The 52,577-nt window shown below is 38.1% G+C and overlaps 5 protein-coding genes and 2 pseudogenes across 5 annotated transcripts; 1 reads left to right on the plus strand and 6 right to left on the minus strand.

The window, feature by feature from the left end:
* Positions 1-1,762: 1,762 nt before the first annotated feature.
* On the minus strand, positions 1,763-3,451 carry LOC112170275 (3-ketoacyl-CoA synthase 19). The gene has a single exon (XM_024307505.2). The coding sequence runs from the start codon at positions 3,283-3,285 to the stop codon at positions 1,879-1,881; it is 1,407 nt and encodes a 468-aa protein (XP_024163273.1). The 5' UTR covers positions 3,286-3,451; the 3' UTR covers positions 1,763-1,878.
* A 7,040-nt stretch (positions 3,452-10,491) lies between these two features.
* On the minus strand, positions 10,492-12,340 carry LOC112170284 (annotated as a pseudogene).
* Positions 12,341-17,439: 5,099 nt separating this feature from the next.
* LOC112182562 (probable pectate lyase 4) lies at positions 17,440-23,920 on the plus strand. Its single transcript, XM_024321071.2, has 6 exons — positions 17,440-17,576; positions 19,801-20,152; positions 20,230-20,440; positions 20,528-20,596; positions 20,724-20,951; positions 21,749-23,920. Exons 1-6 carry the CDS (start codon positions 17,450-17,452, stop codon positions 21,833-21,835), a joined length of 1,074 nt encoding a protein of 357 aa, XP_024176839.2. The 5' UTR covers positions 17,440-17,449; the 3' UTR covers positions 21,836-23,920.
* LOC112182561 lies at positions 18,265-19,787 on the minus strand (annotated as a pseudogene).
* On the minus strand, positions 21,848-23,682 carry LOC112182559 (exocyst complex component EXO70H1). Its single transcript, XM_040507658.1, has 2 exons — positions 21,901-23,682; positions 21,848-21,859 (listed from the first exon to the last, which is right to left on the minus strand). Exons 1-2 carry the CDS (start codon positions 23,680-23,682, stop codon positions 21,848-21,850), a joined length of 1,794 nt encoding a protein of 597 aa, XP_040363592.1.
* Positions 23,921-33,723: 9,803 nt separating the features above from the next.
* LOC112197535 (60S ribosomal protein L35) lies at positions 33,724-35,027 on the minus strand. The gene is made up of 4 exons (XM_024338265.2): positions 34,869-35,027; positions 34,635-34,770; positions 34,379-34,535; positions 33,724-33,991 (listed from the first exon to the last, which is right to left on the minus strand). The coding sequence occupies exons 1-4, from the start codon at positions 34,870-34,872 to the stop codon at positions 33,917-33,919; spliced, it is 372 nt and encodes a 123-aa protein (XP_024194033.1). The 5' UTR covers positions 34,873-35,027; the 3' UTR covers positions 33,724-33,916.
* Positions 35,028-35,897: 870 nt separating this feature from the next.
* On the minus strand, positions 35,898-37,669 carry LOC112170290. The gene is made up of 2 exons (XM_024307530.1): positions 36,227-37,669; positions 35,898-36,122 (listed from the first exon to the last, which is right to left on the minus strand). The coding sequence occupies exons 1-2, from the start codon at positions 37,667-37,669 to the stop codon at positions 35,898-35,900; spliced, it is 1,668 nt and encodes a 555-aa protein (XP_024163298.1).
* Positions 37,670-52,577: the final 14,908 nt, after the last annotated feature.

Here is a 52,577-nt window from a genome sequence, read left to right on the forward strand (position 1 = left end):
ATGGGCATCCCCAATCCCCGCTATCTAAGATTGGGGATGGGACGGGGATGGTATTGTGATCCCCATCCCCAAACCCGCCCCAATAATATATACATATATTTAACTTATATATATATATATATTTATATTTATAATATAAATCACAAATATATACATTTACTACTTTACTTTAATGGCTACACAATTACTTTAATAGTTTTTTGACTTTTGCACTCACTGAATTATGATTTATGAATTTAATCATATTTTAAATTTATTTGTTGTAGATTTTGATTTTAAAAAAGACAATATGAGAAAAAATTATTTTATTTATTAAATTCTTATTAGGGATTTGGGGCGGTTTTGGAGGCTTAGTCCCCGATGGGGATGGGGACGGGGAATCCCCAATATATTTTTATTGGGGATTGGGGCGGGGATGGGGGTAGAAAATGACCCCGGGGATGGGGATGATATTGTGATCCCCATCCCCAACCCGCCCAATTGCCATCCCTAGTCTCGTCAATCAATTATATAGGTCAGCTTAACGATGAAAGTTCGATCCCCCACTCTCTATGAATTAATAAGTTTCGATCATCTACTAAAATTGATAGGTCCAACTATATTTTATCACATTAATTGAAAGAAACTAGTGATTAAAGTGTGACTAAGATATCTAACATCTAACTTCTAACATCTAACTAATATCAGCATATGATGAAATTAAAATCTCACTGTAGGAATTGATAAGTTTTGATCATCTACTAAAATAGACCATTCCAGCTATGTTTATCACACGCATATAGTCACAATAAAGCCACATTAATTGAAAGAACCTAATGATTAAAGTGTGATTAAGATAGTCTAATATCTAACTGATCAGTGGTGTTCACCTGGTCAGTTGTTGACCAAATAATTTATGCTCAACAACCCTTAGATTTACATCCAAGGGTGGAAAACAAAACACCTCAACTTAATAATAATTCTCTCTGCCCTTGGATGTAAATCCAAGGGTGGTTGAGCATTATTTTCGTGGTCAATAAGTGACCAGGTGAACATTTTCGTCTAACTGATATATTTCAAGCACAAATCAGCAAAAAAATTTAGGATGCAATGGTTGTTGAGAATGTGAAAAATATAACTCCTGTATTGGAAAAATATAACCTTCCTTATGAGCTTATAAGGGTTTGGATCACTCCATTTATTGCCAATTGGTTTTGGATGCAAAACCCAGATTACTTTATCATGGTATCAGAGCTGGTTACCCACGTGTTTGGTTTCAGCAATGGTCACACGTGCTCATCGTCACCCAATATAACTTGTCCACGTATATGGCTTGAGAAATCGCCACACGTGCGAGAGTGTGTTGAGAATGTGAAAAATATAATTCCCACATTGGAAAAACATAACCTTCCTTATGAGTTTATAAGGGTATGATGGCACTTCATTCATTGCCAATTAGTTTTGGATGCGAACCCCAGATTACTTTATCACAAACAGATTTCAAGTCTGTCTCCTTAACCACTCGGACAGATTACTTTATCACCAACAAATTTCATTTCATGGCTTAGGTTGTTATGAAGTGAGCCAAATGTATATCTGTGTTGTGTGTGTAAAAGCTTAGACCATCACCCACATGCAAGTCCAACGGGCCTAACCATGGAGAGGCAGATAGTTACAGACCTAGAACTAGGGAAGAACATTTTGAACTAGAATCTCTTGCAAACAACATTATGCATATTTCACTAAAAGATTATGCATACTAAAACAACATTGGAAGCGAATAATGATGCATATATTTCAATAATTGTGTGTAACAAATATATAGAAATCACAACAACCTTTAAATAGTATTATAAGCCCACAATTGAAATACATCAATTCAATCTTAATCATCATCGATCACCGACACTGATCTATTGCATTCCTAATTTGATCAAATCTAATAAAGCTCAGAAATTCATAGTTAAGCCAACTATACCTTTGCATGAAAGGGTTGATCAAGCTTGGTGGAGGGTATCTGTCTACGCAGTCTTTCCACACATTGGCATCATCCAAATCCCTCAACACCTTCCATACACAGTTATTGCATTCATAACCGGCCCCAAAGCCCACCATCAGAATCTTGTTACCTTTCTTAAGCCTCTTCTTAGCCTCCATGTAACCCAAAACGTACCAAAGCCCACCAGAGGATGTGTTGCCGAACCGATGAAGCGCCATTCTCGAAGGTTCTAAATCATAGTCATTGAGTGCCAATCTCTTCCCAATCCCATTAACAACTGCAGCTTCAGTTGGGGGTATACAGAAATGGTCAAGTCCAGCCTTGAGATTCAAACCCATACTTACCACTTCTTTAGCAGCAGCTTTGTTTCGACAGCGAGAATTGAGCGCATAGCGGAATAATTCTGTAATCGGTAACGCTTTAAGTGCCAGCACTCTCAGGTTCATAGTAAGAGCTTTAGCAGCAACTTTTGCTATGCTTTTGCTGAGGTTAAATCCTCTGTAGCCATGCTTATCTTCCACTTGAATTGAGCAGCCATAACCTTCGTCACTAGAACCAAGATGGGTTCGGACTATGTATTTCAATTTCAAGAGGGCTAAATGCCTAAGACCTCTCCTGTTTGTGAAAAGCATAGAACACCCTCCTGACCGGTATAGACAATTAGCAAGCATCATCGGCTTGACTTGGCCACTGTACCAATTCGGACCCACAGATTCGGTGCTCACGACAACGGCAAACATCTTCGTGTATGTCTTGAACATGTTTTGTACAAGATCAATAGCAACAAGGCTTCCACTGCATCCCATTCCCGAGAGGTTAAAGGCCTTGATGCTACTCTTCATCTTGTACCGGTTTATGATCCTAGCCGTTAGAGACGGTGATGGAGAGAACAATGACACATTGACAACAAGTATGTCAATCTCCGAGGGTGAAACTCCACTTCTATTAAAAAGATTGTCGAGCGTGGTGAAGAAAATGTCATCCATTTCCAATAGTGCATCTCCCAAACTAGGGCAATCTTCACGGCCGGCCATGACATTCCTTGGACTGTATGTTTCCTCTCCGAGACCCGAATTGACAATGGTCTTTAAGAGAAAACGGTACTCTTCTAGACCAAGATTTTTGTTGCGCAGAACGATTTTGAGGCAGGAATCGGTGTCGAGCTTCCTATCATCTGCGGCCTTGTAGCAGTCATAGGCCAACAAGTAGCAGCATTGGTCTCTCCATTGAAGAACCAGCTTAGAAAGGTAGATAAAAGCATAAAATATAGGAAGTAAACACAAAGCCATGAAAATCACCTGCTCCATGGAGACTGAGGGCGCTCGAGAGAGGGAATAATGGGAGTGTTATGTTTGGTTCTGCTTCTATATATGCTTTTAATTATGTGCAAATATTTCTCACTACTTTATAGAGATTTTTACCTAGGAGAATTCTGGAAACAAAAGTTTTGCTTACGATCTAACTCATCTTAGCCACATTACCAATGTACGTACTTATTAACTCTGTTTGATTTATCTTTTTGATGAAAAGAATAAGACACCATGCATCTCTTTGGCTTTTAGGGTATGACGTGGTTTTTCAATATTTTTTTTATACGAGTTATTTAAGTGTAACAAGAAATCATTAGGTTTAGTATACGTAATAAGCTCCTTCTTTAGGCCAACCCTAAACAAGTTTTGAGTCTTGAGCAAAGTAGTTTTTTTTTTTTTCACGAAGATCGGAAAGATTATATCCGGCCAGCCTGTGTGAGAGAAGTTGATCGAGTTTGGTGTTTGATCGATGTGGTTGAGCTTGATTCTTGTACGTAGTAGGGGACCCAAGATTATTAATGAATAGGAGTAAAAGCCTGAAGAACAAGCAGGAGACATACTGGGGAAACAATGGCAGTCACTTAAATTTCCCGCCAAACTACGGATAGCATTAAAACTCACGGGTACCACTTAAATTATCCTGCCGAGTCCCATTAAAACTCACGGGTACGGGTACCCGCGGGTAATTTTTTCTTTTGGGTATCTGTTAACGGGTATGGGTATGAGAATTACAAAATTCCTGTATAAAAATGGGTTGGATATGGGTATATCCGTGGGTACCCAAATACTCATATAAACCTCACACCCAAATATCCAAATCCAGATCACATCGGAGAAGATCACCCAAGGCTCATGGCGTCACACCGGTGGCCACGGATTCCTCTCGACCTCGCCGACATCTCTGAGTCTTTGTTTCTCAAAATGAGCTGAGGTGAGAGAGAACTGAGGATTCAAAGCTTTTGAGTTTTCAGGCCATTTTCTGGGTATTTTCCGGTGACGTTTGGTTGCAACTGAGGTAGAAAATTAATCTTCTTATCGAGCTCTACATGATTGTGTAATTGATTTTCAGAATTAGTTGGGTTTGCAAGAATTGGAATTTTTGGGTGATGAGGCTACTGCGGGTTAACAGTTGCAATGGTGATTTCAATATTGTTTGGTCAATTTCTTACCTGAATTGGTTATTTGATTATACTTGAATTGAAGAAACATAGAGAATCGAAGATAATGTGAAATTGGATGGCCCTGGGTGTTATTTGATTTCCTACCTCACTGTACTTGATTGTTCTGGGTGGGATTGTGTATTGACCATTAAAATCGGTGGTTTGATTTAATGGTTGGGGGAAGAGACGGGCATCCATTTTCACTTTCATGGGTTGGCTGCTGAGAAAATGGTGGAGAAGTTTTTTTTTTTTTAGGGGAACATAATCAAGTATCATTAAATAACGACGTCACTGCATTAAGCTTGAGAGTTTCAAGAAACCACTTAAAATACAAGTTCAAGCACAACACAGACTGTCAGAGCAGCCAAAGAACTCATAACCAAAAAATTAAAAAACCTAAAGGAACGGCAGGGAAAAAAGGTGAGCAAAGCTCACTTATTCGAAAAAGAGAACAACAAAATAACCTACGCCTACACAACCTTAGATCAAAGCTCTGTCTTGAAAACTTTTGACACCTAAGACCTCCATGGTGTGCATCGCAGCAACCAACACATAACCCGCTTCAAGCTAAGATAGTATAGGACAAAGCCACTCCTCAACAACCCATCCCAAGCCCAAGCCAAAAGGAGAAGGAAAAGCAGGTGGGCTAGCCCAGCTAGGTTGCACTGCTGCAACCCAGGCAGGCTGAGGCCTAAGGTCCAACACCCAGAGCCCAAACCCACCCACTCCATTCCACCCCGCATATCGGCCTAGCACCGGCCATCGAGAAATAGCCGTCCACCCATCACTCCAGGGGCCTGCCTCGCTCCTCCGCCATCGCCGTTCAAAAGAGAAACCTGACCCCGACCTGCCTTAGCAAGCAGATGCCGCCTCCCTTTTCCGACGCAACCTAATCCCCTCAACTACAAGCTCACCGCCGCAGAGAACCCGGAAGCCCTCCACAGACAGACGTCGCCTCGCTCAGATCCTAATCCTCAACACCTGGACGTCGCCTAGGTCGAAGCAACAATCCTTCGTCTCCGAATTGTGGATCAATTCCAGAAAACGATCAGAGAAGCCTCCGACCAGAAAAGCCTTCGATCGAAAAAACTCTCGCCGCACCCCACGATCGTCGCCGAGAACCAGCCCAGCGCTGCCGCCGTACCTCGTCACTCCCACGGTTGTCGCCTTGCCTGAGGGAAGAGCGCCGCCGCCACTCCATGAAACATAGGTTTCGCCAGTCGAGGTCGCTCCGCAAAACTCGGAGGCCTCCCCTCGTTACCTTTTATGGTGGAGAAGTTAGAAACTGCTTTGTTTGTTTTATGATGGGCAAAGTTTCATAATTCAAAACTAGTGATTGGTTTTCTCTAGTTTTAGGATATAACTCTATAGTTGCTGTTTTTAACTCCCTAAGTATTTGTAAAAAAAATCACAGCCTTTAATAGGCTAAAGGCCTTAAATTATAAAAAAATAATTATAATAAATAAATATAAAAATCTGCCCATATTAAAAACGGGTAAATGAGTGGGTATGAGTTTACCCGTTTAAAAATAAATTGGGTAAATATTCATACCTGTAAATTATTTGATAGTTATTATTCGAGAACCATTATTTTATGGATATTACCCGACAGGTATTACAGGTAATATCCATTGGATATAAATACCAACTCTACCGCCGAGCCATACGTTTGAATTCGTACGTTTCCTTCATAATGATATAAAGATGTGTGGGTCTCTTAGATCATGATGAAGTTGAATAGACTTGTCATCACCATTTCGGGTTCCGAAGGTTTTTGTTTTTGCTTCTAGTAAAGTACGTTCCTCTTTCATATGTATGCTTCAGGGTCGGTGAAAATTACAGCTAGCGGCTCTTTGGGATCTTCCTCAGCCAGCTAATATATTTTTACTAGGCCTTCCGGCATAAACCTTACAATGCATTTGATGAAGTCTGATTCAACATTTCGAAGAGAGGTTTACTACGAGAGTATAGTAGTTAGTCTATTGTCTGCATATAGTGTTTGAATGTTAGAACTAGGATTAGGATTAATTAATCATACGGGAAGCATGACCTTGGTTTTTTTGAGGTCATCTATCTATCATTTGCATTTTATCCATATATAGTTTTTTCCGATTTCAACAATTTTGATTTTATTATTTTGTAATAATTTCATACATAAGTCCGGTTATTTTAATCGTTAATTTAACTAATAAAATAATATACGAGAATACTCGAGCGTCTTCTACAACTTGATTTCATAATCTAGTCTAATATCTTTTATCAATTGATTAGGGATTAAACTAGTAGAGATAGTACACATTTTTTTTTTGGAAAAATGCACCAACAATGTCTGGAGACTTTGAGGACTGTCAAAATGATACATGTACTTTCAAACATAGCAATGTGATACCTGGACTTCTATTTTGTTGTCAATGTTGTACCCACGTAAAGTTTCCGTCACAGCTCCGTTAAATTTACCACATGTGAGGCACGTGAGGTACAAAATAAAGGTAAAAATACTGATTTGCCCATATAACTAACATTTTAAATATTTTTTTTTGGTAAAAATATTTTAAATAAAAAGGATCTATTTACCTTTAATTCTTTTAATTAATTTTTTTTACCCCTCCACCTCTCGTCTTCTTCCTCTCCCCTCGATCAACAACCCTCTAAAAAGAGTGACTTCTCTCGCCAATTCCTCCCCTAACAACACCTCAGTACTCCTCGATTTCAGGCACAAGGCCCCGACGCAGTTGACCTCGACGAAAGGATCGGCGTGCACTCCATTGACCTCCATCATCTGTCCTTCATTTTGGAGGACGAAATTGAAATTGGGATTGAGATTGGGATTTGGATTTGGATATGGATTGGGATTTGGATTTGGATTTGGATATGGATTGGGTTCTCTGTAAACTTTGTTGGTACTCAAAGCGGGATTGCGGCTCCGACTACAGCCTGGGGTTCTGATCATAGTCACTGGCTTGGCTTTAGATTGGTCTAAAGTGGCGTGTTGGGCAACGGCGGGATTAAAGTAGGATTCCGAATAGAGTTCGAATTTGGGACCGAGTGATAGTTCTTGTTCATTGACCTTGGTTTGGATTGGATTGTCCGGATCTGAATTTAGGTAGGTGGGTGAGAGTGATTCAAGAGTCCTCCTGCTGGTCTCTCTCCCCTCTATTCTCCCTCAGCCACGTTCTGCACACAGAGAAGGGCACCAAAATCACCCTCTTGATTGTTGGTTCAATTTGAGATCAATGGCTGGAATGGATTTCTTCCAAATTGAAGCTCAATCCCATCGTCAGTCTTTCTTATTTCGAAAGCTCAAATGGGTTTGCTGGGTTTAAGAAGATGAACATAAATGGGTTGAAGAACATGAACAATTGCTGGGATTTTTTTTTTGGGCATTTTTGTTGGGTTTAAGAGGATGAACATGAAGAATTGCGAGGTTCAAATACTTCATCTTGATTGTTGTCACTAAGGTAGGAGTGGTCGTGGAGGAGGAAATGTGGCTAAGCTAGATTTGGAGATGGAGTTTCGGGAGGAGACTCAGTGTCTCTTTTCAACTGGTTTTTCTGGTTGATCTGTTGGCAGAAGATGTTCTCCGTTTCGGAGATGGTTTGAGATTTGGGTTTCTTCTCTTTGAATCTGGTTTGCTGTTGGTTGGGTGTTCGATCGGAACTATGATGGGTCTGCCTGGTTTAGGCCCTGTTGTCTTTCTTTGTTGGTGCGTTCTGAGATATCTCGATCTTCTTGGTCGTGTAGCTTGGTGTTCTCTCCATGGCCGCGATGCAGTCGATGTCACGGTGCTGTCCTCCTTGCTGAGATACTCCTTGGGCGGCTCTTGTGTTGTAGTTTGGGTTTGCTTTATGGTGCTTTGTTCTTTCTTGTTCCTGTTTGTTTGTTGTTCCAACCCAGTTTATGGGTTTTGTAACCTTTCTTCATTTTAATGTTAGTTGTTAGCTCTAATATATTCCTAAAGAATCCAAATCCAAATTGAAGAAGATCATAATGAATAGGTTTCTTTGAATTTCATGGTCAGAGAAGTTTTGATTTATGGTCAGAGTGTATTGGATTGGGTAATAGAACAAAGAAAAAATTTATTCAACTTTTATTTTTAATGTAATAATTATTCAGTTTTTATTTTTAATTTTGAATTAATTCAAAAAAGAAGAAGAATTAATTCATTCAGAATTTAATGGAGAGAAAAAGTCGTTTTTGTCCTCACACCGTGACGGAAAGTTTGCACAGGTACAACATTGACAACAAAATAGAAGTCCAGGTATCACATTGATACTTTTGAAAGTCCAGGTATCATTATGACAGTTCTCAGAGTCTCCAGACACTGTTGATGTATTTTTCCTTTTTTTTTTTTTTTTTTTTTTTTGAGAAAAAGAGAGAGATATTACACAGGGTGACTTGGGAATGAAACCAACTTCCAAACTCAAAAATAAAAAATTTGGCTTTTTAACTAAAGTAAGGATTGAAAAAGAAAGGACATGTTGAACCAAAAAAGAAAGGACACATGTCACAATCGTGGTCGGCCACATCATTTCTAAGGAAGAGGTTTCAAGGGTAAAACAGATATTTTGAAGTTACACTACTGAATCCTACATTCTGGGAAGGCTACTGCCGGTCAGCCGAGGAGTTCTTCACTTCTTCTGGTTCGCTCCTCAGGCGGGTCTATCTCGTCACTATATTGGCAGGTTCTCCGTTTCGATTCTCTTTAATTTGCTGAAGTTTTCTACAGGATTGGTTTAAATTATTTTCCATTTTTATCCGGGTCATTTAGGCTCAGTGATTCTGGAGTGTTTATAATGATCGGTTCCTTTTAGCGCTTGGTCATTCATTATGTGGGGTTTTCTTTCTGAGAAAAAAATTTAATGTGGAGTGAGAGTTTGAGAGCTACGTTGGTCCTTTAGTTATAACTTTCTTAAGAAGGTACAGATAAATGAAACAGCTTTGGCTAGACTTTTTCCTGGAAAGCACATGCTGCAACTAGGCTCTGTGATTATGGAGTGTTTATAATTTCATGTTCCTTTTCACGCTTGGTCATTCATTATGTGGGGTTTTTTTCGCAGAAAGAAAAATTTAATGTGGACGGAGAGTTGAGTTATGTTGGTTCTTTTAATTATAACTTAGTTAAGAATGTACGGCAAAATGAAACAGCTCTAGCTAGACTTGTCCTGGAGAGCACATGCTGCAAATAAGTTTGGATTGTCCCACATCGCTTGAGGAGGGACCGGATTGGCTGGATTACATACTCCTGAAATTAAGTTTCAATCTTTGTTTCTGTTTCTTAATATTAAATTTTCAATGTACCTATAAAACAAGAGAAGAAGCAATATACTCGTAAAGAAAATAGTGAAAATGAATATCGAAACTTGAAAGTGATTAAGATAACACAGACGAGAAATTAGGTTGTCTTGAAGCTTTGTTTTGTTGTCTGTGTGTGTTAGGTATTGATTGGAAGGGAGTGTTTTCCATAGAGCATGGACCTAAATGAAATTTTAATGTCTGGTATTTAATTGATGGTCCAGGAGCATTTTGTGAAACATAGATATCGATTGGCAGCTAATTATAAGCAGCTTGGTTGTTTCAAATTCAGCTTAATTTTTTTTTTTTAATTTGTGGATATTAGCTCTAATACTGTTTCCATTAGAAGTATGCAGAAGAATTGAGTGGAAGAGAACTTTAATTAACAGATTTATTCTCGAGTTTACTTCCACATGCCAAATGATTATTACAAGGTTTTAAATAGGCTCTCATATGCCCTCAACATATTAATTCATATAACACTCTAGGCTAGGATTCCTAACTCACATGACACTTAGTTTTCTTATTCTCACCACTCCTTACAATATTAAGTCGTAGCACAATATAATCTGTTACAAATTAAAAGCATTAACATTAATGCAACATGCAATTTAGGAAAATATTAAAATTTAAGCAAATAACTTGGAATGAAGCCTAACAAAGCTTAGATAATCATCGTCGATTTAACTATACTTCTCCATGATAGGATTAGCTATGTCCTCAGGAGGGTAATTGTTTATGGAGCTCTCTCTCAGACATTGACATCATCAAGGGGCCTTAGTACTTCCCAAACATTATTATTACATTTAAAACTGCTCCAAAGCCACACTCATTAGAATCCTATCACCCTCTTAAGCCTTTGTTTGGCTTCCATGTATCCCAAAGCATACCAAAAGCCAGCAGCTGATGTGTTACCAAATCTGTAAAGCGCCATTCTAGATGGCTCAAGATCATAGTCGCTTAATGATAAGCTCTTACCTATCCCATTTATCCACCAGGGTGGAGACAGAAGTGTTGAATTCCAGCCTTTATATTCAAACCGACTCCAACTGCTTCTAGATTTTGGCATTTGGTACTGCTGTTTTTTTTTTCTGAAGCCTAGAAGCCACCAGGTATCGGATTATTTCTGTTAGTGGAAGCACTTTTGGCACTAAAACTTGGAGGTTCACTGTGAAAGCAAGAGCTGCTGCTTCTGTGACGTGTTTGGTAAGTCGAAAGCCTAGATGTCCACTTTCATCTTCAAGTTGTATGCAACATTCATAAGCCTTGTCACTTGGGCCAATATGGGTTCTGACCAACCACTTCAATTTCAACATTGCTAGGTGCTGAAGGGATCTTCTATTTGTGAACAGCATCGAACACCCTCCTGCCCGAAACAAACAGTTCGTGAGCATCATGGATTTTTCTTTCCCACAATACCTATTAGGAGCCATGGATTCAGTGCTGACAACAACAGCATATGAATTCTTGTATGACTTGAACAAATTCTGCACAACATCAATGGCAACTAGACTTGCACTGCAGCCCATTCCAGAGAGCTAGGTTGAAGGTCTTGATGTCCTCCCTCATCTTGTAACGATTTAGTATTCTGGATGTAGAGAAGGTGCAGGGGAGAACATGCATGAAGACATTGACGACGAGAATGTCAATTTGTGATGGAGGGATCGAACTGTTCCTGGCAAAAAGCTTGTCAACTGTGGCAAAGATGATTTCATCCATTTCTGCGAGCGAGTCTTCTCGAGTTGGACATTCTTCTCGGCCTTGGACGATGTTTCTTGGGCAAGAAGTTTCTTCACCTAAGCCTGAATTGACAATAGTTTTCCAGAGAAACCTAGCCTGAACTCTTCCAATCCCAGATTCTTGTTCCGCAAGACGAGTTTGGCACAAGAATCACTGTTGAGCATCATGTCCTCTGTGGCCTTGTAGCACTCATAGGCCAGCAGATAACAGCACTGGTCTCTCCTTTGGAGAACTAAGTTACAGAGGCAGGACAGGAGAAAGCAAACGAAAGCAGGAGTAGACACATTTCCATGAAGAGTTCCACGGCCCTAGCTAGCTCTGTGGGTGTGTACTTGTGTATATGAGAGCAATAGAGAGTGGATGAGTTCTCCGGCTTTCTCTTAGAAATAGTAATGAACTATCATGCTTCAGTCATACTTGATCATAACAACTTGTTGATGTAATAATTTGGTTCGACAAATACTTTTGACTTTTCAACCCATTCCACGTGGTACGCGTTGAAATGTCAAAGAGTCCACGTAGGACTCTGACCTTTCAACGCACTTAAACCTTTCATCAAGAAAGAAAAGATAACTCTAAGATGGAAATAATCATGACTAGCTAGTGAAATGCCTCACTTTGATACTCCAAGTCTTCAACCTTGGATCTCCACCTCTTAAGTACGGTCACCATGTAATTGACTCACCATCTTGGATGGCAAGGCAAAAACATATCATGACCTCACTACTAGAGAGGCATAATCCCAAGCCTCAAACCTCAAGACCAAGAGTTCGGCCCCCAAGCTTAGAAGCCACAACCTTCAAGGCTAAGGCCTCGACTACCAGGATCACTCTTAGACAAAGTGATTGCAAAGGAGACATAGTTAGCGGAAATCAAGGGCCAACTCTTACCTATTAGGCCAGGTGTCACGCTCTGATGATAGGTATGGTCGGAGGGCATGGTCCAAAAGTGACGTGAGAGGAAGAGACCACATAGTTGTGACATCTGTCTCCAACTCTGTCAGATGGAGTGTCAGGAAGCAGAAATCATGGGGCTGACACCCTGATTTTCAGGAAGAACCCATGCCTTCCCTCAACATCTCAACTACTCCTTCTCCTATAAATATCAATCCTTCACAAGCAGAAAGGGGGACTTCAACTTTCTCATCTCTCCGAAAGCTATGCCAAAATGCATAGTCCTTTCCATAGAGCTCCGCCAACTCGAGGTGGTGGAAGCCCAACACGAGGTGGAGGAAGCCCGACGTGAAGCCATCAGTTCCACCCAAGAAAGGAGCTTGGAAGCCCAACATTAGGTGGAGGAAGCCCAACACCAGGTGAAGGAAGTCCGAGACGAGACTATCAGTTTCACCAAACAAGGTAGCTTGGAGGCCCAGGATCAGGTGAAGGAAGCCCGAGGCCATACCTTCAGTCACAAGAGGTGAACAACCAAGGCTAGGCACAGGACTACCAGGGCATACCTTCAGTCACAGGTGGACGACCAGGGCTACTCACGTAGCCAAACTAATCGAAGGAAAAGATAGGCCCACTTGAAGAAAACAACCCCACCACTTTACACTTGGATTTCAACGGAACCTCCGTTGACTCATTGATGCCGAAATTGGCACCAACACAACTTTACAATTAGCTAGCTTCTACATATATGTAATAGATCGATATACATTTTGATCAAGAAAACAAAGTAGTAGGTATTCATTAGAATAGATGTATAGGCTGTAAAGTGTAAACACATCCATAAGTAGGAATTTCAACAATGAGTGAGAGACATAAATGCTTGGAGTTTCTCTCTCAAATATTGAGAGGGAGTGCCAGTCACCGATTCTTAAATGCAAAAACGAAACATAGAGATGTTATACCGAAGAACCGTGGAATCAAGACGTTTGCAGTTTTGCTTATGATCTAAGCCACATATATAGGATGCAACACATACAAGCTTAAAGTTCAATTTTCTTTTCACTGTGATATAAGGCTAATTCCATTGTGTTAAATGAGATCTTAAATTTAAATATTTTTGTTCTAATATAAAAAAGGATAAAGAGATAGTCGAATGATTCTTTTCTAAAGATTTTGGTTTGGCAAACTGCATTGAGCCAGATTAGTATGTTGGATTCGATGAAATTTGAATTGGAGTACGTAGATCGACAGAGCACCAAGTTATGTTAGGTTTAAGTTTGAAGTTTAAAATGTTGTCAAAGAGAATTACCGTTATATCATGAGTTAGTTGGTAACTATTGTTCGATCACTTCAATTGTAGTTCTTAATTGGAAATCACTTTTCCATAGTGTAATATAAGTTTTTGCAACTATTCACTAATTCAAGTTTTGACTATAATAATTTATTTAATTTGGTAATACCAAATGTAGCTATAGTCTTAGTCATATCTTAATCAAAGTAAATTTTTTGCGAAAAGCAAATAAAATCATCCCCGTACAATCAAACCACTTTATCCAACAGACTCGCCAAAACTCTACGACCCTATAAGAAGTTGCATCATTTCAGATTATCCATAAACATCAACCCTATCAAAGTGAGCAATAGTGCTATGTCGACTAAGCCAAGTCAGGAGTCAGATTCTCCTCCGATGAAACCGAGAAAAGACACATGTCACTACACTAGTTACCACGTCATTTGTAAACCCAGCTTAGGGGTCATCATGGGCCGGGCTAGGGCCGGCCCTACCCTAAATTTTAGAGCTTAGGGTCGGGTCGGGCCGGGCCTAGTCAAAGTCAACAAAATTTAGGGCCGGGTAGGGTCGGGCCAGGGCTTAAATATGCTAACCCTTACCCGCCCGAAAAGCCCGATCCGTTAGGGCCGAAAGGGCCGGCCCTCAAATAGGGCGAAATAGGGCTGAAATGGGCCAAAAAGGGCCTTATTTTGTTTAACAAAAAAAAAACACTATTTTTTTCTTCTCAAAATATGGCTTAATGGTATATATTGGTGATAAAAGACTCATTGTTTTTTATTGAACATATTTTACATTAATATAATACTTGTAACTTATAACATTTATTAATATTACTTAAGGTGGTTATATTCAATTAACTATCTATATAAATCTCCCAATATTAATTGTTGTCTAACAAAGAAAACATAAATTAAAGAAAACAAAACTTATGAAATCAATTACAAAGAAAGAGATAAATTGCATATTATAGAAAAAAGAGAAACGTAATTAAAAAATAGAAAAAAGAATATGGCTTATTCAGGCGGGCCAAAAATTTCGAAATGGAAATTGATTAATCTGACAATGCTCATGGAGGGTAACAAGCCTAATAAACTAGTTATACTACACAAGGCATATAAGGATTATGTGCGATCCAAAAATTTTGAAATGAAAATCGACCAATCTGAAAATTCTTATATGTTTATACAATAGTGATAGGTATTGTGTAAAGAAATTAGGCCGATCCGCCGTGAATAAGGCGTCCAAAGTAGAGGTCAACGCTTTGCACAAGCAAACTTCCCTAAGGAGAGAGGCACCATGCGCGGACAAACGTTGCGGAATTTTGACATCCGTAAGTAGACCCCCTACCCATGAGAGTGTGGGAGCTGAAAGATAAAAAAAAATGAATTGCCAAGGACCGATTAAGAGCATATTTGTTTTATGTTCTATTTAGGGTATTGAGTTGACCGGGTAGATCGAGGTCCAACCGAAGGCGGAAATTGCTGAAATTTCTACCACTAACATATATTCATATGAAAACAACATCCAACGGTTCATTTTAAAAAATTCCATTTCGTCCCCCATTTTGCTCATGGAGGGTAACAAGCCTAATAAACTAGTTATACTACATTACAAGGCATATAAGGATTATGTGCGATCCAAAATTTTTGAAATGAAAATCGACCAATCTGAAAATTATTATATGTTTATACAATAGTGATAGGTATTGTGTAAAGAAATTAGGCCGATCCGCCGTGAATAAGGCACCTAATGGAGCGGTCAACGCTTTGCACAAGCAAACTTCCCTAAGGGGAGCGGCCCCATGCGCGGACAAACGTTGCGGAATTTTGACATCCATAAGTAGACCCCCTACCCATGAGAGTGTGAGAGCTGAAAGATCGAAAAAAGTGAATTGCCAAGGACCGGTTAAGAGCATATTTGTTTTATGTTCTGTTAAGGGTATTGAGTTGACCGGGTAGATCGAGATCCAACCGAATGCGGAAATTGTTGAAATTTCTACCACTAACATATATTCATATGAAAACAACATCCAGCGGTTCATTTTAAAAAATTCCATTTCGTCCCCCATTTTGCTCATGGAGGGTAACAAGCCTAATAAACTAGTTATACTACATTACAAGACATATAAGGATTATGTGCGATCCAAAAATTTTGAAATGAAAATCGACCAATCTGAAAATTCTTATATGTTTATACAATAGTGATAGGTATTGTGTAAAGAAATTAGGCCGATCAGCCGTGAATAAGGCGTCCAAAGTAGCGGTCAACGCTTTGCACAAGCAAACTTCTCTAAGGGGAGCGGCACCATGTGCAGACAAACGTTGTGGAATTTTGACATCCATAAGTAAACCCCCTACCCATGAGAGTGTGGGAGCTGAAAGATCGAAAAAAGTGAATTGCCAAGGACCGGTTAAGAGCATATTTGTTTTATGTTATATTTAGGGTATTGAGTTGACCGGGTAGATCGAGGTCCAACCGAATGCGGAAATTGTTGAAATTTCTACCACTAACATATATTCATATGAAAACAACATCCAGCGGTTCATTTTAAAAAATTCCATTTCGTCCCTCACTTTGCTCATGGAGGGTAACAAGTCTAATAAACTAGTTATACTACATTACAAGACATATAAGGATCATGTGCGATCCAAAAATTTTGAAATGAAAATCGATCAATCTGAAAATTATTATATGTTTATACAATAGTGATAGGTATTGTGTAAAGAAATTAGGCCGATCCGCCGTGAATAAGGCACCTAATGGAGCGGTCAACGCTTTGCACAAGCAAACTTCCCTAAGGGGAGCGGCACCATGCGCGGACAAACGTTGCGGAATTTTGACATCCATAAGTAGACCCCCTACCCATGAGAGTGTGGGAGCTGAAAGATCGAAAAAAGTGAATTGCCAAGGACTGGTTAAGAACATATTTGTTTTATGTTCTATTTAGGTTATTGAGTTGACTGGGTAGATCGAGGTCCAGCCGAATGCGGAAATTGTTAAAATTTCTACCACTAACATATATTCATATGCAAACAATATCCAACGGTTCATTTAAAAAAATTCCATTTCGTCCCTTATTTTGCTCATTAAGAAGTTAACATTACATTGGTAAAAAGGTTTCAACTCGACCAATTGATTATTTTTAGTTATGTTGATTACTTGATTTATTTCAAAATTGGTATTACATGAATATATTGTCCAATTTGAAATAATAGCTTTGTAATTATTACAGTTAATTAGTTAACAGTAATTATTGGTAAATATTAAAATACCCATAAGATTATATTAAAACGGCGGCGTTTTTGCCGAATTAACGGTTAATTCTTTAAAAAAAATTATTTTTTTCTTCTCAAAATGTGGCTCAATTTAAAAGACTCATTTCCTAATATGGTAGATTGAAATAATTTTCTACACTTCCATAGTTTTATTACTTTTATACATATAACACATGTAATAGAAAATAACAAAAATAAAATATAAATTTTAGGGCCGGGCCGGGCTTTATTTGTGTGACCCATACCCTACCCTAAATAAAAAAGGGTCGGGCCGGCCCGCCCTAATGGAAGGGCCGGGCGGGCTTAGGGCCCAAGGGCCATATGATGAGGCCTAACCCAGCTCCAAGCCTTTGACTGCGGCAAAATTAACTTTTTTACTTTGGTAAAATTGGAAGTTCAAATATACAAATATCGAGGCAAGTAGCGAAATACCCCATATTTCTGATCGTTTTTTCTGGTAAATTTTGTAACCGCCAAATTTTCCAGTCCGGCGATACATAGAGGAAGACGGACATGACCTCGCTACCGTATGCTGACGTGGATTCCCATCTGAAAGCAATGGCCGGCCGGGCCGAGGGGTTCGGCCGGTTCGCTATCGGAGGCCTACACGGCCCGGTTTATTTCGTCACCACATTGGCAGGTCCCCCCCCTTTCACCCCAATTTGCTATAGTTTATGAAATTTCTTGATTGCGCTTTCGTGTATTGCCTTATATTCTTATCAATTTTTTTTATCTTGATCATTAAGGGTTAGTGATTTTAGAGTATGTAATTCATGGATTGATATTGAGTCTGGGTTTCATGCTGACAGAAAAAAAATTATGTTTGGTTTGGAATTAGGACAATCAGTTTCGAATATTAATGTTTGCTTCTGTGTTATTGAAGTTTGAAACTTTAAGAAATTCGAAAATTTTCGATATTTATAAGCTGCTGCTGCTGCGATTGCATTGAGAAATTGTTATATACTGATAAAAAAAACAAAGAAAGAAAAGAAATTTAGAGAAAGTGAGAATCAAGATCAGTTTTTTTTTTTTTTTTTTTAATATTATTAATGGAAAATCAAAATTATGAAGGATGCCGAAAAAGAACAGCACTTCTTGATTCGTGCTTACCATACTGATCAACGTAGCTCTGATACAGATTATGTTAGAAGAATAGAGTATATCCCCAGATGATATGCTCACAAGTCACAAGGCTTTATATAGGCTTTTAAGTTCTTCAACATTTATTCATGAAGCTCATTACAGAACTCGAGGTCTCTTCTAAATCATATGACTCTTGGCTTTCTTATTCTCACAATTCATCACAATATTAAGACACAATCCACACAACAGATTAAGTTTAACATATTAAGAATGAATATTGCTGCATCATATAGTTTTCAGGGAAAAGATCTAAATTTAACTGCAAGCTAATGTTGAGCAAATAACTGGGACCAATCAACTCTAGCAAAGCTTAGAGATTGATCGTTGAACCAACCAAACTTCTCCATGAAAAGATTGTTTAGTTTTTCCGGAGGGTAACTATCTATGCAGCCTTTCCAAACATTGGCATCATCCAATTCCCTCAGTACTTCCCAACCAATATTGCTGCACTTCAAACCTGACCCAATTCTACACATAAGAATCCTATCACCCTTCTTAAGTCTCTTTTTGGCTTCCAAATATCCCAAAGCATACCAAAAGCCAGGAGATGACGTGTTACCAAATCGGTGAAGCGCCATTCTAGATGGCTCAAGATCATATTCACTTAATGATAAGCTCCTACCAATTCCATGTATGATTGCTCTTCCAGTCTTCCACCGGGGTGGATACAGAAGTGCTCTATTCCAGCCTTCATATTCAATGCCACTCCCATTGCTTCTACCTTTTGGCTCTTGGTACTATTTCTTTTCTGAAGCCTAGAGCCCACCAGGTAGCAGAATATTTCTTTTAGTGGAAGAAGTTTTGGTACTAGAACTTGGGGTTCGTTGTGAGAGCCAGAGCTGCTTCTTTTTTTGAGGTGTTTGGAAAGCCGAACACCTTCATATCCTCTTTCATCCTCTAGTCGCATGCAACATTCATAAGCTTCATTTCTTGAGCCGATATGAGTTATTACCAAATACTTCAGTTTCAAGATAGCTTGCTGTTTGAGGGATCTTCTATTTGTGAACAGCATCGAACAGTCCCCAGAGTGGAACAAACAGTTGGGGAGCATCATGGACTTTCTTTCCCAAGATACCAATTACGAGCTATGGACCCTGTGCTTACAACAATGGCATATGAATTCTTGTATGATTTGAAGAAGTTATTTACTACATCAATGGCAACTAACTTTTCCTTCCCAAGATACCAATTGGTGAAGGATGCTGAAAAAGAAAAGCACTTCTTGATTGGCTCGTGCTGATCATAGTGATTTCGGCAGCTTAACTCAACTCTCATGTTTTGGACGTAGCTCACTAGGCTCCGATACAGATTATGTTAGAAGAATGTAGAACATCCAAAATCACATGCTCACTGGGCTTTATATAGGCTTTAAATTCCCTCAATATTTATCCATCAAATTCATTACTATCTTTTCCTAAATCACACGGCTGTTAGCTTTTTATTCTCACAGTTCATCGCAACATTAAGATACAGCACATTAATTTTAACATCTGAAAGTGTTGAGTTTTAAAATCTGTTGGTGAAACTGAGAATAAAAATTATTTTGGTTCTTATTAAAGAAAGTTAAAAATGAGCTATGTAGAGTTGAATATCATGGCATTTCTGAGAAAGTGGGTTGGTTGTAGAAAACTTTGTTTTTGGTTTGCATGTGCTGTTTATTGGTAGGAAGGAATGTTTAATTGCATTGGGATAAAAAAAAAATGTTATGTTTTGGTTTTTAGATGATGGTCCAGGCTCACTTCGTGAAGGATGCCGGAAACAAGAACCACTTTGGATTGTCTTTGAGGTTTCAGGCACCATTATTCTCTCTTCTTACTTAAGTGTGTCATCTTACAAGACAATTGATGGCCGAGGGCAGAGAGTAAAGCTCACAGGCAAGGGCCTTAGACTGAAGGAATGTGAACACATAATCATATGCAACCTTGAGTTTGAAGGTGGTAGAGGACATGATGTTGATGGCATTCAGATAAAACCAAATTCCAGGCATATATGGATTGACCGATGCAGCCTTCGTGATTATGATGATGGACTCATAGATATCACCCGACAAAGTACAGACATAACTATTTCTAGGTGGGTTTAAAATATCTCATCTTATAGGATATAATGTGGAGAATGAGCTAAAGGGTTTTTTCTTCCCTTGGCACCAGATGTTACTTCCATCAACATGACAAGACGATGCTTATTGGAGCGGACCCTTCACATGTTGGTGACAGATGCATTCGGGTCACTATTCATCATTGTTTTTTTGATGGGACAAGGCAAAGGCAACCTCGTGTTAGATTTGGGAAAGTTCATCTTTACAACAATTACACTCGTAACTGGGGTATATATGCTGTTTGTGCCAGCGTAGAATCCCAGGTGAACAAGGCTTTGAAACATCTGATGTCTTTTAACTATCTCTTTGATTGAGTTCCAGATTCTGAAAAGTTGAATTGTATCTGTCAGATATACTCTCAATGCAACATATATGAAGCAGGAACGAAGAAGAAGACGTTTGAATATTATACAGAAAAGGTACATGACCATCTTCTCTCTAAACTGCATAGGTGAAGTTTCGTTTCAAGTTCTTGAAGTAAAAAAATGGCTGCATGTCATTGACTGTGAACACATTCTGTCTCAAATGTTTTGAATTTTCCAATAGGCTGCAGACAGAGAAGTGGCGAAATCTGGCCTCATAAGATCTGAGGGGGACGTATTCCTGAATGGAGCCCAACCATGCACATTAACAGGGTTCAGTGAAGAATGCATGTTCCATCCAAGTGAATTTTATCCACTTTGGACTATGGAAGCAGCCTCAGATTCTCTTAAAGGTGTTCTCCACATTCTTACGGGTTGGCAATCCATTCATAGGCCACCAGTAGAGCAGCTGGTAATGGTATAGCTTTTTATTATAAACTTGTATAACATGATTTTATAGGTCCTTTAATGGAAGCCTTTGCTTTCGTTTAAACTGAGTTGAGGAACCCCTGAAGTTTGCTATATCCCCTGTAATATTCAGATTTTTGTCGATTTTTCCTTAATTACCTGCTGAAATCTATCATTTTTATCATATCTCAAAGTAGAAGTAGGAACCAATCAGTCATGAAACTATTACAGTATTCCATAAAACTTGTGCATATTATTTATAGTTACCGATGCATGTTTCATATATCCAGGTAAGCATACTATAGATAATATCTGCATCACAGTATTCATTTTAGGCCAAGGCACCAAGTAGGCGTGAAACAAAAGAGTTAACTAACTAGATTGGTCAGCTAAAGACCAGAATGAATATTTTTGTTGCTCAATGACCTTTTATGATTTGCAATTGTTTGACTTTGCAGTTAGATACCCTTATGCTCAATGACCCTGTTGCTTTGATATATGTATTTCTAACATTGAAATAACAACCAGTCAAACAGGATTTATCATTCACTCATTTGTATGATCATGATTCAGTTTAAATTAAACCTTGGCAATCTCGAAGTTGATCCAAAGCAACAGGGTCATGAATAGGGTGGGTCTGAAGGGATAGTATTGTAAAATGATGTCATTCATCTGTACTCGACTGGATTATCTAATCATACAAATATTTTTGAAGTTTGAGAAGGCTGCTCTTATTCTCACTATATCCACTAGCCGTCAAAATAGTTCAGTTTGAATTGTAATAGTCTTAAATCATCTCAGAGAGGGAGGCAGCTCCTCGGAGGTAATGATGAAGATGCTGTAGAACTGACTGAGGTAGAAGTCCCGTGGAACAAATCGGACAAGTAATTGCTCAAGTCATCAGGAGAAAATCTCACAAGCAACTCCAAATTTTTCTCCTCAGTCAGCATCACCAAGTATGTGTCGTAAAATTCTTGATATGTTGGCACTAGTTTCTGCGCTATGGACACCTTCAAGTCATCCCTCAACTTCACATCCTCTACGATCCAGGATGTTTGTTTCCTATATGCCTCTTCGAAAGCTATGTTGAACCTTCTAAAACACTCCTTTGCCATTTCAGAAGACATTTCGAATGGCTTCTCTGGAAATGATGATAAGACCTTTGTCCAGGCTGTGGTCTCGTAGTTTGAAGCATATAGTTTAACCTTCTTCGTGTGTTCAGCTACCCAGTCTTCACCGAGGAGGAGTTTCAGGTTGGGTGAATGGTGCACCTTCTCAACAATGAAGTGAAGATTGTTGGCAAGGAAGAGATATGCCAAACCCACATCTTTGTAAATCTCAGCTTTAATGTCAAGTTTGCACAAAAGAACTAAAATGAGCCAAGCTAGGTGTACTGACACTGCTGGTGTTGAACCTTCATCTGACATTGGGCTCTTGAAGGAGGTTTCGTGAAATGAGGAGTTTGCTGGTGGTGGATAATCAGTAAGAATATCACTGAGAATTATACCGTAGTCTGCTAGTGAAGTTACATAGTTCATCACTTTTTGAGTAAGTGGGTATATCCCGCCCCCGGGGACTAGAACTTTTGTAGAGTCCTTTTGAATTGTTGATTCAAAATCAGAAAGAAGAGAACGGACAGAATCTCCAAGTTTGAGCAATAATGAAAGAGCTTGAAGTTTGATAGCTGAGGTTGATTCAGAGCTGAATACTGATTCAGTCTCCGGCCACAGATCAGAGATTGCTTCGTGGAGTTCCATTAGCCCGAAAATTCTTTCTGGAACTTTCTTGTTCTTCACAATGAGTTCAGGAAAACTGAATAGGGTTGTTGCTCCCTCTTTGGTTATCTGATAGAAGCATGACTCTTTGATGGTCTCAGATGCTGAAAACACATGATCACAGAGAATTTTCTCTCCTTGAAAAAGTGTCTTCACAGCAATCTTTGCAGCCTTCATCCAGTTGTTGATTTCATTTTCGAGTGCTTCAGAATCCATCTTATGAATCTGAGAAGACTTGAACCGCCGGATTCCAAGGTGATATAGTCCCTCGTCGATCATTGACTTTCGGATAACCTTGTATATCTTTGCACACTCTTTACCATAGCCAGAACTGATCATACAATCAGCTATTGACTTCAGATCTGACATGGCAAGTACTGAGACTCTCTCAACCTCTGTAATTGACTCGCCAGCAATATCCAGCTCATCTTCTGATCTGGCCTCACCCTCTTCTTCATCATCAAATTTACATGTCCTGCTTGAGGATCGACTTGAAACTGATTCGGGGTCAAGCTGATCACGGCTTGTCGACAATATCTGGTAAAACTCTTTCTCAAGCCTTTTCATCGCTACTTGCATTAGATTTTGAGCAAGCACAAGCTTGCTGGATGGAAGCCTTTCGCCAAGTAGAGCATGCATAGCACTACGCAAGTATTTGATGGCTTTGAGGAACTCTTTGGCTTCTTTCCTGCTTTGCTGGAAGACAAAGGTGAGCTTGGTGTACGAGGAGGAACTTGGATCCCATTTGGTGATGATGGCCTCAGCATTTTCAATGTTTTCTTCCATCATCGACAAGGAGAAGGTGCGGCTAGGGGTGGTACCAGCAAAAGAGCTTGAAAGTGAATAGTGAGAAAAAGAGAGGTTTTTGTTGGATGACAAGAAGAAGAGGCTGGACATTCCTCTTCTTGGCGGTGGTGGGAGTGCAGTAGTACCACACTTCGCAGTCTCTGAGACTAGCATTATCGACTATGAAGTGCGAAGCTCGGAAAACGAGGTTGGGGAAGAAATGCTTTATTGAGAGGAGTGCTTACTTGTTATGGTTCTGGTCCTTGTTTTTGGTTTTGAAGAGGTTTTTATAGAAAATAACTGTCAGTTCTCAATTGAGGAAGGTGGATTTGATTTGTTCCTTAGAATTGACTTGTCCATTTTGTATATAATGCTTTTATAAATAAATTAGTTAAGACTAAGAATTATTCTTAATCCACGGATAAAGACACAACTAGCAATGCAGTAGTCATTCAAAATTTAAATTCATTTCATTTGCTTGGTCAAGCAGTTTTTGCATGGTATTTTCCTGGTTTGTTTTTTTGGAAAATTCTACAATGTGTTAACGTATGACATGCATACAATTGTCTTAAAAGTGGTCAAATGAGTTCTCAATGTAGTAACATGAGTCCTTAAAGTAGTAAATTTTCTTAGTTACCACATGAGTCCTCAAAATAGTAATATTAGTCCTCAAAATGGTAACATGAGTCCTTAAAGTGGTAAATTTTGCTTAGTTTACCATATGAGTCCTGAAAATAGTAATATTAGTCTTCAAAGTGATAACATGAGTCCTTAGAGGAGTAAAAATAGTTGATGTATGAGAAATGTTAACATACCATAGCTTTACCCTGTTTTTTTTATGAACTTCCTGGGTTTTGTTTATTATTGGTATAAGATCATATTCAGTGAAGCATGGTCAAGCACTCAATCAAACTGCAGCATTGAAACGCAGCTGTACATATAGAATATGGTACTCGTAACTTCGTCAAAAATCTATTCAGTATAAATAATTAGGGTAAAAATCATGTGATATTTTGACTTCCAGTTACTTTTACGTACATTTTCTGAAATGAATTTCTTATTCTACTCTTTTTTCTTCTTTTTTTTGGCAAACCCTGGACGATTTCAAGTTTTTTGTTTTTCTTAACTTGAATTTTTTTTTTGAACCATCTTAACTTGAAGCATGGACGTACTTCTTCGTTCTTAATTTACAAACAAGAAGTCAAATTCTTTCCTCTTCATATTTATCCAAATGCGTGGAAAATTGACATGACAGCTAGCTGATAGTTTAAGTTTTATTTTAACTAATTATCAGACTATGAATACCAGCCGTTGATCAAGAAATTTTTGGTTTTAATACGTTGTGTAAACCGACCATTTTGCAAAATAATATGTCCGACTGTTTGGCAAAAGACATCACCTTCCAAGTTCCAATTCATATTCATATCCATTCAAGTTGGAATGTAAGAGAAAAATATATATTTGTTTCAACTATCTAGGCGAAGCAACCTGGAAATTAACAGAGATCAAGTTTCCCTTGATCAGTATTATTAATTTAGTCCATTGATACAGATCGATAGGATCGATTAATTCATCTTTTAATTTAAAGAATTCCAGGTCTTCGATCACTTGGAGTATAAAGACGCTTCTGATTAGAGTCGCTCCTGATCAAGCAAGTTAATACGCAAAGCTATAGCCAACATCTGATAGCAAGTCGTTGCCAGAATCCAGAAATACGCATGTTGAACACGTACTTGTACTATTGCAGCTTGTGGTTCAAGAAATCAATGAAATCTTATTGGTCAAGTAAGGAATGTGCTTCATTATTGTGATAACTTCTCAATATGTACATATGTGGATAGACTTATCAAATATATATAAGATATAAATAGTATTAGTACATGTTATTAATTAGATGATTAATGACTGGTTTGTCAAAGATCTGCATATCCCCGTATAAACTCCAATTGGTTTGAACATGCATGTGTTCATAAGTATGTATGTATATATATATATATATATATATATATATATATATATATCACTGGAATGCAGTGCACGCTTTCAGTCTTTATGTATATAATTTTTGACATGCATGCATCATATATGGGGAGAAAAAGCTCTGATAACACTCAGGCTCCCGGTCGCCCGGTCGCCCGGTCGCCACAATTGTTATATTATGAGCATTCTAGATTTATTCTACTTTAAAGACCAAACTAGCTAGGTTTAGGCTGGAAAGTTAGTACGTGTATAAATCCACTGTTGGAGGTGAAAATTTTCATTGAGGAGTTTGACCCAACAATTAATGCGGACTGGAGCAGGAGCTGACCTGGGAACAATCAAGAAGCTTCCCTCGAGCGTTGACCTGGAGTTTGAACGTCGGCTCGAGGAGAAGGGGGGGAACCTGCAGAAAACCCTTCGATGCCTAAGTCAGTACGTTTCTTAGAGTGGAGTAGAGGGAATTGGAATTCGATGGATTACCTGGACGTCAAGCCTCCTTTATATGGGCGATGACTTACTTCGGGAACAAGCCGCCATTATTTATGCTTTGATGGCTGCATTTATTTACACACTTATAATGATAATTATTACTGCACTAATAACAGTTAATCATTGCGTACTTACGACCGTCATTCATTGCGTATTTATGATAGTCATTCATTGCGCACTTCTAATCATAATCCTTGTACGCAGTTATTGTCGTAATAATCGTCGCATTCATGACTGAAATTTAACGTCATACTAACTACGGAGTTAATCGCTTTAATTGCAGGCCCAGCAGAATTTGACTACTCCCACATCCTCCAATATTTAGTGGAATTTATGAAGTACGGACGATTGCGATTTGTAATTCTTGTCTTAGCTTTTGTGGGGCAATTTATCAAACGCACACCTAAGCTTGCATACCTTCGTCTTTTGTGTGACTGTCATTCCCCCTCAGACTGCACATACTTAACCTTTTCTCAAACAGTTTAACAGATTACCTCACACATTTATTGAGAAAGAGAACTGAACGAAAACTAAAGAGATGGTAATTAATTGTCTTCGTGCCCACGTACATTTAGCAATAAGGAAATCACACATATATATCAACAAGGAGCAAGTTTATATATCTACCTAGCGCCTTGTTCCATTTAAATTAGTAGAGCAGAAGAGAAAGAGACAGTTTTAGTTGACCATGCATTCAACTATATATAAGTATATAACATTAAGTCGCAGACGACCAATTCAAATGTTTATCAGAAGCACGATATAATACCATTCATGTAACTGTCTATGCCCAGAGATCGACGACAACCCTAGCTAGTGTGACCGTGTTGGTCCTGAGAATTTCGTATTAATAACACTTACTTAGACGTAGTAGTTGTTGAATGAGGTCAGAAGGTATTGAAATGGTGTTGTTCATTTTGTCTTGATGATTGTATAGGTTCACATACAAGCAACAAAACAAAACCAAAAGAGATATTATGAACAATTCTAATAGAATAGCAGAGGATCTATAATTTATGGAATTATGGATGATGATGATGCGAAACTTGAAATGTGGATGTGAATGTTTGATTTCAAGGGTTTACAGTTACTAGACTATTAGGCTGTGAATGAGTCAAGATCTTTGTACTCTGAAGAATTCAATAATATATAATTTTAGAGACATCATAACAAATCCCAAATTTTGATTCTCAATAACGTGATATATATATATATATATATATATATATATATATATATATATATATATATATATAGGCGGGTTCTGAAGCGGACGTCCGCAATTCGCTAAAGTGCAGACGTCGACGCAGCAGGCGGGTTTCAGGAGACGACAGCGGCGCAGGGCTGGCCGGAGGGAGGCCGGAGGCGTCCCAGACCTCTTCTGGGCGGCGTTTGAGGTTGGAGGAGGTCGGGCTTGCCGGTTTCTGGGCAGCCACCTCACCTGCAGTTGCAGGTTCTGTGCAGCACCGCAGAACCGTTGCTGGCGACTCCACCGCACCGCATACCCCTCCGCACGACCCCTGGCGTCCCTCCGGCAAGCCGCGCCGCGCCGTCGCCGCTCGATCGAGACCGAAGGAGCGACGTTCGCACTTTTTCTGGGTTGCGAATGTCCTCTTCAGAACATTTTCGTGTATATATATATATATATATATATTCCATATAAGTTTTTTTCTTCTGGCTTTCCAGGAGGACTTGCGGCTTTGGATAAATGCATGCAGCCATGCACAATCTATGTGCACATGCAATTCAAAGTTGTGATAAGTTCTATATTAAACCAATATTTGGTGGCATGGCATGGTGTTCAATGTTTTAAACGTGTCTAATTTCATCACCCATAAAAGAGGGAATTGAGAAAATGTCAAGTATGAGTTTATGGACTCCATGCATCATTATTAATAACCACATATACCCAAAAAAAAAAAATTAATTATAAAATGCTCCACTAACATTGTGATGAGCTTGGTTCATAATTATACATCAATATATGTAGCTGTACACTTGTATATGTGATATGTATTGCTAGTTCATTTTTTGATAGGTTAAGGTACCGGTTTTAAGATTTAGTGATCTAATATAGTATTAAAATTTTATTTGTAGGAAATTGTGAATTTAAGTGCCCCCTCTGTCACAGTTCAGTCATCCAAGTGCAGATTAGGACTTCACATGACAGAGTCTAGGATGATAGCTAGCTCAAGTCTCAATACGGAAAATAACAAACCGTCTCCTCACTATTAAGGTTAGAATTGAGAACCCAAAATGCCGAGTACACGTAAATGTAAGGGCATTAAACCCTTTTTTGCAGGACCCATTTGATTAGAATTGATGATCATTCACTCATTAATCCTTTGGAATGAGAATTAGAAAAGAAGATCGAACGGAACAAAACATATTAGCTGATCAAAGCGTTTTTGATTTTATAAGAAATCTCATCTTTGAAAAAACGAGTGCATGCCCTGAGAGGGTCAAATAGGCAGGCATTACAGTTTCATACAGCACAAGCAACATATAACTTATGTAATGCTGCTGCTGCCGCAATTCAACCCTGGAAATCTGAATGACGTGAGACCATATCTGAGATCATACTAAGTATCTTAAAAGAAAACATTTTCTCTTAGTGTTTGAATCAAAATCTCCCACCCTTTCTTTCAAGCGTTTGAATCAAAATCTCTTTCCATTTTTTGAAACAGTAACTGATCCCATCAAAGAAAAGAAAATTGAAATTCTATTAAAAAGAATATACCTACATATAAGGAGAACAAGAATTGAAATTTGTGTTGGAAATGAACTACTATTGTAACGACCATATAGAAATATATACTCAAATCAATAATCAGAATATAAAGTAAGGAAGAAATTAAGGATGTAATTGATTATGGATAAGATTAAGGAAAATACTTGATTTAACTCTCCATATTCATAAGGGCATATTAGATATATAAAAAAATGAGAAAAACTATTAATTATAGACATATATTCTATATGGAAGGTTTGCTCATGCAGAATTGCAGAGTGGGTGTAAATTGAAAGAAAAATATCTATGGGTTTTCTCCAATAGAAGCTTATATTTTTTGGTGTATATCTAATTTTCTCTAATATAAATGATGTTCAAGACAGAGACACAGTGTAAACAAAGTTTGGTAATATACATCAACATATGCTAATGACCAAAACTAACAAAGAGATTATGAACAGGTCAAGAGAAGAGAAAAGGTCAAAAGCGAGTGCCCGCAACAGAACAATGGACTTATTTGAGGATTTGTATTTTGTATTATGGAGGATGGTGATGAAATTAAAAGTTTAAAACTTCAAATGTGGACGTAAGTAGATATGTTGATTGCAATAACTTCACGAAAGGCAAGGCCCCTGTGAATTAGTTAAAGCAGTTTGTTAGAACTAGAAGCTTAGCTCTCCCAGATTTTCAATGATATGAGAGCCATGAAAACAAATCTTGAATTTCGGTTACCAAATCCGAGACAGGATCACAATATAAGATCAAGCCAACATTTCTCTAACTAGATATATGTAAGATCAAACCTGCAACTACACCTTTGCCAGTAGGCAGTGATTATTATCTTGCTCATACGAGTTATATTTGTTCATCGAACTTGCAATGATTTCCACACAAGAAATTGCTTGCAAACTCACGAAGTGCCGTTTAGGACCAGAATTACTTTAACATTGAAATTTCCATTTATTATTTCTTTTTATAAGTTGAAATATCCATTTATCCATACACTAGAATAGACTTAATTGCACTGTATTATGTAGTCTAGTGGCATAGTCTCCCCTCCATAAATGTGAGGTTGTGAGTTCGACTCACAAAAAACTAGTTGTAACATTTGAGTTGTTTATCTAATAAAATAAAATAAAAAACTTAATTTGAGTCCAAACCAATGAACCTTAATAAACAATACATAATTTTTACCATAAAAAAAAAAAAAAGTTGTCTAAAACCATGATTTTCACTCAAAACTGTGAACTATATATAGCACACTTTTTTTTTTGGTCAAAATTTTATGTTCTTATTTTCTTACCACAATCTTTTCATTGATAAATCATGATTTTTAAGTAATTCTAGAATTAACATAACTAAAACATCTCGACCTGATTTTTTTTTTTTTTTTTTTACGATTTTCTGAAGTTGAAAAACCCAAAACAAAAAAATTAAAATAATTGGGTCAAAATTTTTGAGGTCCTTTAATTAGAGAAGCTCCTAAAAATTATGTATTAATGACATAGAAGAAATTTAGTAAAAAAAGTTGTTGACAAGGTCTAACATGTTTCTGCAGACCACGATTGCTCACATAGCATCTCCAAAAGTGTTAAACCAATAACCATGTCAAAGCTCTTGCTTTTTGAAATTCTCATGGCATAATCTCACAATTAATGAAGCATACTTTTTAGAATGTGCGCCACTTGATGGGTCTCAAAATTCTCGAATGTTTTTTTTTTTATTTAGGAATTTAGGATTTTTTTTATTTTTATTTTTAAAAAGAAAAAAAAATTTACTTCATCACTTGAAACAAGTCCTAAAAATCATGTTTTAACAATATTGATATTCTGACATAAGATAATTTTAAATAAAAAAGGATGCATGCATATTGCATTATTTTGATAAGTTCTCAATTTGTACATAGGTCGATAGACTTATCAAAAATGTAAGATATAGTAGTACTTATTACTAGATGAAAAGCTAAGCACTGGTTTGTCAAACATCTGATCGAATACCCGTATAACCAATAATTGGGGGTGTGCATCTAGAGGATTGGTTTGAACATGTGAAATTTTCTAAGTTTTCATACCTACAAAAAGAGGGAGTACTTGAAAAATAATAATTGTTCAAGCTAAGTCTACACATTTCTCATTTTAAGACCAACAATTTCTCGATTAGTTACTTTTGTCTTAGTCTTTTAAGCAATTTATCGAACAACTTGGATACACCTTAATCTTTTGCGCTACTTTTGTTCCCGCACTATTTCTTGCACAGTGCACATACTTACCCCTGAAAATTCAAGCATTTGACAAGCATACCATTTAAGGACAACAAAAATAAAGACATCGAGTTTCTTAACAGGCTGAACAAAAACTCCAGCACGGGGGAGCGCCTTCAATATCTTCCAATTCCGGGAAGTGGGCAAGTAGCTACCAAAGTTGGGAACTTACACGTATCAATTAGGAACAAATTTATGTAATTATGTTTATGTGTTTACCTAGCTAGCTTCTTGTTTCAGGTAAACTTGTAGAGCAGGGGATCGAGAGAAAGAGACAGTACGTTCTGGTCGACCCTGCAATCAACGTACTGTAACATTAAGTCGCAAGAGATCAGTTCAAATCTTGATCAGAAGTACAATATAATACGATTCATGTAACTGTCTAAGTCAGGAGATCGAAGCCAACTCGTAGAGACAGATCGAGGACACTAGCTAGTCGATCTATTGAACAAAGTAGTTGTTGAACGAAGCTCTATAAAAATACAAAACTTAAGCTTTCAGACCGTCATAAGTTATCGCAATGGTGTTGTTTATTTTGTCTTGATTAAAAAGGTACGGTGGACACAGACAAAGCACAAAACAAAACTAATAAAATCGATCTTGATCTAAGAAAAAGTCAACAGAACACCAGAGGACCTATAACTTGTGCTTGTATGGAAGAGGGTTATGATGACATTTGAGATGTGGATGTGGATGTGAATGTGAGTTAGGTAATGTTTGATTTCAAGGGCTACATGCTCTAACTGTAAGACTGTGAATGAGTCAAGCTGTTTGTACTCTGAAGAATTCAATAATAGTTGGAGGCTTAGAGTCATCATAACAAATCCCAAATTCAAATATTAAAATACGTGATAGATTTTTTTAATATATACCAAATAAGTTCTGGTGTTCTGGATTTCCAGCAGGACTCGCGGCTTTTAATACATGCATGCGCAATCTGTGTGTACACTTCAAAATGATTGACAAAAAAGCAATATAGCTAGAAATGTGTGCTTCATTATTGTGGCGGTGTGCATCGAGAACATGTTTTGAACCTGCGCGAAATATGTTCTGGCGTTCTGGATTCGCAGCGGGACTTGCGGCTTTGAATACTGTGTATACAATTCAAACTGATTGTTCCATAAAAAAAAAAAATCGAACTGATTGCTGAAATGTTGTTTGACAGAAAAGCAATATAGCTACAAATGTGTGCTTCATTGTTGTGATAAGTTCGTTCTTAATTAAACCAATATGTGGCCCTGTGCATTTAGAAAATGTTTTGAACATGCGCAATTGCAACACTAGCGAAAGAGGAGATTGGGAAAATGTCAAGTATGAATCTGACGCCACGCCGATGAGTATACATATAATTTTTACTTTAAAAAACGCGGTGTTCAGTTTGATATACATTTTTAGTCCATTTCCTAACAGCTTAAGCTTTTGAAACTGTTTCATAGAATATTAAAAACAAAAAATTGTGTAGGAGGTCCTGGAGATAGATTCTCCCCCATTTCAGTTATCCGAGTATTTGTTTGCTCTTCATCGGCAGAATAAGGCCACAAGTGACTACGTGAGTGAAGGAAGATGTTAGCCTGACTTATGATACTAGCTACCATGTGTCCTCACTACTGCCTAGTGCATATGGAAGCCTCATGTGAACCAAAAACAAGGAGGGTTAAATACCTTGTCTGAAAGAACCCAATTGGTTGAAGTTAATAGTCATTCACTAAATTATCAGTCTCATGCACCGAGATTTAGAAACAAATAGACAGACAGACAGACAGCAACACTAGTTGTAAAGTTGTTTGAACCAGGCTGTCCAAATACAAGCTCAGAAGCTTGAATTTGTAGTCATCGATTTTACAAAAAATAATCTTTGAAATGGCAAAGTACAGCACAAACTCGGATCAAACAGGCAAGCATCAGGTTCACACAACACAAGCAATGATGCTGAGATAAGAAGTTGCTTCCAAATTTGTGGTATTTTATAACAAAGTAGGGTAATAATACAGATGAAATTGAAGACAGAGTACTACTAATGACCAGAACTAATGAAGAGTATATGAACTGGTAGCATGAGTTTTGAAGCTAGAATTCTTTGCTAGCCAGCATTCACCAGACATTTAGAGGCCAAATCAGGGAAAGCATAAAATCAAAGAATGTGGGGCTGTGAGCATGCCTGTAATGTGGAGAAGATCTCCACACAAGTCACTAGTAGAGCCATATATGGATAGAAACGGTGACTAATGAAATTGAACCTAAAAAGGTGGCAAAGGCAGACAGATCCCAACTCATTTTTCTCCTTTACGGCTGGCGGTTCACTCACTCACTCATTCCCGTCACCAGACATCAATTGACCTTGGTTCATATAACAGTAAGTTGCAGATGAAATTAAAGTAAGGTAGAAAATGTGCACACATCAAACATCAAACTGCGATTAAGTCATTAAACAAATACCTACAGGCAGGGTCTAGAGCTCATAGTAGAAATCCAAATCCATTGACAACTAATCATTTACACAAGACTAAGTTCAGGTAATTATTGAAGACTTGAGCAAACTTCAGATTTCCTTCATATTGAATCATTTATACTCCATAATAGACCTCATTCGGGTCCAGACCAATGGACCAAGGTAATAAACCAAGCAGCTCAACCAAACCATATAATAAAAGCTAAATATAACCAATATATACAACCAAAATAGAGAATATAGATTGGGCATTAATAGATGTTGTATTCAACCAGAAGAATCAAAGGATAAACCCAAAGGCATTAATAGAAATCTAAAAGAAATTTAAACTACCATTGCACCGGAGAAGAACACATAATCGGTTCGGGTGATACCCAACCTAGAGAAGTCAAATTAAACACCAAAATCTCATGTTCAACATATTAATTCAAAATCAAAACTTGTGACCAGAAGTTTCTATTACAGAAGATAGATTTTCTAACTTAAGCAAACCAACACTCTATGCCTTGATGGCAAACTTCCTCAAGGGGTAGTACATCTCCCTCTTCTTCTCACGTTCAGTCTTCAAAGATGCCTGCACAACGATATTACCACAACCAAATCAACACAGACTGTAAACTCGAGTACATTAATTCTTCTTAAAATCCACTTGATCAAACACTATTCTGTAATCAAATATAAGCAAACCAGTTCATTATGGCAAGAGTTTCACCTAAACAATACAAAATCGTTGTACTTTTCCATTACATATTACTACATAAATATCAAATCATCCCGTTTTTCACTTAAAAAGCTTAGATTAGAATCACTCCTCACCCTACAAAAACCAACACAAACACAGCTAAACCAACTAGAGAGACAATGAACCGGGCACACCAGTTTCTTAATAACTATACACAGAAAGTTTAATCATTTCAAATCGGAGCACATAAACAAAGAGCAACTAAACAAAAGAGAGTACCTGGTGCTTGGTGAGCTTTCGGCGAATGGCCCTGGTCTTCTTGGGACGAAGATCAAGAGGCAAGAGCTTCTTGTTCTTGTACACCTCCCTCAACGCAGCCTTCTGCTTCTGCGAGATCACTGTCAACACCTGAGCAATCCCAAGCCTCACAACCTTACTGCAAAACCCACCCAGAGAAAAAAGAACACATCTTTGATTCACAACAGAAACCGAAAACAAAAACAAACAAATTTAGGGTTCTTGGGTTCGCTCTTACATCTTGGAGAGCTTGTTGGGTGCTCCACCGGTGACCTTGGCGACGCGGAGGAGGGCCAGCTCCGCCTTGAGATCCTTGAGCTGGGCCAAAAGATCGGCCTTCGACTTCTGCCTCAGCTCGTGTACCTTGATTCTGGCTGTTACAGATTCAAACAACAAGAACCAAGATCAGAAATTGAAAATGGGTATACAGTAAAGAACGAAATCGAAGAGAAAGAGTGAGATTGGGAGGTACCCATTGCGCTGTGTGGGTGAGGTTCTGCAACGGCGGCTCTCTCTTTAGCTTCACTGAAAAAATGAAACCCTAACACTATGAGAGGGGTTCGTGGGTTTAGAGGGTTTTATATAAAGCGAGTAGTGGGCTAGGTTGATGTGTTATTGGGCTGATGCTGATTTGGGCTTCGTAATGTATTGTGAGAAATTTTGAAAAATGACCAAGTTTTGGTCACCAATTTGATTTATAGCCTTGTTTTGTAAAAGAGTTGAAATATAACCAAATGTTAGTATAAAATGTCTATATTAACCCTTCATAAAAGACAAACAAAGTAATGGAAGTTGATTATTCTTTCTCCCCCTCTCCATATTCATCTGATGCATGCATGTATAGCTTCAAACATGGGGCACACGACTATCTTAAGAAAGACAAAAGGTGCAGAAGACATTCTTGTAAGAAACCAAGTGCAGGTGCCCATGCAGGGGACAACGGCCAAACTGATGGTTGTTCTTGGCTAGCTGCAATGTTATTCACCTGCACAAACCAATCTGCTATATTTCTCTATGCTATTCTTCAAAGTGATGAGCTCACTCGCCCTCAAGATTAGGATGTTTGGAAGGCTTTTGTCATTTGGTTTTAGTTTATTCTTTATGTATTTTTTTTCTTGTTCTTCATTTGTTGTTCTTTGTGGCTTTTGTCTTTCTTTGATGAATTTTCCAGATCAAAAAATAGATGGCTTCTTAATGTAAAGTTTGGTGAAGAAGTAAAATGCAGCATATAGAAAAAAATTATAGTACTAAAACTTTCTTGCTAAGAATTAAAATGTTGTAATTTAAAACACTACATTAATAGAAAGATCGCATTCCATCAAACAAGTGGAATTGGATTTTGGCAACCGCATCTTGTACACTTTTTTCTAATTGCATCTTCTCCTACAGATGGAATTCGTACGGTCTTACGTCTTCCAGGTACTACTTGTCGTATAGGTGGTAAAACAATTTTGTTCTGCACATCTTCAGGCACATCCCACTCACTTTTATTTCCAATTGGCTAAATAGGCTCTGCATACGCTGACATAAGTGCATTGGCTGTGTAAAATTGGGAGCACATGCTATACACTGACATTCCTTTAGTTCTACAGGCAGCAGTTGCATGTGCACAAGGAAGTTGATCAAGATCAAACTCTCGGCATGTACAAGTCATGTTATTTAAGTCCACTGTAAATGTTTGACTTTGATCATATATTTGAAATGCATAGAGATCAATTGGAGACACCTGATATATAATGAAACCAAAGTTAAGCATGTTTCCTAATTGAAAATCAAATAATATAGTATAAAAACTACAAATATTATGACACTAATTTTCAGAATACGTACCCGCATATGTGAACCACTGTTATTGTTTTTGCGGACTTTGTCTTCTGCCCATTTAGTTAAGTACGTATTAAGGGAGCTTGCTGCATCACGCCGTTCAACAAACCATTGTTGAAGCACCTCTCTTAGGTGATCCACTAAAGTGGTAACTGGTAGTTTTCTAGCATCTTTAAGCTTCGAGTTCATAGATTCGGCTATGTTGGATGTCATCATGTTGTATCTGTACCCCATAAAATGAGCTCGTGCCCACTTATGACACCCAATGTCTTCAAGATATCTACAAACTTCTCCATCTTTTATTTTGCGAAGGTCATCCATCAATGTCTTGAACTCAGATACTTGGTACTTCTTTGCTGCTGTGTAATATAACTTAAGGATCTTCATTTTTTTGCCAAACTTTGATTGCAGGTTGTTAGCTATATGAAAGATGCAGGCTCCATGATGTGCTTCAGGAAAAACATTATCCACTGCTTTGGCTATGCTTCCATGTCGATCAGATATAAAAACCAAGTTTTCTACAACTCCAATGGCCCCTCTCAATTTTGTCAAAAACCATGACCATGAGGCATCATTTTCTGAGTCTACCACCCCAAATGCCAAAGGATATATTTGATTCTCTCCATCTTGACATGCAGCCACAAACATGGTTCCAAAGTACTTTCCTTTCAAAAATGTACCATCTATGGCAATCACAGGCCTCATACAATCATGAAATCCTCTAATTGAGGCTCCAATTGCCATGAAAAAGTATAGAAAGTGATTTTGTTCATCAGTTTCTATGTGTGTTATTGTACCTTGATTTTTGCGCTCTAACATAGCACAATATGTTGGAAGTATAGCAAATGATTCCTCTGGTGATCCCCTTGCAATTTCTAATGCTGCCTCTCTTGCCCTCCAAGCTTTATTATAGCCCATATTAACTCCAAGTTGGACACGCGCATCATCAATGATATCTCTAGGTCTGTATATACGCGAGGTTCCTCCCTCAAACTTTGACTTGACAAATTGACCAATTAGGGAGCTGCTTGCTTGTCGATGGTCACGATGAATAATATCCAGCGAACAAGAATGTTCATTATGAAACTTTCTCACTTCAAAATATGCCAAGTCTTGTAGCTTTATTGCACGGAGTCGCCACTTACAGTTAGGATCCACACACCTAACTTCAAACCGATCACTAGTAGATCTGTTCACTTTGAACTCGTAATTCTTTCTTATTGCAAGCATACCCAAATGTAGTTTCAAGGCTTTCTTACTCGGGTATAACTGACCTACCAGAATATCTTCATTGGTGTGCACAAATGCAACATTCTCATAGTCTTTTGTACGCCTTTTCTTGGTACGATAAGAAGATGATGGAGCAAAGTTAGCATTTGTAGGTTGCTCAGTTTCTATTTCTACTCTTGGCTCATTCGGGGAACTCAATGCAATTGGACTTTGAGTCATTATCTGAAGAAAAAAAAAACCGATTCATTATCTGGAAAAAAAAAAGAAGAAGAAAGAAAGAAACAAAAAATGTATGATAGTACTGCAAAAAAAAAAGAGATGCAAGAACCGATTCATTATCTAAAGAAAAAAAAAAAAAAAAGAAGAAAGAAAGTGACCATGATAGTACTGCAGAACGAGATGTAAGCATGCAACAATGTAAATAGAGGATTACAGAAACTTAGAAGATAGAACTCAGAAGATCTTGTAGGTATTCAAAGAGAATATAATCCACTTCTTTAAAAGAAAAACAAAGAGATCATTGATGTACATACCTTGAACACACAGCTTTGATTGTGTTTCAAATCAGTAAGATTAAACAGGTTTTGATTATACGAGAAATTGGTTGTCGTTATAGAATAGAAGCAAGAATGATAGAAAAGATAAGGAAGAGGTTGTTAAGACCAACCCCAGACCATAAGCACAATTATCCACAGCAGACAATTAATAGAGCAACCATTAGTTTGGCCGTTGTGCCGGCATGAGCAGTTTGCACTTGGTTTCCATGTCTTCTGCACACTTTGTCTTTCTCAAGATAGTGGTGTGCCACATGTTTGCAATTATACATGCATGCATAAGATGAATATGGAGAGGGGAGAGAAAAATAATCAGCTTCCATTACTTTGTTTATCTTTCATGAAGGGTAATAAAGACATTTTATACTATCATTTGGTTATATTTCAACTATTTTACAAAATAAGGCTATAAATCAAATTGATGACCAAAACTTGGTCATTTTTCAAAATTTCTCATGTATTGTGGTGTTTTCGGATCTTAACAGGCCCAAGAGAATTTTCACAACGTAGTGAAAAGAAGTTACAATGTAAAAGGTAATAATCAATGGTCCAAAATCAGATTACTCGGGATTTACAGCAATTATTTTGTTTCATATTTTCGTTAAATTTTTTCGTTCAACTTAGGGGATGAAAGGTGCTCAGCGCAAATCAGCATCCCCTTCCATTCTTCTTCTCTTTCATCTAATGGTCTAGAAACTATTGTGTTTTCTCTTGAGATGTGCTTATCAATTTACATATAATGATGTTTTGTGTTTTCTTTTGGGTTGGGTTACTATAGAAGTACAGAGAAAGGACTATGCTTGTGAACCAGGCCCATTTAAGCTTGGGCCTAGATGGGCTCTGATTCCCCTACATTAGGCTTTTTTTTTTCTTTTTTTTTTTTAGAAACCCCTACATTTGGTTACATTGAGAAAAAAACTTTGATAATTTTTTAAACCACCGAATATATACTGCACATATTTTTACAAAATGAATAATCAACTTGTTTCAAAATTGATTTCGTTAAAAACAAAATTGATCAAGGGGAAATGAGAGATTCAAACTTGAAATCTCTATTAATATTTTGTTAGAGAGAAATATCTTATCCATTAAACCCTTAAACTAAATGATATTTTTTTTTTCGATAAGGAATATAAAATTACAAATAAGCACCCCTAAAACAACCTAAACCATGAAAATCAAAGTTAAAAGCATGAAGGGCACTAAGAGAGAGTCCATAGTTCCAGTTGGCTAACCAAAATACCAAATGATAGTTGCCAAATAGTTTATCACAAGTAAATAGAGTTTTTTCTATAAATAACTTTAACTCTCTTTGCAACCTGCTGCATAAAAAAATAAATCTCTTTATAAATATAGAAGACCCTAGACTTATTTCAAAAAAAAATAATAGAAGACCCTAGACAGCCTAGGCAAAGATAATAGACTTATTTCAAAAATAATAGAAGACCCTATACCCTAAGAATAATAGAAGACCCTAGACAGCCTAGCCAAAGATGATCCTCCCCATTGTTTGCAAGGAGGACCTTACATGTTTCTTTATCATGGTTTTGAACGAACTAAACATCATCATCGTCCAAAGCACACCACCTTTGTCCTGCTGTAATTAAGATGGAGAGTTAGGTGCATAATTTTGTATTTATTCTTCAATATTCCTAGCTAGCTAGCTATTAGCTATCCTCCGACTAAATTTTCCACATAATTTAATTTTCCTCTGTCCTGCTAGAATTAAGATGGAGAGGTGTCAAAACCTAGGAGAAGAAAAAACTTTTCTCTCAAAACCTTCCCGTCAAAAGTGCATGCCCAATCCGACGGCACACCCTTTGGGTGGCGTATTCAGACGGGCCAGAGTGGACCTCATGTCCGGATGTTGGTGGCTTTGTGGCCAGCCTAGTTGGAGTGCAGGCGGCATGGGGTTGGCTTCGCTGTCTAGATTGGGTGGTGGCCTTGTCGGGGACAGGAATTGGTGGTTAGGTGGAATCTCGGCAGCGCTTGTGTCGCTTCATCTAGGATCGGAGTAGGGTCGGCAGGAGACTTGGCCGTCTAGTGGGAACAAAGGTGTGGAGACAATATCAGGTTCTGAGATCCCCAAATCGGGTCGGAATTTTCCAAACTGGTTGGGATGTTTAGGTGATCATCTGTGGAGGAGGGTGGCTGGGAGAGACGGGTGTTTCCGATCTGGGTGCTGCGGCCAAGGGTGGGAGTTCTCCAATCTGGGTGTTGCGGCCGGTGGTGGGAGGACAAGAGCGCCGTGCAGATGGACGTGGTGCTGCACCTGCAGCCTTCATTCTTGGATTGGGCTGGGTGAAGGTTGGGCCTAGGCTCTGACCCTTGTCCCATATTACTTTTATGTTTTATTTTATATTTATTTAATTTTAGTAAGACGTGGCTATATGCCAGAAATAAGTCCCTCCTATTTTTGGGTAAGGCGACGTGGGCTTTGTCCCTGTATGCACACTCAGTGTGCCTTGGCTGGCCTAGCGAGGGGCGAGCTGTTTGTTTGGTCAAATGGTCGCATCCTCCTAGTGGCAGGATGAAACAAAGTGTCACTGGATTTGTTTCCGTGTGGAAACATAGTGGGAAAGCTGCTCTATTTGTAATGATGATTCTTCGTGATAGAGTTATCTTTCTGATATGTCACCACTTTGTCAAAACAAATGGAGTAATCATTCGTACACTCTTTGCTAATTGGTGCTTACAAGGATACAAAGATTTTGAGGAGACTTCTGGTATTATTTCATAATGTTCTTCCGATGCTTATTGTAATTTGGGTTTTAGGCTCTATGTCCCCCCCCCCCTTGTATTCTGCAGTTTCATTAATTAAAGCTTGAGGGCAGCCGCACCAGCCCCTTTCAAAAAAACAAAGATGTAGAGTTAGGTGCATAATCTTGTGTTAATTCTTCAATATTCCTAGCTAGCTAGCTATTAACTATCCTCAGACTAAATTTTTCACATAATTTTTTGAGTTGAAAAAGTTCACTATTATGTATTTCAGCTAATAGTACAATAATGACTTACCCATAGGATCGTGAAAAATGGTCATCACGTAGAGCACACAACACTAGTACATCCCTCAAAAAATTTCACAGAATTGATTACAGCCTTAACAATTGAGACTTGTTGGTAAAGCTTCAAAGAAATCACTATTTTCTTAATAATTTTTGGAATGGAAGCTTATGAGCTTTGAGCTTGGCTGCTTGAGATATATAATGGGATCAACCTAGCAGAAGAAGCTTTCTGCATATGCACAATTTGACTTGCCTAACAATTTCAAGCATATTATCAAACGTAGTGGTTTCCTACATTGTGGGTCATTTAGGTACGGATACACAATACACTAGCTATTTATGTACGCGGTACGATAGTAGTATACTTCTAGATTTAATTTACGAGAAATTTTAAATACACACCCCTAATCACTTAATACACATCCCTATTATTTTATATTTCAAATTAGATTTTATAGGTAGGTTAAATGACCAAAGCAGACATCTATGCATTAGAAGAAGAAAAAAATAGTCATATTTTCCTTATATTATTCTATTTATGTATAAATAGTTAGATAAACATAACAAATTTCTATGCATGGCCTCCCAATTTAATACAAGAATAAAGTTAGAAACTATCTAATTTAATTTTTCCTTAAATAAATTGTAATTAGATGAGGTTAGAGACCATAATATTTAGAATTTCAAAATCAATGGTATTAAATATTTTTAAAACATATCGCTTTACTCCCATTTTTTAGTTAATTTCCTTTTTTGTTCTAAGAGTTATGATTAATCAATTTATTTTCTAATATAAAACATCACAGATGAAAAAACTTTGTAATTGTTAATTTGTTTGGCCCCTCTAATGACAACTATTTAGTTCCGCCACTATAGAGAAACTATTGGTATAGTTTTGGTTGAATGTTCAACTCATAATTTTATACTTGATTAACATGATGTTTGGTGGATGAGAGCTCAAATAACACAAAGCCTATTTACATGCATCTGTTTAAAATGAACAATAATAAATCTTTATGGATTTCTCAATAACTAACACAAGTAATAAAGATCAATATACTAGAATATACTAATCATATTAAATAGTAACCTTAATATAGTCAAAAAGTAGCATATTTCATGATTTTTGAGATTAAGGGTATTTTAGGTACTTTGGGTTGTGTATTTAGTAAATTATTAGAATGAGAAATTAAATGAGTGGTGTATTAAGTATGGAGTGTGTATTAAGTAATTAGGGGTGTGCATTAAGTAATTAGGGGTGTGCATTTAAAACTTCTCTTAATTTACTCTAGTTTTATAAATACATTCTTGTTGAAGGAAAACCTAATTTGTGTTTAGCCCAAACTCTAGGTTACTTGACCTAGTGGTAATAGGATTTAATTAGAAGGATCTAGAATCCTAATCAATGTAGAATTACTTTCCTTGTATGATTGAGATTCTATGCATTGTAATCCTCTATATAAAGAGGCCCCTATTATCAATGAGAATACACAGCAAATTCCTCTCAAATTCAGTTTCTCTACAACACGTTATCAGCACGAAGCCCTAACCGTGAAATAAATAGTCAAACCCTGATTCAAGAAGCTAAAAACCTTGAATCCGAATACAAAACCTTGAAGCCTTTCTTTCCTCCACCTCACACCTTGAAGAACTCTATCCCAGGAGTCCAGAACCGGCAGCCCCACCTCAAGAACCGGCCGGAAAACCACCGAACCGGCCACCGGAAGCTCTATACAACTAGCAGCAAATATTCCACCGGTTCACCATCTTCCGGACCTCCGATTTCCACCAAATTTTGGTAGCAGAAGCCTCTCCAGTCAACAATACTGGAACTGGAAGAAAAAGTGAGAAAACCGGCCAAAAAGTGCGTGAACCGGCCGACTAAATATCCTGCAGAAAACCGGCAGAAAAGAAAAGAAAAGAAAAAAAAAGGAAAAGGAAGCCTAGAAGCCCAAGCCCAAGCCCACTGACGCATGCCCACTTCCACGTCAGCAGGAGGACCCACTGCCACGTCATCAATAGGGACCCACTGCCATGTCATCAACAGGGACCCACTGCCACGTCAGCAGTCGGTGGTCAATGGTCAACGCCGGTCAACTTTTTCCGACGACTTTTCCGGTCACTTTTTCCGGTCTGCTACAGTACTTTTCCGGCAGCTACAGCACTTTTAGGGCGACATTTTTTTCCGGCCATTTTTAAGGTATTTTTTATTAAACGTTCCCCTTTTTTTAGAGTCTTTAAATTAAATTTCTCTTCTTTTTCGGGGACTTCCAAAATCCCTTCTCCTACCCCCCCTCTTTTCTTCATTATAGGGGAGACCAAATTAAGCCGAACTGTGGGGGTTCGTGCTCACTCCAAGCTTAGAGCTTGTTGAGATCTCCAAACTTAGAGTTTGTAGAGAATTTATGATCGACCACTTACATCATTGTTTCGATCTAATCCAATATCTCTTGGAATTGAATTTCTTGGAAGCGACTACGCTCGGAAATTCCTAATTTCTTGGGGGCAACTACTCTCAGAAATTTCATATGCTTTCGTGGTAACATTTTACGCTCCGAAACTTACCCTAATTTCTTGTTCTCTTTCAGGATGAGTAACCTGAACAAATTGGACTTTGCTCCATTGGGAACAACTGGCTCTGGATATCACAGGTGGGTTCGTGATATCCGCCAGCATCTCAAGGCTGTAGGAATCTTGGATATGATTCTCGAGCCTAGCCAGGACGTGATAACTGTTGAGCAAGCTCAAGCTTTGGAAGCAAATAGAGTAGCCTTAGAGGCTAATAAGGCGAAAGCCATCATCCTAATGACTCGTCATATGGATGATTCGCTCCAGTACGAGTATATGAATGAAGAAGACCCCAGAAGGCTGTGGGTCTCACTCGAAGAAAGATTTGGCAACGTCCGTGACTCCTTGCTTCCTGACCTAGAAGTGAGATGGCATAGCCTCCGCTTCTGTGATTTCAAGTCAGTTCTTGACTATAACTTGGAAGCACTTCGCATTAAATCCTTGATGGAATTCTGTGGTAAAGAGATCACAGATGCGATGTTGATTGAGAAGACTCTCTCTACCTTCCCCGTCTCTGCATTGATGGTAGCTAAGAACTATTGAATCGATGTAAATGCAAGACGGATCACAAGGTTTCATGAACTCATTGGAGCTATGAATGTCGCTGAAAAGCTTGACAATATCCTTGTGAAGAACTATAATTCGAGATCCATGGAAACAGAGCATATTCCGGAATCCAATTATAGTCGCACCTCTAAGAGAGGGCGCTAAGAGCAAAACCCTAATCTTAGGTATACTTCTGGACATTCTGATACATATAATAGCTCTACTTGGGAAGGTAACCGCCAAAATAGGCGAACACGGAACCGAAGAGGTAAAAGTGGAAAGGGAGAGGGAGGCAATGCCTCTGGCCATGTTGGTGGCGCCACCAACACTAAGAGCCATCTAAGTGACGCTTTCAAAGCGCCTCAATCAATGGAGTTCGAGCAATGAGATGTATGTTCTCGATGTGGAGTGTCCGAGCATTGGGCACACATTTGTAGAGCTCGTGAAGAAATTGTCACCGCCTACAAAGCACATTGTGAAGTAAGAGAAGCTCACTATGTGGAACAAGAAGATCAAGACGATGATCTAGAGTGAAGGGTTGAAAACTACAAATCTGGCTGGGATCAATAGATCGCCAATTCTGTTTAAGTCTTTATTTTCCAAGAGATGTAAGCGATTGCCATATTACTTTTTATTGGATTAGATTTTCTTTGATCATAGAAACAATGATGTACTCCGTTGGCTTATGAATAAAATTTCGAGTTCTTTTCATTATGACTTAATTTTGATTCTGAGCATATGACTTTGTGACTACGATGGCTGAGCCATCAATATTAATTCAAGGACATGGAATAGCCCAAGTTCCACTTGCCAAATGGCACCTTGATTACAGTTGTCACAGAAACTCTCTACGCTCTTAGGACAAATAGTACCCTATGAATAGCCAACGAATTCCATTCGAAAATGCATGTAGAGAACGGAAATGAGTTCCTTTGCATTACCTCTAATGATTGCGAACAAAGACGCATCTTAGAGAAGTTTATGTGTCTCTCTAGTGGACTTTATGTCACTATTCGAGCTATTAAATCCAATAAACTTATGAGAGAAGATCTCTTGGATTTAGACACATATTGGTTTTGTCACGACAGGATAGATCATCCTAGTCATGATATGATGATCCGTCTACAAAAGACTTCACATGGACATCATTTCTTTTGAGCAACATGAAGCAAGATGCCGCCATAAAAGGCGCCAACCATGGGCATAACGCCATGGTTGTTCCTCCTTGTGGCCATGACGCCATACATGCTAATTTCCATGGCTCTCACGCCATGATGGGAGATGTAGTCACACATTTTGCTTCTAATAGCGCTACAGACGCTTAGGCCAAACCAAAATCCTCATTGGTTGCTTCTAAGGCCTCTCGCTCATTTTACTAAGCCTGTTCCTTAGGGAAATTAGGACTGAGACCGTCCTATGCAAAGAATATGACAATACTCATTCTGTTCTTACAAAGAATCCGTAGGGATCTTGTGGATTGATTCAACCAACTTGCGGACGCTTAAATATTTCATGATGTTGGTTGACACGCAAACACGCTGGTCACGTGTTGTGCCATTGTCCACCTATATATGCTACTTATGCTACACTCCTAGCACATATCATGTGACAACGGGCTCACTCCCCGAATCATCCTATTCAGTCAATTGGATTTGACTATGCTAGAGAATTTACATCGAAAGACTTTCGATGTATATTGCAATGGGTTTGATGTTGGACGTACATCACATTCCCATGTACACACCCAATTGGTCTCGTGGAAACGACTACGATGGTAGTCCGAACATTGGTAATGCGCACCAATCTTCTTACATCCGCTTGGGGTGATGCGATATCGCATGCAACCATGCTTATTCGTCTACGACCTACCGCCACTCAATGTACCTATGCGTTACAGCTAGTGACTGGGTACACGTATTTGTACTTACGCACATTTGAGTGAGTCATTTATGTGTCAATTGCGCCGCCACAGCGCTCTATGATGGGTCCTTACAGACGAATGGGCAACTACGTTGGATTTGCGCTTCCAACAATCATCCGCCACTTAAATGCCCTTGCTAGGCGATCTCCTTACCACTAGATTTGCGGATGTCACTTTGATGAGACAGACTTCTCGTCGTTAGGGGGAGATAAGAACACGAATGTTCAACAGGAACAACAGGAATTGTCGTAGTCTGTCCCCACTATGTCTCATCTTGATCCCTGTTAAAGTGACGAGATCACACAAATATGCTGCAAACATGCCTGCAAGGAAGGACGTCCCTACGAGAGGACGTAAGCGCCACCCTACACGGAGGTAGGCATGGCGCCAATGCCAAAGAGAGTGGCACTCTGGCGTTACAGGCCATGGCCCCAGCTAGGATGCGTGGGAGGCCTGTGGGTTCGAAGGATACTTTGGCACATTCCAATCCTTTAATCATCAAGACTCAAAATCCGCCTCATGAGTATCTTCCGGGTTATGGTTATCGTTGGGGGACGTCTCAACGTCAAACCCTATTCCTGAGAATATAGAGCTCTATGAAAATTACACTAGTGTACATGAGACGTGGGATAGAAACTCCATCATAATTGATGATGTAGTTACGCATTTTGTTGCGCATGAGTTTGCTGAGTCCGATGATATCGAACCACGCTCCGTTGATGAATGAATGCCAACGTAGAGAGTTTTTGGCCTAAATGGAAAGATACGATCCAGGTTAAGATGGATTCTCTAACGAAAAGGAAGGTTTTCGAGCTAGAGATGCCAACACCTGATAGGAGCATTTTAATGTGGTATTTTAATAGTTAATTCCTCACATTTTGCTTAGTTAATTCCTTAACGAATCGATTTTTAACTCAATTTCTATTTTCTTAGGTACATTGGAGTAAATGATGGTGAAATGAGCATTATGTCCACACTTACCTACAAATGGTGGAGATAAAATTGAAGTAAATGAGTAGGAAATCCATCATCATCATCACCCAAAAATATTCCATGTTTTAGGGTGTAATCATCATGTTTTCTCCATCATTTCTCACACTAATCCACTATCATCATCACCCAAAAACATTCCATGTTTTAGGGTGTAATCATCATGTTTTCTCCATCATTACTCACACTAACATACTCCACTTTCATTATTTTTTTCTTCCACTCATCATTTCACTCTTCTTTTTCTTCCCTATATAAACACCTTCTCCTCTCATTCCAAAACACATTCCTTCATCCATTTCATCTTCTTGTCTCACCATTTCCTCTCCATATTTCTTTTCCATTCTCTAGTTTTCTTGTTCTTCATTTTCAAGCCAAGAGAAAGAGAAGCCATGCAATACATCAATTTCCCAACCGCCATCCACCCTTGTGTCGTCCCTAGAAGATTGCTTGCTTTCAAGGATCTTCAAGTTCTTCGTCTCAAGGCTTTATCATTCATCTTTCAAGGTGTATTATATCATTTCTCTTGTTTTCTTTGTTTGATTTTGTAAAACTATGAATTCTAGTTAACAAATAATGTTAAGGGCAAAGTTTAAAGCCCGTTTATATGTTTTGAGATAAAGTTGTGATTTCTATATGTTGATTTTTATGTTGCTTATGTGGGTTTGTTTAATTAAATTTGCTTTACAGAAAACTTTTATATGTTTATCTTATTTGGGTCGACACTTATAGGATTTGCATGTAATTGGTGCTAGGTTTAAGAACATGAAATCGACTTTTCGTTTTGTGTAACTTGAATCAAAAGTAGTAAAGGTTCTGGACAAGAATCGAATTTAATTGAAGAGGATTGCAATTAGGTGGACTTTTCCATAACTAAGTTGTACACTTGAGTTGATAGCCTTTCTCTATGTCTAATGCGTTGAACATGTCATGATTGACTAGCTTTCTAGGGCTTGATTGCATGTTTGATAGGATTAATCTAGGTGCTTTCGCTTAGGTTAATTAGCATTGAAAAGTAAAATATGGGAAATCATTTGCTTTCGAATGTTTCACATGATCAACTCCTCTCTCATGACATTTAAAATCAACTATAGGAATTGTAATTGGATTTCTTGCATATGGATGTGGTTTTGATCTTTGTTCCTTGCGATCCACCCTTGTATATATGTTTTTACATTTTCTTTATTTTATTTATCTTAATTTTCAATTCTATAATTCTTAAACCCCCTCCCTTTTTATTTTGTTACTTGTATATATTTCTATTCTTTATTTTATTTTTGTAAATAATACTTTATTATTTTAATTCTTTATTTGTTTATACAATTGTATATATTTATATTCTTTATTTTATTTTTGTAAATAATACTTTATTATTTTAATTCTTTATTTGTTTATACAATTGTATATATTTATATTCTTTATTTTATTTTTGTAAATAATACTTTTCTTTATTTGTTTCACAATTACAAGTGTACCCTCAATCCCCGGAATAGAACGATCCCTACTTACTTATACTACTAACGACATTTCAGGGTTAAATTGCGCGCTCCCAAGAGCGACATCAACACCTCCTAACATAAAACCTGTTGACTAATGGGTCTTCGTTAGAAAGCGTGATGAGAAATAGAGATGGCAATCTCGCCTTATGGCGCAAGGCTTCTCACAAAATGCCCTGGAATCGACTACAATGAGACATATTCTCTCGTAATGGATGTCATTGCACTCCACTACCCTGTCAGTTTGGTAGTTTCCGAATAACTGAACATGCAGCTTACAAATATGGTCACTACATATCTCTATAGGGATCTAGATACGGAATATACATGAAGGTTCATGGTGAACTTCATTTACCCAAGTCAAGTGGCTCTAGACCATGGAGCGCGTTTAAAAAGAGGTTGAAACGCTCACTAAAGTGACTACTTGATTGGGAAGGGATATGCCCACGCGTTTCTATGGCAAGTTTCGGATTCTATCGCGGTTCATGTTGGACATGATCTTCATTAGAAGCCCTTAAAGAGTTAAGGGAAACCGCTGAACACTTGAAATCTGAGTTTGAGATGAAGGATTTTGGGAGAACACGATTATGTCTCAGTTTGGAACTTGAGCATCGTGTCGATAGATGCTTAGGCATTTTGACAAGGTCAAGCCTTCAAGCACCCCCATGATCGTCCGTAGTCTTGATCCTGAAAAGGATCATCTTCGTCGAAAGGATGATGACGAAGATGTGCTAGAGGCAAAAGTGTCTTACTTAGTACAATAGGCGCATTATTGTACTTATCTCAATGCACAAGACCGGACATCTCATATGTTGTGAACTTGTTAGCTAGATATAGCTCTGCGGCAACGCGACGCTATTGGATTGGTGTAAAAGATATCTTTCGATACTTGAGATGTACGATTGATATGGGCTTGTTCTATCCTTACGAAGAGATGATGGATTCGGACCCATCACACACCAGAAACGCCGCCAACGCTGGCCTGCGTTCTCTATCCCCATTCCAAAACGACAAGTGTTTTTGGAAGGTTTTGCTGATGTTGGGTATCTCTCTGACCCACACAATGGTCATTCCCAATCCGGTTAAGTGTTCACCATGGGAAAAGACCGTGACATCTTGGAGGTCTACAGAATAGACCCTAGTCGCTATATCTTCGAACAATGCAGAGATCATTGCTCTTCACGAAGTGGTTATTGAATGTATATGGATTGGATCCATAATTACGCATGTTCGAAGCAATTGTGGTTTGAAGTCTATCACAGATGAGCCTACGAGCATTTAGGATAATGCTACTTGTTTTGAACAAATGAGGCAAGGCTACATCAAAAGCGACAACACCAAGCATAATAAGCAACAAAAGACATTCCTCGAGATCAAAAGTGAACTAGGTTCGATCTGAGGACAGTGAGGCAGACTTGTTTACTAAGTCATTGCCCAATACCACGTTTGAGAAACATGTGGCAAGAATTGGCTTGTGGAAATTATCTGAACTCCCATGATCGTAATCATCAGGGGGAGGTGCAGACATCAGGGGGAGATGTCTACATGTTCGTCTCGAATCGTGAAGGGTGTGTTGTGCTCTTTTTCCCCTTCGACCGAGGTTATTTTTGTCCCACTGGGTTTTTGTTACTCGGCAAGGTTTTTAACGAGGCAACGAGAGAAGCACCGCGTTTGGGCAACACAAGGAGGAGTGTTGAAGGAAAACCTAATTTGTGTTTAGCCCAAACTCTAGGTTACTTGACCTAGTGGTAATAGGATTTAATTAGAAGGATCTAGAATCCCAATCAATGTAGAATTACTTTCCTTGTATGATTGAGATTCTATGCATTGTAATCCTCTGTATAAAGAGACCCCTATTATCAATGAGAATACACAACAAATTCCTCTCAAATTCAGTTTCTCTACAACAATTCTTAAATTTTTTTTTTTGAAGAAATAAATGGATCATTGACCATTAAAGAAATTTTAACTGTAAATAAAACCATTTAAAATGAATTTTTGGTTTGGGAAATAAAAAAATTAAAAAGACTTTACTGAGTTACTGACCAATGAATTAAAGAGAGGCACTTAAGTTGGTGCCTTTAAAAAAACAAAAACAAAAAAATGGTGAAGTTGGTGCCTTTAAAATTTGAAAAACCAAAGAGTCGAGATGTGAAAAGAAGTGATTTCCAAGTTAGATAGACAATGGCAAGCTAGATAAGCATAATCAAACAATTTTTAGGTTCACCCCTATACTAGGGTGAATGAGCTAATATACTTTTGCTTAATAAATTCATAATCCAACAATCTATATCTTAAATAAGTCTTTAAAGATCATATCTGTAAAAAATCAATCGAGTCAGAAATCGTTATACAACATGAATTGTCGGATTAGAAAATTATAAAGTTATTATAGCTTAATTGCAAGAGAATATGAATATGCTAATTCACCCTTGGGTGAACATAAGAATTATCTAGCACAATCACCCTCCTGCGTCAACTAAGTGGCAGTCAAACATCAAAGAAGACATCGATTTTCTTCAATAACCCCAAATAGTGATATATGTTGCTTCATTGCTTCAATATGGGATCGCTAAACATGGCAATCCAGGTCGCGGACGTAGTGCCATTGGGATTGTCCGATCCGAAACGTGGGTCGCGTGGGAAACCAGCGATCCTGGTAACACTAGTACTTCTCCTATACTCCTATAGGAATAGCGCGCAGCACGCCCCATCACAATCGAGGATCCCTAGCCTCGCAAGGGATTTACTGTTTGGATCAATTAGCAACCTGTGAAACACTATTTATATAAACTACTCATTAAGTACAGGAAGAAATTGTTTTCCAGAGACTGTGATACAGCAGAAAATGTTGCCTCCAATGTATTGAAGGATACCAATTAATCGACAAGGATATAAACCAAAAGGTCCTAACTCCTACCGTACCCCTATCTCTAATCTCTCTATAAAACCCTAACGATAATGATATCAAGAGAGAAGGACAATGATATTATCTGTGTTGCTTCTGGAAATCTCACTCTCTCGTAACGTCAACACCTTCCTTTCAATTAGTCCCAACTCAAAAGTTAATTTGCAACTGTGACACTTGCATTGATCGACACTAATCCAATATACATTATTTTTCTTATAGTGGCCGATTAATTAAACAAGGCCATGAAAGTGATATTCTCCAAGAAAATGATGGAAATGATGGTATTCTAACAATAATTTAAAGTGACCATATCTCTCCACTATCAACATGCTAACAACTCTTTCAAATCAATCTATATATTGTAATCCTATTATAATTAGAGTATATCATCTCATATTGGCATTGCTTCCAAAGTTCCAAGATCCAGTTGTACCTTCAATATTATTATTTTTGGGCAAATTATGTATACATATGTTTTCAATATTTCAAGCAATTTATTACTGTCCAAAATGAATATTCAAGCAATTCACTGTCATAAATTTTTTAGTTTCTTGCAACTTGACTTGTCGATCACTTGTCCTTAAGGGTGACGCCATTTTAGATCCCTAAATTTGTCAATCATCTCATTCCCTCACTGCATATAATTCTTTATTTCTCATCCTCCTCATTTCCTTTCCCGGCCTCTTCCAAACCCCATGATCGATCTTTGTGGGTTTTAACTTGGTGTTTGTGTGTCGGTTGTATTTTCGTGTCTTTGTTCGGTTTTCTCTGTGCTATTTGCTTTGAACACTCAATCCCAAACGTTTTTTATTTTAGAATAATGAGGGAATTGCAGGAAACAAAAGCGCGAACCTAACTAAATATGCGCTGCCTGAAAATATTTTCTAAAGGGTAAGATGTACATATAACCGTAAAGAATAAGTGAGAAAAAAAATCCTCGCTTCTTGTCTCATTAGACCTTTACCAACACAATAGATACACATACCGTCGATCCCAAATGCTTATGTACGTCTTTGATGACGTATCCAAAAATTTAATTGTATGTGTTGTATATTCCTATTATACTGTAGTTGATAGCAAAACCCAGCATTAATAATAACAAGTTAACACATCAAAGACATCATTATGCTCCCGGA

Source organism: Rosa chinensis, chromosome 1, assembly GCF_002994745.2.
Source record: "Rosa chinensis cultivar Old Blush chromosome 1, RchiOBHm-V2, whole genome shotgun sequence".
NCBI lineage: Eukaryota > Viridiplantae > Streptophyta > Magnoliopsida > Rosales > Rosaceae > Rosa > Rosa chinensis.

Excerpts from the sequence above, each read along its gene's own strand:
- LOC112170275 (XM_024307505.2), bottom strand. The coding sequence starts at position 3,285 with ATGGAGCAGGTGATTTTCATGGCTTTGTGTTTACTTCCTATATTTTAT.
- LOC112182562 (XM_024321071.2), top strand. The coding sequence starts at position 17,450 with ATGACCTCGCTACCGTATGCTGACGTGGATTCCCATCTGAAAGCAATG. Across the intron at positions 20,441-20,527 it reads GTGCCAGCGTAGAATCCCAG|ATATACTCTCAATGCAACAT; the intron begins GTGAACAAGGCT and ends TGTATCTGTCAG. Across the intron at positions 20,952-21,748 it reads GGCCACCAGTAGAGCAGCTG|AGAGGGAGGCAGCTCCTCGG; the intron begins GTAATGGTATAG and ends AAATCATCTCAG.
- LOC112182559 (XM_040507658.1), bottom strand. The coding sequence starts at position 23,682 with ATGCTAGTCTCAGAGACTGCGAAGTGTGGTACTACTGCACTCCCACCA.
- LOC112197535 (XM_024338265.2), bottom strand. Across the intron at positions 34,536-34,634 it reads CCCAACAAGCTCTCCAAGAT|TAAGGTTGTGAGGCTTGGGA; the intron begins GTAAGAGCGAAC and ends TGGGTTTTGCAG. Across the intron at positions 33,992-34,378 it reads GAAAGCTCACCAAGCACCAG|GCATCTTTGAAGACTGAACG; the intron begins GTACTCTCTTTT and ends ATCGTTGTGCAG.
- LOC112170290 (XM_024307530.1), bottom strand. The coding sequence starts at position 37,669 with ATGACTCAAAGTCCAATTGCATTGAGTTCCCCGAATGAGCCAAGAGTA. Across the intron at positions 36,123-36,226 it reads ACAGTGGTTCACATATGCGG|GTGTCTCCAATTGATCTCTA; the intron begins GTACGTATTCTG and ends ATTATATATCAG.